The sequence below is a fragment of the Aquila chrysaetos genome, chromosome 20 (assembly GCF_900496995.4).
Source record: "Aquila chrysaetos chrysaetos chromosome 20, bAquChr1.4, whole genome shotgun sequence".
Lineage (NCBI taxonomy): Eukaryota > Metazoa > Chordata > Aves > Accipitriformes > Accipitridae > Aquila > Aquila chrysaetos.
The window spans coordinates 11,305,967-11,376,083 of NC_044023.1; the positions used below are offsets into that span (position 1 = coordinate 11,305,967).

General features: G+C 52.0%; 1 protein-coding gene and 1 long non-coding RNA gene across 12 annotated transcripts; one reads left to right on the forward strand and one right to left on the reverse strand.

Annotated features, from left to right (window-relative positions):
- Window positions 1–26,697: 26,697 nt before the first annotated feature.
- LOC115333427 lies at window positions 26,698–39,168 on the reverse strand. 6 transcript variants are annotated; one of them, XR_005930966.1, is made up of 7 exons: window positions 39,076–39,161; window positions 32,802–32,845; window positions 32,376–32,427; window positions 31,889–32,031; window positions 30,153–30,256; window positions 28,985–29,420; window positions 26,698–28,582 (listed from the first exon to the last, which is right to left on the reverse strand). It is a non-coding gene; the product is annotated as an uncharacterized LOC115333427 (long non-coding RNA). The 6 variants fall into 6 exon arrangements; XR_005930965.1 differs by lacking the exon at window positions 32,802–32,845 and having other exon boundaries at window positions 39,076–39,168; XR_005930964.1 differs by lacking the exon at window positions 31,889–32,031.
- On the forward strand, window positions 30,931–49,381 carry GATA2 (GATA binding protein 2). Of its 6 annotated transcripts, none has more exons than XM_029995958.2 (6): window positions 30,931–31,128; window positions 38,690–39,183; window positions 39,953–40,552; window positions 43,265–43,443; window positions 46,492–46,617; window positions 47,453–49,381. In XM_029995958.2, the coding sequence occupies exons 2-6, from the start codon at window positions 38,955–38,957 to the stop codon at window positions 47,750–47,752; spliced, it is 1,434 nt and encodes a 477-aa protein (XP_029851818.1). In that variant the 5' UTR covers window positions 30,931–31,128; window positions 38,690–38,954; the 3' UTR covers window positions 47,753–49,381. The 6 variants fall into 6 exon arrangements, with proteins under 6 accessions (XP_029851818.1, XP_029851817.1, XP_029851819.1 ...); XM_029995957.2 differs by lacking the exon at window positions 30,931–31,128 and adding an exon at window positions 38,052–38,173; XM_029995959.2 differs by lacking the exon at window positions 30,931–31,128 and adding an exon at window positions 38,189–38,402.
- Window positions 49,382–70,117: the final 20,736 nt, after the last annotated feature.

Consider the following 70,117-nt stretch of genomic DNA (forward strand, 5'->3'; position numbering starts at 1 on the left):
TGGGAGCACCCTGCTCCTGAGGGCTCCTGGGGAGCAAGAGAAGCCTCACACTCCTGGGCTACATCTCTCCCAGCCGAGGCAAAGTCCATACTTCAGGGTTAGAAGCAGTGTGGTTTGGCACACACTGTAAGGAAAGGGCTGGGTAGCCTGGGTTCATCACCTTCTGGTGATGGGTGCCCACCACAGCCCCATGCTGAAACCCACCAAAGCACGGTAGGGGCAAAACGTTGCTGAATGCCCATCTGAATTCAACCTTGTTGGTTGCCGCAGGACCCCAGCCCCACCCAGGGACTGCCTCCAGTCCTGGGTGTAAATGTGCCCTGGACAAGACACAGAAAGCCAAGGGAAATGCATGACTGTGGGTTCAAACACAGTCACACCTGACTAGTAGGAAAAGTAGCTGGAAACCCACAGTGGTTCCTGATTTGGGACTTAGCAAACTCTTGGAAAGACTTGATGTATGTGCTGGGGTCTGCTGTATATTTTTCAAGAAGGTGGAGATGGGGGGAGCCTTTTCTAAGAGCCTCTCCAAGTGTTCGCCCAAGCCCTGGCTCCAGCCCCTGCTCACACAGACCACCTATTTCTCCCACAGTGGTAGACAACAGGCTGCCCAAGACATATCCCAGCAAACACCAAATTACTGCTTAGGCTTGAGCATTGTAGAGACAGAGGAGAGGCAACCGCCTGACCTCCCCCTGTCCCCTTCACAGGGTCCACAGCACTGTCCACAGCCCATGCCTGGAGCGGCTGCCTTCCCCTGCGCAGTCAAGCCCAGGCACATCTCCTGTCACCGTGCCGCTTGCCTTTATTTGAAGCGCCTTGCTGCTATCTGCCAGCAACATGCCTCTGTCAGTGGCGTTATCCCCCCTGTCAGCGCCCCGGCCGCCCTGCAGGTGTGAAGACAGGACGGCCCTTTGTGTGCGAGCCTTCCCCAGCCACCCTCACCCCCGGCACTGGGCTCGCTCCAGCCCTGGCACGTCTCCCCCTGGCTTTTCATCGCCTCTCCTCTCACCCGTCACAAAGGGCAGCGCTGTCCTGCGTGGGAATGGGAGCCGCAGCGGGACGGCATGCGCTGCACATTGCCCGGAGGTTGGTCTCCCCACAGAGCGGGGGAAGCGGGGAGCCAGATGCATCTCCTGGGCAAGCCAGGATGGACGACAGGACACAACCCTGGAGAGTAGGCTCACGGGGACTCTTGCATGCCTCCCAGCAAGGGAACACCTCCACACCTCCTGCCTGCGGCCGTGCAGCCAGGAGAGGAGTGATTCTGGATGTGCACTGCTCTACCAACCTGAGCAGGGAGCAACTGTGCCCCTCAGATACAGCCCTCCACAGCATTTCTCAGGGCTGGGAGAAACCTGCTGCTCGCAGAGGGGTTTGCTTTTCACTGAGCTTTGCAATGGCAAATGATCTTACCACCATGAAGGAGTAAGTCTGACCTCCTCCAGTTCCTTCTCTTTGCAGTTTCTAACTCATTTCATTGAGGAATTTCCCCAGGGAGGACAGTGAGGCAGTTGCCATTATGCCCCACGGGGTGTTTGCCTGCAGGAGACTGGGAATGGCTTGCAAAACAGAGAGAGAAAGCAAATTACATATTTGTAGCTCTTCCTGTAACAGCAAAAAATCTGCTCGCAGTCCCTGACCTGGCACACGTCACAGCCCGTGTGTTTGTTCAGTGGCCTTGAGATTTACACCTGGCCAGCGGGGATGGGCAGGGAGACCTTCAGTCCCAGCAGAAGAGCAGCCAGTGACTGTGCTGCCCTGGCCGCCTGCCCTGCTCCAGGCCAGGGATTTCTGTGGGTTCGGGATATCCTGCTCCTTCTGTCCCAGGACAGCAGGTGCTGCCCAATCTCAGCAAATCCCTCGCTCCTGCCTGCACGCACAGCTCCAGCACAAGCAGCCGTGCACGTCCTCCAGCCTGGACAACAGGCAATGGAAAGGGTCAACTCCTCTGTGCTGCGGGCTGGTGACCCTGGGTGCTTTGCAAAGCAGTTTTTCCAGTCCTCTACTCCAAGTCTGCGGTGCTTGGAGGGACCATTAAATCACAGTGATTTAAAAGTTTGTTTTGCAGCTCATCGGCCCCAAGTTGAGCAGGACTGACAGCCTAAATCCCACAGGCTGCAGGGGCAGCTTGCAGGCGAGTTTCCCACACATGGGATGGAGGATGGCTGGTACTGCCTCTGTGTACCAGGAGTCCCCAGGACAGACTTGCGGTGCTGCCAATACTGCTCAACAAAGCCCGAGAGCACCCCCTCCAGCAGCTTCACCCCAGCTGGGTCTGCCACTGCAAAAGCGAGATGTGAAGAAAAGATACCGCTACATCCTACACTCGCACAGAGCATTGGGGACATATTCAACCCTTCCAATTTTTGCTGAAGACCATTGCCCTGGCCTGTTTCCTCACCCCATGCTGTGCTGCGCTGACTGCACAACCCTATACAGGCTGTCCAGGATCAGAGGCCCAGCAGTGCTCAGGCAAGGGGGGGCAAAGCTGGCACACACACTGGCCAGGAGGCAGCAGGACGAGAGGCACAGGGTTAGGCTGGGGAAGGCTTTCTCCATCATGCCTCCCGACTCTCTGAAAACAAACTAGGCAGCTCACTGCACTCAGTTCCCTGCCGCACTCTGCACTTTCCAAAGCCCTTGCCAGACATCCCTCTGTGCCTCCCCTCTTCTGCAGGGCCCATGCTGCAAGCGCTGGCCCTTCCTGTCCTCTGTCCCACAGATCATTAACTAGCTCTGCTCTCTCTCTTTTTATTTTTTTCTTCTTCCCTTTTGAACATATCAGCCTCATGGAATCAAAGAGGCATTTCAGTGACTCAGGCGTTTCCCATTGCCCTATTCCAGCATCCTCTACTCTTAACGCTGAGAGCTTTTCACGTCCTATTTGGAACTGATAGGAAGCCCTTTCATTGTTTCACTACATGGATATTAACACTGATGAAGGAAATGCTCCATCTGATAACAGAACCGTTGAAAAGAGCACCATTTCCAAACAAGCGGACTCGGAGACAGTGCATTCCTGCAGCTCACACCAGCTCAGCACACTCTGCCTCAGGCAGCCCCGGCAAGGTCAGGACCAGCTCCCCACTATTCACATCCCTGCAGGCTGGGATGTCACATCAAGACCTCCAGAAAATGGGTTCTTCCCTGTCACAGGCACATGACATTGCCCAGGTTTATTCTTGAGATCAGCTTGGCATCTTCCAGGCTGTAAGGAAAAGCTGCAATTGCTCTGAGATGCTCTGACTCGAGTAGCCCTATGGCCAACAGCAAGGTCAACCCCTGGCTGGAGGGAACATGTCTTGCTCAAGAAATCAAGGAAGACAAGCGTCCCACCTAGGAGGACGTCAACTGGCATTTAAGATGTTCTCTGAGCTGGTGTCAGTTCTACTTAACAGCTTTTAATGAACTAATCCTGAGAGCCCCTCCTGGGGACAAAGCCTCTAACTGGAGCTCAGAAGAGATAGAAAGTTCCTTGGGGGATGGCTACAGAGGAGAGCCAAAAGCTCCATCTCATGCCCCAGCGCAGAGTACAGCCATGAGCATTTCCATGGGGCTTGCCAGACCAACGACAGCTCTGTCTGACTGAGGGACCCCCACAAACAGCACAGGCAGGTATGCAACTTCTCTTCAGGCTGTACCCAAAGTCAGGCGCCATCCCAGTGAAATGCTTCTTTCCAAACTGTTTTGATTGTTTCAGGACTTTCTGCTCTCCAAGAGACCTCTCCAAAGCTGGCTGGGCACTGAGGTTTTCTGTCACTCCTGAAAGTCATTTCCTCCTGCTGTGGCTGCCCTAATCAATTAGTGACCTATAAATAGCCTCCCTGATTGCATGGTGACATCCGGAGTGCATTGTCACTGCCAGCTTCCTCCTCTACCTGGGGAGCAGGCTTTTTCCAGAGCATGGAGGGCGGGTGGGGAGCACCCCTCTGCCCAGCCCTCTTTAATGCTTCCCACTGCTGGGTGACTTTCCGCTCACTGCCTGTCTCCTCCCGCTCCTGCACAATGGGACTGACTCAGTTTTCAGCAGTTCCGTGTTCTGGTAGTACACGGACCAGCACAGAAATGTCCCTCTCAGGAGCGCTGCTCTGAACCCCTACCTAAGCTCCATTCGGAGTGGTGGTCAGTCCTACACAATCCCTCCAAAAAGCCCATCCCATCCACTCCTGAGACCATCAGGGTTGGTGCAACCATCCCTGATGATGCTCCAGCTTCCAGAAACAATGCTCAACACAGTCCTTGTTTGACAGCAAGCCTCCCAATTCACTAGATAGGCCAAAAAGAGAGCCAGGAAGCTTTGGAGGGTCACCCAGCACAGGGACCATGGGGGATTCTGCAGCGGAGATCCAGCCTGGCAGCACCTACCTGGGACAAGCCTCTTTCCACACTGGTAGCACTCCCCATGTCTCAGGCAGGAGGGCAATGTATGGCCACCGCTGCATGCTTATTGCTGCAGGACAGCCATCATTAGCTCTTTCTTCCTCTGTCTGAGCAAAAATAATTAAATCCTATGTTAACAACCAAAACATTCATCAAAAGAAACATGGGACCAGAGGGAATGGGGTGATTATGGCTAGCTGGCAGGTGCCTCCACTTTTGCTGTCATTTCCCCCTCCCAACTGATGTGCAAACCTCAAACCTGATGGGCCTGTTGGGCTTTTGCTCTGCACTTGTTCAGTAGACGAGCTATTGAGGGCTTTTGCTTTTGAGTTACTGCACCAGCCAAGCTTGCTCCCAAGCCTGTAAATGCAGGAATTCACATTTTTTTAAATGTGTGTGTGTGTAGAAGTGGAAATCCAAGGTCATCTATCAGAATATATATATGTGTGTGTGTATATATATATATATATAAAAATTATTTTTTAAAAAAACTCTATCACTCAGCTCTTGCCTGGGCTGTGCAGCAGGGCTGTCCCACAGAAGCAGCTATCTGAAGAGCCAAGACACTCAGTAGTTAAAAGATTTCTCCTTTTCTCGTATCTCGCCTCCGAAGGGCTGCCTCTGGCACCACCGGAGGAAGTCACCCAGTGTTTTGTTCTCGTAAACTGCCCCTTTGATCAGCTGTGATTTTAGTGGATCAAACAGCTCTGAGGACATAACCGCAAATCCCGGGACACGCTATGACGGGCAGGGAAGTGGTGCCTCCAGCATGAGTTGGCAAAGCCTCGGCTATCACAGCCGGGAAACAACCCCCACCCTGACCCAGCCCCAAACCTGCAGCAGGCATCTCCAAATTGCCGCAACAGCCGGAGCCGACGGTTTGGCTGGAGCAAAATTCCTGCAACACGGCTCAATAGCGAGGGTCCTGCCCTGCCAGCGCACCAGACCACAGCACCGGCGCTGTGCTGCCGAACCCCAGGCACGCGGGGGTTTCCTGCACCATCCTAGCTGGTGCCGACTGCTCCACAGCTGCTTCCTTTTGCCCAGCTCATTCCCCTTGTTTGGGACGTCACGGGCCCCCCCATACCTGCTGTCTGGGGGAATCCCCATCCCTGAGCAGTGGAGCAGCCTGCTCAGAGGTATCTGACCCCACCCTGGGCAGGAACAGCGGATGAAAGCCAGCCACCAGCCTCAGCAAACCATCCATGCTCATCCTCCTGGGCACACAGAGAAGGGCTTGGGTGGAAAATGAGATCCTCTAGAGATCAGCCTGTACCATAACATTGCATGTTTGACATATTTTTTCCACATATAAAAAGCAAGGGACAGGAGCTGAGCACACGATTCCTCAGGAGGGACATGAGTGGTCCCTATATCTCATCTCCCAGTAAAATACTTGAATGTACACCAACCCACCATGATCCTTATGTGTTAAAAGCACATTGGTCTGGGAGCAGCTGCCCTACAAAGCCAGCTTTCCAACTGTTTTGTGCGACAAAAGCACAGCCCCTTGTAGAGTCTCTGCTGACTAATAAGAGGTTGAACACATGTTGTGCTCTTTCCCTCCATGGTCGCACTGACAGGCCCTTTTCTCTACCAGGTCAGCTCTTTGCACACACATTTTCAGAGGCCTCGGAAAGCCCAGAAAATCTGTGGGACTGGCACAACCTGAGCTTGCATGACTGATGTGCACAGAAAAGTGTGCATGAGACAGTCAGGTCTCTTGTGCCCCTCAAAAAGGGAGCAGGGGGGCTGCTGGTGGACTGGATGAGACCAGCCAGTGTGGGGGACAGGGTACAGTCCCCCTCCATTCAGCCACCATCCCTTCCACCAAGGGGACACCAGCCTCCATGATCTGCTCAGCCCACACGTCCCTTCTCAGCTACCTTTTGCCAGCTCTCAGGCTGACCAATGCCCATGGCTGCCAGCTCATGGCTAGTGAGCTAATCTGGCTGGGTTTGGTATTTTTCTTAAATCCCAGCTGCTGGAGTCAGGGGACCTTTGGTTTGGTTGAGATTTATTTTTTTCCTAAAAATAAGGGTATTTTATCTCTTGGGATTACAGAAAAAACCCTCTCTGGCTGCAAAAAGCAGCAGACAGATGAAAACAACACCCAAAATGTTCGTTTTTGTCAAATTTCTTGATTTCTGGTTGTTCACACCAACCACACGGAGCAGGGACAGGTTGAACCTCCACTGGCAGATGCTTGGATTGGGGCAGGGAAACAGGACAAAGCCCTTGGATAAAACCCTACACAAGATAAAGGCACACAATGCGTAAGCCAGGGGTGGTGCCGGACTAAGCCGGGTGGGAGCCGTAGGCCAAGACCACTCCATCAGAGGGCTTGCCATGGAGAGGGGTGGCTGCAGATGCTGGGCAGGGAGGCTGCGTGCCCTGGGGCTGCCTGCTGCCACCGGCCAGGGCTGAGCCCTAGCAGGCCCTTTGCCTCACGGCATGGACCAGCCTTAAGCATATTTCCACACAGCTGGAGGGAAACCCCAGCTGCAGTCCTGAAAAATAACAAATAATAAAAGTGGCTGTGAGCAGCAGCAGGGCTGGCAGGAAACATTCCCAGTAGCAGCTGCTTCCTGAGTGCGACATTTATTTGATCCCCTGGCACCATCTGGGCCATGCCCCACTCTTTGTTTTCATTAAGAGTTTAGAAAAACAATTCAGCTTTGACTAATTGCTCTTTAAGGTCCCAGGCTCACCCTTTCTCCTCCCCCCACATTTCCTCTCCGAACCCCTCACCCTCCATCCGTGCCCTCCATCCCCTCCAGCCAGCCCTGGGCTCTCCCCTTCCACCCGTGCCGCCTAACTCCCGTTGTCCCTGTGTTTCCAGAGGTACCTGGTATCCCCCAGTGCCAGGCGAGAGACATCTTCAAGTGCTGCCCCCCATAAGCATCCTCCTTTGCCCGCACAGGCAGCACTGGCACAAACACAGCAACACTTGCCACGATGCGCCAGGCGAGCCCCGAAACGTCCCGCTGCAGTGATGTGCTGGGTTAAAGCCACGCACCCCTTGGTAAGGAAGATGAGGCAGATTGCTGACAGGTCCGCAGCACCATCCAGGATTGCCATGCTGTGCACGGACACCTCCCAAATCCTGTGGGCTGGGAGCTGCTGGTGCCCTGCCCAGACCCCTCGCAGTCCTCTTTCCACCTCCAACACAAGTATGTTGACCTGGGGGAAGCAGCCCTGTGACCTAGCCCAGAGAGGGAGCCTGTTTTGTTCAACAAGTATTTTCCACCCTGGAATAATCAGAGAGAAAAATGTCAAGCCTTGATGTGAAATCCTTGCCACTCCGGGAGGGGAGTTGTTATTGCACAGGACTTACGTGTTCCCCCCTCGCCCCCTCACCCCATGTCCTCACCTGATGGCTTTAGCAGGATTCGCAGCGAGGACTAGGAACCAGAGGAATTCCGGCCCCCTAATTACGCTTGCTGGGAGGAATTTGCTTTTGCAATATCCCTGCTGAGTTAACCTAACAAGCATGGAGACGAGCCTTTCTTATTTAATTAGCAGCTCCACCGTGAAGTCCCCTCCACGGCACGCACACGCCGGCTCCCCCTTCCTCGAGTGCCACGCCGGTATTTGTTCCTTCTCCCCTCACCCTTTGCCCTTTGCGATCCTCTGCGAAAGCTCAAAGCACTTTTATGCCTTCCTACTCCCACTTTCCGGTCCTAAAAAGTGTGCTTGGGTCGAGGCAGCGGCTCCATTTCCTCGCTCCTTCCTAACAAGTGCTTCCTGCTCCTTGCTGCCCACGATTATGTGGAGCTCATGAAGCGCTGGGATTTCCTTCCCTGGGAACACCGCCGGCTCCGCTGTGCTCTCCTCTCCTCGGAGGGCTGGGTAACTCATTACTCCAGCCCTGCAATCTCAGCTGGGAAAGCAGCCGCGCGGGAAACCGCAGCCGCCAGCCACGCTCCCGCTTCCTACGGCGGCAGGTTGGCAGAGGGCTGACCCCTCCGCAGGCGGGGATCGGCCGGAGGAAAGCTGGCAGTGGGGTTTTGGGTTGGTTTTTTTTAGCAAGTGGGGCTTGCTGCTGGACTGAGGTGGCAGGGAGACAGGGACCGCGCTAACACGGGCTTGCTGCAAGCCGCTTCGGAGCCATCAAAGCCCGTGGGCTGGGTTGCGCTCGAGGGGCTTGGTGAAGCTCACAGGTAGAGCTTGGCTTTCAAACAGGGATCAGTCTGTTTCCAGGTGTGCTGTGAAAGGTAGCCAAGGCAGCAGAGAGATTGCTGGTGGGCTAGGCTTAAGCTGGCAGGCTTACGCTCCCAGCGCAAGGACTGCCAAGGAAAAAGCACTGGGGGTTTGCAGGCTGAACCAGACTCACCCTCTCCATGGCAGAGCTGCGTTGGAAAAATCCTGCAGCAAAGAAGCTTACCCTATTCACCAGGGTAGTTAGACTTGTACTAGAATGAGTGATAACAGAAAAATATGTTTTCTGGGCCTAGAGAATACATGGCACTGGCCTCGCGATGTTGGTTGGGAAGCTTCGATTGCTCCGGTTTGCTCCCCTAAGCTATGTTGGCATGTGTCAGCTTCAAACAGGAACACCAGGACCCGCTTTCTATCCAAAAAGTTGCCCAGTGGGACATTTCTCACCACCTGTACACATCCACCTTTCCCCTTTGCCAGCTATGCCAGCCCAGCTCTGAAGCGGGGGACTCCTGCAGCCATCCCACTGCTCGCACTGCCGCTGACAGTGCTCAGCACCATCCAGAATGGCTGTCAACACTGTCTAGCACCCTGAGAGGGAAATCTCACCCTCACGCTGAAAGAAAGGACAGGGCAACAGAGCAGCAATGTTGCAACCAAGGGCAGCAGCGGTTTTGCATGACTGTAAGATGTCAGACAAAATGCAGCCAGGACACGACCACTGGATGGACTTTCTGGTGCAAGAGTAAACTTGGACATTAGCATCTTGCAGAGGGTTGAACTCACCTGGTGGGCTGTCAGAGGAGAACAAAGCTGACAACCCTCTTTGAGACATGCTGTTGTGCCAGCGCAGAACCCAGGCTTGTTTAATCATCACATTGATTAATGGAACCATCTATGGGCATAAGCAAGGGGGAATCACAGAGAACTAGGAGGAAAGCAAAGGCAATCGCAACAATTATTCATCAGTTGAGGTCTTTCCGGCTAAAGCTCAAGCACCTTGACAAAGGAAATAACCCAAAGCATAGGTGTGGAAGAGATTTTGGGAGAAAACCCCAAAGACTCGTCCCCCTGCCTGGATTGCAGGCAGCAGGATAGGCAGGAGGAAATGGGGAGACCCCAGCTGGAGGGGACATGGTAACAAGCCCCCCTCTTGGCCATGGCCCTGCTGTGGGCCACATGAAGGTGGAGGAGAGAAAATAATGCCATCCCTTAGGGATGGGTCTGTTGCCAACCGTCCTAACACACTGCAGCTTGGGTTTCCCCGGGGCCAAACCCCAGGAGGTGCAGAGCGGAGGTGCACACGGAGACAGGACCCCTGTGGGCAGCGTGGGTGCATGGCACGGAGGAGACACACTGGGACGAGCCTGTGGTGGGAGAGGAGCAATGGGGCACTGCCGTGGGGGCACTGGTCTCCATCTCCGGACTCACTGCCACACGGCACTGCTCGTTTCCACATTGAGGTCACCTAAAACATGCGAGTGCTGTCTACTGTTGCAGTTAGCTGTTGTCTCACCTCGGCATAACTGTCTCCTTGTTGGGGTGCAATCATCACTAGAGGTACTGCAGCTCGGACCTGTGCCTGGAGCATCCTCAGAACAGCCGCTGGGCCGCATCCCGCACGGAGGACTGAAGCCACCGAGCACCGCTTTGCTCCCATCCCCGAGAGCAGTGGCCTTGCAGCCCCAGGGCCGCATCCAGCCTGGTGGCAGGCGCTGCTCGGGGCGGAGGCGCTCCCGGCACGCCGCAGGAAGCGTGACTCGGGTTTCCAGCACGCAGGAATGCCGGGCGGCGCAGTGGCCAGCTTCCTGCTGCCTGCTGCATGCTTCCTGCCCCCATCCCTGCCCCCCGCCACGGCCCCAGCCTTACTGGAAACCCGGAGTGCTGCCCAAAGCTCCCAGCCTGGCCACCAACACTGTCCAGGTGGCAAAGGGCTGGTGCGAGCCACGGCCTCGCTCTCCCCCTTCCCCTCTGGTTTGCGCTGCTGCTGGAACAAAGGGCTTGTTTTCTTTCCATAGGGATATGAAAGGGAACGGGACAGCGAAGGCAGAGGGGAGGAATGCCACAAGCCCTAGCAGTGGGAAATGACGTTGGCATTCAAGGCCACAGGGAGTGCAAGCCAACCCATCCCACTTGGTGGCTGGGCTTTTGGGGCAGGCGCTCTCCATGGACATCATCTAGCATGGTCCCACCTGATTTGCAGCAGCATCAGCCAAGCAGAGGGTTCATTCCTGCAGGGTTTGGGCTCGCAGAGCTGTGCTGACTGCCTGGTGGGAGGACGGCTCTTCATTCCCCTTGCCTTCCAGCCCACCCTCCCTCTCATTGCCCAGGCCCTGCACCCAGGCTCACCCCCAGGGGACTTGCTCAGTCTCCTCCCTGCCCATCGTACATCCATCCCAGCCTGGACCAGCAGTTTGTTGCTCTTCAACACCCACCTCTTGTGCAGATTCCTCTCCCAGCCCCTATCACCATCCCTGGGGGATGCTATAACCTTCTCAGGACACACCTTAGCCCCAAAGCTGCTTAGAAACACCACAGACCAAATCTCACCACTTCTAGCCCAGTTACCCCTACACAGCCTGGTCTCACCTTGACCCTGTCTCTGCAGCTGAGACATCTCCCTGTCAGGTCCCTGCAGGGTCCCCTTTCCACAGCTCAAGCCTCATCCCCAATATCAGTCCTCTCTCCCCAGGGCAGCCCCAAGCCTCCTTGCCTTTTTCTCCTTTCACCCCATTCTGAGCATGGGTAAGTTCATCCCACCTGCCTTCTGGGCATCCCCAGTCCTTCCCTGACACTACAAGCAGGAGTCAACCACACGCTTACACCCCGCCGTGGCCATCACCCAACAGCTAATGGTCTTTCCTGGGCCAGACAGTGGCCACGCAGCTCTGCCATGAAACACCAGGGATGCCGGTCCCCAGCCAGACACCAAATCAGTGTCACTTAAAATGCACCTCAGCTGGCTGGGCAGGAGCGTCTCATGCTGTACTAGGCAACCACCTAATCTCCCCAGAGACAGTCCTTCAAGGCTGTTCCTGTTCAGGCACTGATAAAAATCTGACCAAGATGTTTTCAACAGTAAGCCGGGAGTGATTACAAAGCAACCGTCCCCTACCCTCCAGCTGGGAAAGCTCAGCCTGGAGTTTTCTTTAGAAACATGTGGATTTTTTAAAATTTTTTTAATCTTAATCTTTGGTTCCAGCATGACCTGTTGGTGGGGGAGTCCCAAACCCAGGTCCCTGGGACTGGGAGGAGGGAGAGGGATGGATGAGAAGAGAGGCAGAGTTTTGCTCTCCTCCTCCCAGCTGAGCACCTTGGTGGCACTCGGGCAGTGGTGGGATGGGAGCAGGGACTGGACCTGGGCTCCTCTCCAGCAAAGCCAGGCAACTTCTTTGCCTTTGGGAAGGTAACACAGGTCTGCCCATGCTAACCCCCAGGGAGCAGGGTGGGGAAAGAGGGCATGGCAAACCAAAATGAAGCAGTAGCTCCTGAGATGGGTTTTCACCTCCAGCTCTCTTTGGGTGTGTGCACAGCACAGGTCTGGTTGCACTCACATCTCAGGGGATAAGTAAACCCAATGCGGAGACACATATAGGGCAACCCAGCAGTGCCTGCAGGAGCTGTGCCATGTAGCAGCCAGTGACTACATCTGTCACGGCCCATCTTTCTCCACCAGGCCCTCGCATCGATGGTGTCTGCCACGGCCCCATACCTGAGTGCTGTGCCTGAAGGAGCTGTGCTCATCTCCACCTGCTCCTTATTGCCGTCAGCAGGGTGAGAGCACAGCAGTGGGCTGGCTCCCCGGAGGGGTGAGGAGTCCCATCCTTGGATGTTTGCAGGACTTGACTGAGCAAAACCAGAGCTGAGCTGATCTAGCGCCAGCAACAGTTCTGCTCTATTAGTCTGGAGCCCTCCAGGAGCTGCTTCCAGCCAACATCTCCAAGACTGACCTTCCTTTCCTGTGGCCGTGCCAGCTGAAGCGATGCCTGCCCTGGAGCTGCAGGCAGAGCTGCTTATGTGATGGATCCCAGATTCACACTGGTGAAACTCTCCAGGCTTGACAAGGACCTGCACTGCAATAAAATTCATTAAGCCACCCCAGGTAACCTTGACCCCCTTGGCTGAGGAGGTATAACACAAACCCGTCAGCACAGAGATGGGCACAGGGGCAGGCAGTACCCAAGCAGCGCAGCTGGCAGCAGCTGCATGTCCATGCTGGACGCTGCACACTCGCCAGGGCTGCCACGCACCCACACAGCCCTTGCCGTGGCATCAGCCCGTGACAGCTCCATGGTACCAACACCCAGCACTGCTTCTGCAGCTCATGGGATTTATGTATGCACTTACCCATTAATTAAAAAACCACCACCAACAACAAAAAATCCTATCACAGATAAAGTATTTGGCATGGAGGTGGAGGAGACGGCATTTTTGGCTGGAGGACTTAAATACCTTCCCTTTATAGTGCTGCCAACCCACAGCACAAACATGTCAGTGCATGAAAATCATTCTGTGAAATTCAGCAGGCTCATTAGCCAAAGGTATTAAGGGTGAGAATTGACCAAAACACCCTGGAAAGTAAATCACATCCCCAAAAGAAAAAAGTCCTGGATAAACGTGAGTGAGACAGCAAGATCCCAAGGAGAAGAGAACTAGTCCAACACTGGGACACGAAGTCCTCCCCAAGCAGCTCTGTCACTGCCACTGTGAGTTTGACTCAGCCTCAGGGTTGGACTCAGTGCATGCCATGACTGTGGCCTGGCTAAATAAAGGATTTAATTAGCACTTCAACTAGCAAAGAAAGTATCACTAGCTGATCTTGGGGAGCAACAGGTACTTTAAAAAAAACAAAAAAACCCCACAAAAACAGCCTTTTTTAATCCTTGGAGCCACAGGGAAATTACAAACCAGTCACTTGACGATCAGAGGAAAATTAAAAGTCCAACTGCAGTGACAACAAAAATAACCCAAAGTCACGATGTGCAATAAACAGCATGGGGACCAGAAGGCTCTTTAAACAGGTTTTTTAATCTCCTCTCCCCTCTGCTCATAATATTGCCTTTATTATTTTCTGATGCGGAGCCTGATTCTCACAAGTGCAGCGGATGCTGACAGCAGGGTAATGGAGCAGTGGCAATTTCTCCTGGGCAGACCTCGGGGATTTAATATGCCTGCAGAGAGAGAGAGATGGGTGAGAGGCGGCTCGGGAGGAGAGGGTGAGCTGGGCCAGGAGGTGCTGTGCAATAACGTGCAATAAAGCCGCGGTGATAAAGAGCCTGCCATGCTGAGCATGGTTCATCAGTGCTCACACCAGTGTCCCTTCCCAGTGCTCTGTGGTGTCTGCCACTGCTGTTGGGGTGGATGGGGAAGGTGCCCTGAGGACAGGGGTGGGTAGGAGTGGCGAGACCCATGTCCTGCGGCCCTTTGCCCAAGTCTGCCATGGTTGAAGGTTGCCAATCCAGCCTCGCAGCCCTTGATGTTCTTGCCAATCCAGGAGACCCGGGTTGTTGCGCAAGTGCCCCCTCGCAGCCAAGGCCCCACTTATTTCAGATGGCGACTAGCAAGAGCCCCAGAGAACAGAGGTGCAGGATGAGAGGGGGATGCCCCATCGCCAGCCCAGCCGTTGTCTCCAGGAGCCTCTCTGCACATGGGCAGGTAGAGTCCTGCTCCCCATTAGGTTTTGCTCATCCAGAGGGTTCCCTTTTAGTTGAAAAAAGCCGGCCAGCTGCATAGGAACAGTGTAGATGCCCTTGTTCCTGCAAACACCTGCAATCCCCTTCCCTCCTCTGACTTTGAGTCCCTACAGCATCCTCTGACCTGCACAAGGTCCTTCTCCCGCAAGGGAGATACCTGGGGTCTCCAGCTGGCACAGCTCCTTCTCACGCACGCTTGCTGGGGTCAGATGTGGTGGCACAGGCTGTCCCACGCTAGGACAGTCTGATTGAACACACTGCACTGACTGTCACAGGGGACAGCCTGGGCCACGGAGCCCACAGGAAGGTCTCTGCTGGATTAAGAAAAAGGAAACACGTTGAGATCTGAACAGCGGCTTTCATGCTCCCATCCCATGCCTGGCCTCTCAGAGATACTATAACCATCATCTCTGCCATGTGTCCCCACTGAGCTTTGCATGGCCATTCACAATCACCCAGATTTTGACCACTGGCGTGAAACCAGCAGCACTGACAGACACTGAAGAGGAATATTTAATGGTAGGACATAAATGGCAATGCAACAGATCTGGTCTGAACAGCAAAGGGTGTCGGAAGAGAGGTGATATCCCAACTGCCCCCGCACAAGAGCACCCAGTGCAAGGGAAAGCTCTCCTGGTGCCTACAGCCCCTGTGCTGCCTGCCTGTGCCCTTCTGCCTGACAGCAGGACACGTGACTGCGGCTGGAGTGATGGATGGGACCGGAGTCTCTCTTTAATAGTATCTCACAGTGGTTTCCGTAAGTTGATGGAGATTGCATAACACTACCAACTGCCATGCCGGATATATTTTGCAACCAGGGCTTCTATGCCACATCTGTAGGATGATATGCCAGAGCCTTCTGAGGAGGTCTGGGGAAGTTTGAGCACAGGAAGAAAAAAAGAAAGAAAAAGAAAAGGAAAAGAAAAAAGTCAACAAACCTCTTTCCATAGCAGCTATTTTGGTGAGGCACCCTGGGGTGAGGGGAGACGGCACCAGCCAGCTTTGGAGGCACACCAGCCCAGCGGGCTTGCTCATACCTCTGCCCACCCCCAGCAGCTGGGAGAAGGTCCCTCTCCCATGGGTGGGTGGCAGCACACCATGAAATACCTGGACGGGAGCCGCAGACACAGCCTGCACTCACCGAGGAGTAGCTGCAAGACAGGGCTTGAGGTGACACCAACCTCCCTGGGGAAGAAGCGCTGCTGAAGCACGACACAGATGTTGGCCAGCAGCCAAGGGTGGCTGTGGGCTGTCCCAGCTGATAGCCCTGGGAAACACCATCTCTGTCACCTAGGTTCAGTGGCTCATGCCGGAGGTTCCCGTGGCCTGAGCTCACGCCATCTCCCATGTCCTTGGCATTTCTAGAAGAGGGAAAGGGACTTCAGGACACATGGACTGAGCTGGAAGATGTTGGTGAAGATGTTCAAAGAGGCACCAGCCCAGCTGGTACCTCACGCGTTCTGGACACCAGCTCCAGCAGCTCCGTGGCAGAAGTCCACAGCAGTGACCCAAAGAAACATTGACTCTCAACATCAGCTCACGCATTGGCGTCACATCTCGCAACCCTCAACAATCTTAAAATACAAAGCACAATCCCAAATGCAAACTAGCACACCCCACAGCAGTATCCCCACAAAATTACCTTCTTCAGAAAAATTCTGGGCCCAGCAAAAGAGCCAGTGTGTTGACTCCATCAAATTAAGGAGGCCAAGGAAAGAGGACTCCAGGATCACTGTGTTCCTGGACTCAGACATGCAACCATCAGCTCCTGATTTAGGAGGACAGACATAATATCCAACACAGGGAACCTAAAGGACTCTACAGACCAAAACAGGCCATGGGAAAAAAGCACCTTGCAGGGGCAGGACACCAAAGACACAGGCTGGCTTCCCTATGCAACAGCCGCTCATCAGTGAGGAGAGGTGGGTGCAGAGGGAAGCATGGAGCCAAGGCTTCAAAGATGCTCAAGGCTTAAGTGGCTGAAAATTAAAGTGCTGGGACACTTTTTCAGCCTGCACTTGACAGTAGGGATGAGATAACGTCAGAAATGCTCAGTGGAGAGCATCTCTTGCAGAAGATTGATTATGCCAGCAAGGAATGAAGCCAAAAACATCACATCAGACTCCATCCCCTTGGAGCTGAGCTCTGCCACATGTGGGAACCCCTACATGCTGACCAATATGGGTCCAGTCACAGGTTCCCCATCACCGATGAGCCAGACCCAGTGCTGTTCACATCAACCCCCTGCCCTGTGCTGGATCTCCCTGCTCCCACCCCAGGACTGTCCCAGCCAGGAAACAAGCAGCTCTTTTGTCCTCAAATCTAATGGGTTGAAGACCTTTCATGTACCAGCTAGGTCTCTGTTGTTCTTCACAAGTGTTAAGGAAACCTTATAAAAACCCAGTAAGACAGCTCAGTGGTAGATCTGCTAAGGACTCCTCATGTCTTTTGCAACTCATCCATTTTCCCCAGCTCTGCCAACACACCTCAGTCCTACCTGCGCTCAGACCTCTGAATGACCATGACCTGAATGTAATCAAAGAGCAGACAGTTTATTAAGCAGAGGTGTCTCACTGCCACAGGATGGGGAAGGTCTCATTGAATTACCTCTTGCCCCAGGGTAAAGGCACCTGAGGAGCCACATTCCCATTGGCATGAGGGAGAGGACAGGCTACGCTGCTTTTTTCAGTCTCTTGCTCTGGAAGTACTCTTTGGCAGCAGTTGGCACTTCAGCTGCAGGGCAGATGTTAGCAGCCCAGGACAAACCTTGGGGTCTCCCAAGGGTGCCCATTGCAGGTGAGTCCGCCAGCTAGCCTGGCTGCAGGACTGCCTGCCCTCCCACCAGCTAGCCTGGCAATCGCCTGACCAGCCCCTCTCCTCACAGGCTCTCCTTTCCTTAAAGGCAGCTGGAAGCAATTTTCTTCCCTTTTTCAGATGGGTTCTGGACTCCCAGATGCTCACTCCAAGCAGTGGCTTCACCCACCACCTTATTCCTGTCTCTTCCAGTGTCTCCCATTATTTTGCAAGGATCATCCTTGTTGTAGGACTGCCTGCACTCACCTATGCTGCTCAGACCCAGCATGACCCCATGCTGGGTGCCTTTGCCTGTCGATTTGCTCACCAGCTTAAACTGGATGCACTGCAGCCCTTGCACACTCCTGTAAGCCTCAGCCACCCCAGCCGTGCTTTGGTGGCCTGGCTAATCCTGACCACACCACCTGTGCCTGCATCCTCTCATTTTAGGTGTCTTGGTGCCACCTTTGGACAAGCAGATATGCAGCTCATGGCTGAAGCGAGGCTCCCCTATCCCCTGAATTGCATGGGTGAAACAAAAATGGGGTCATCCTCGTGCTAGCAACTTTCCCTTCCTTTTGAGGAACCACCTAGGAACGTGCAGGCAGCAGAGCTGGCTGCTCTCCCAAGAGCAAGCACCAGTTTTCCTTTGATGCCTCAGTCCAGCCTGATTTCACCCCATTTAGAGGTGCAGATAACCCAAACCTCGGCTGCCGGCCGCTCAGGATGCGTTGCCCAGCCCCTTCACCCAAGACCAGCCCTTCTCAGCACGGCCACGCTAACATTCCCCTCCACACTCTCCTTACGATGCCATCAGCAATACCCACCAGGTTAGTTATTATTTGTTACTGCTGCTGCCCGGTGCCCTCTGAGCAGGTTAAACAGCCAAAATGCTCGCTGGAGGGCCTGGGCTGAAAGCAGCAGGACTGCGCGTGTCCGGAGCACAAGCATCCAGTTCCACTTGGGAATGGGGACCGCAGGCAGGACCCATGACACAGGGAGTGAGGATGTTGGAGCAATAACGTGGAAAACACTGCCTTCAAATTTCCATACACACCCTCACTCTCAGGGGGGAAAAAAAAAAAAAAAAAAAAAAGAAAGGAAAAAAAAAAAGGAAGGGAAGGGAAAAAAGTATCCTTTTCAAAGCAAGGATGTGGTAAGGCCCAAACAGCCTCCCCTGACACATGAGCCAGGATGCAGAGATGCTGTTTTTTCCAGGAGGAAAGGAGGGATTTTGCCATCTCCTCTATTTCATGAGGAATTCATCTTACCTCTCTGCAGGCAAGGGCAGCTCAGCATTGCCAGCACCACAGCTCCATGTCCCTGATGTCTGCCCTGTGCCTCAGTTTCCCCACCAGTAAATCAGGTTGATGCTCATCTATGGTAAAGCCATGCAGCGAGGCTTAATCTGTAGCTGTAAAGCCCTCGGAGGCCTTCACACCTTCCACCATCCATCATCATCTAGAACGAGGACACAGGGTTTTTGCAGTGCAAAGAGCAGGTCCCAGGCAGGCAGAGGCTCTGCCGTTTGGGGCTCGGACCCTCTCCCCGCTCATCTCCCCTCCTCCAGCAACAGGCTCCTTTCCCTCATCTCCTTCCTGCACAGGCCAGAAACAGAGCCAAGCTAATAATTCAGATAACAGAATTAAACTGATCCTGATTAGAAAAAGCCTTTACCCTGAAGAGAGCAAAATCCAGCTCTGTGCTGCCTGTAATCCAATAGTCTCCCACGGCCGCACAGCAAACCCGAAACCTGCCTCAAGGCAAAGACACTTTGTCTTGAAACAAGGGAAGTTAAATGTGTCTTAATGGGAATTTTGACACGTTTTGCTTTGATTTCTCTAATGTTACAAAAGTAGCTGTTAGAAAATATTTCAGCCCCCCCCCCCATGAGGGGCCAGGTCGTCGTGTGTATGGGCCCGCTGCCCAGCTAGGCCCTTCGGAAAGGGGTCGTGGCTGCGGGGAGAAGAGGTCTTGGCACCAAATCTCTTCACACTTCCCTAAGTACAACTATTTCATTATGGTCCATCAGGGGGGCAGGAACCATCCAGGCCCCCCAACCCTGGTTTGCAATGACACCTGTGGGGCAGCCAGCATCACAGATGGGACCTGCTCTTATGTGCCCATACGGCCAAAACCTGGGGGGCTAATCCAGTTTGAGGGTCCCAGGGCTGCCAGGATGGTGGGGTCTGGCACCGCACTTGGTGGGCACTGAGGGTACAGAGCTGCGTGGTGGGCATCCCACAGGGCCCACAGAAACACCATCATGCGATGCAGAAAAAAAGGATGCATGGGAATTGCTACAAGGGGAGATGCTAAGCCAGCACCCACCTGCGAGACCTTTCAAGAGGCAGAGGCAGGTTGTCCCCAACATGCCCCGGGGCAAATGAGGATCCTTCTCTGCCTGTTTCCATCTCACTTGCACTGTTTGGGCACAATAGGGTGGTCACTCCTTGCAGGAGTGACACTGGCTCCGCGTGGACATGGCATCGACCAAGGAGCAGATGCTGAGCCCCATTGCTCCTATGTCCACAGGCACTGCAGGAGAAACCCCACTGGGGGCACGGGGACATGCCACTGCCATGCCCTTGAGGGGCAGGAGTAGAGATCCCTCTTACCCCCATGGAGCCTCCTGGCAACGCCATCTGGGGTTTTCCCCCTCACTGTTTCCAGCCCTGAGCCGGTGTCTCTCATCCGCCCTGGGCAGAGCAGGGTTGGATTGAGCACAGGCAGGATGGTGACACCAGCACATTAGTAACTTCCTGAGGTTTCAGCTATTTCTTTCCATTTGGCACTGAAACAGCAGCTGGTGCTTCCCTGGTCCTCAGCGACTCGGGGCTGGGGAGACCTCCTACATGTTAAATGAACCCCACTGATGTTTCAGGTGCATTTAACCCTAAAGCACCTGGGGAAATGCACCGGGAGGGGGGAAGATGCCTCCCACAGCAAGGCACTAAGGTGTCAGTAAAACCCTGGGGCAGCAGGAGCAGGACATGCTCTCCCCGGCGTGTGGGAACTCCTCCACATTCACAGGCAGGAGCATCCCTGATGGATGCAGTTTGGACCTTAACTGCAATCTCAATGAAACATGCAACATAGCTCCTAATCCCAGGCACTTAGTGGGCAAGAAGCAGGATTTTCTTGGCTTTCCAGGCCCAGTTCAGCCTGGTGCTCACTCTATGGGCTTGCAGCACATCCCTGGCTGAGCTTTGGGGTGGAGCACTTGGGTACCTGCAGCAAGGCTGCTGCAGGGGCTGAACTAGAAAGAGGGGGAAAAAAAACCTGATGCAGTCAGGACAGCACTAATTTTAGCAAGGCTGAATGCAACTACCCCGCAGGAGGAATCTCTGTGCGCCTCCTCGGAGATGGTGTTTACTTGCAGCAGCTTTTCCCGTCCCTGCTCCGGTGGCCCCATCTCCACCCGGCCTGCCGCAGCCCACATTTGTAAGCTATTTTTTGTTGTTTTAACGCAACGCTGCAATTCTAACCGAGAGCCTCAGATTGTCAAACAGTTTTTCTTTTCTTTTCTTTCCTGCAGAAAAAAAATACAGCTGAACTAATTTGATGAAAGGGGAAAATAAAATGTAAGCCAGACTAAACACATGCAGTTCCTACCTACAGCCAGGGCCCAGCTTCTCCCAGGCCAAAGTCAACACATGTCAATTTTTAACATGACAGGGCTTTAAAAGGGAGGTTTGAGCCCTGGATGAGAGGCGGCTGGAAAACATTAATAACAAGGTCTGTCAATTAAAGACAGGCATGACAAACCACCAAGACAAGGGCTGGGGGGTTTCCCTTCCTCCCCTTCTCTTCCTTCTTAATTTGGTGAAAAAAAAAAAAAAAAAGTGATTTATGAAGAAATCCATCCATTCATCAAAAAAAAAAAAAAATTCACCCATGTTACCAAATGAAGGATGGGCTTTGTTTAGGAGCCCTGAGAATAGCCCAGCAGGCAAGGGTTGAGATCAATGGGTTAAGGAAAGTGCTGCCTTGAGGGATGCTCCCAGTGGCCCCACTGGCCCCAGTGCAATTACTCCCAGTTCACCTGTGCATGTTGGGGAAGAGCAGCAGCCCTGCTGCCTCCTCCGGAGCATCACCATCCAGCAGGATTTACAGTTACTGTGCTGAGCTGACTCCGTGGGATGTGCCCATTGCGCTGGAAATTACTATTTTGGGTTCTGGCAAAAAACCCTCCCTGCTTTTATCAGCCCCATAGGAAGCATTTCGATAGCTTCTGTGGGCTGGGCAGGTTTCTGTCCCAAGCCACCCACTGGGCTCCAAAACAGCTAGGGAAAACAAGAGAAAGGGGCAGAGCAGCAGCAGCCTAACCAGCCTTTAGAAACGAAGGCAAAAGCGAGTGGGAAGATGGGTAAGGGGGAGTGAGTGTTTCATTAGGGGGTGGAGGGGGAAAGGGCTTTTCTCCTGAAGTCCAGGAAGCATCCACCCACCATGCCAGGAGGAGGTTCCCGTGCTCCAGAGAAGCAGTGTTGGCTTTCAGCCGGGGGAGCAGGTAAAGATTCAGCCCAGAGGGAAACGACAGAGATTCATTTCACCTTCAACACCTAAATAAATACTGCATCCACAGTCACACACTCTGCACAGTATATACCGTGCCGGTGTGCATTACACATCCACACAGCACAGGAACCGGCTGGTGGACTAGCTCCAATATCCCCCGCTGCAATATCCTGTCCCCAGCAGCGGCTCGACCAGATGCTCCAGTGGGTCTTAAGAGCCCACAGTAGACAAACACAACCTGCTCTGCCTCCCAGCATCGGCTTTCTTAGTCTCTGAAGGGAAGAGGACCTTCCTGGAGACCCTTCATGTACAGGCATCGCATCCACCCACTGACCTGGTGGCTGCCTGTGTGGGGCTGGAGCAACACTCTTCGAGGGGCTGCTCAGATGTGCGGGGGGGCTTTGAGGACCAGGGGTGCAGGTTGCAGCTCTGCTGCTTTGTGTGCCACCTGCCAGAGCATGGTGGGTGAGTTGGGCTCCGGCCCTGCTCTGAGGTTGCGTTTCACTTTCTCTGGACCAGCAAACAAAACCTCCTTCCAACATGCATGCGGTTCACTTTGTAAGGATGGGCAAAGCCAGTCCAGGCTGATTTTTTTTTTTTTTTTTTTTTTTTTTTTCTTCAAACAAGTGCCAAGCCTGGCCCCTGAGGAGGTGAAAACCTCCTGGGCTCTACCAGATACCATCTCCCTCTCTATTGGGTACAAAAAAAAAGTTATCTGGTGCTCTTTTTCTCAGGGGCTTGTCACCATTAAGGACTTCCTTAGCACAGACCAAGAGCAACATGCCAAGAGAAAGCAACGGGGAAGGTGAAGCCGGTGCCTTCAGCCCAGTACAGACTACATGCTCTGAGGATGCGGAAACCCCACAGGAGAGCCTCTCCCTGCGCTCCCACACTGGGCACAGCCACACCAATCTTCCCCATTTGGGACACGCCAGCCTCGCTGCCCAGCTTTGGCCACTGCTGTGGCATTGCAGGCCACTAGCCCAGGCACAGCCCACCCATACTCGGCACCCCAGAGCCAGGGCAGGCGAGAGGAGATGATGTTCAGCAAGCCAAACCAGGCACTCACATCCCAAGGAAATGGCCACTTTCATCACCAAAAACCATTTGAAGGCAGAGCTCAGAAAGCCTTCGGCTGCCCCTGCTCTGTGCCCACGGCTTCTGGAAAGTGCTTCATCACCCACCACGCATGCCACCGCCACAGCCCCGGTGAGGTGGCTGTTGGCAGCACCGGCAACATCTCTGTGGGCAGCAGCTGGAAATCACCAGCCTGAACAACAGGAGCACCTTGGCTGCAGTCAATAGCAGCTGCCTGTGCTTCTCGTGCTAATCATTTAAATCATTAGCTCCAGTGGCTGCTACCAAACCCCCTCCGCCACCCGTGCTGGGTGAATGCCAGCTGTCAGCTTGCTCCCGGCCCTGCGCTTCCCAGGACAAAGCTACAGCATCACGCACCACATGCCGGGGCACAGGTAGACGGCACCCGGGATGATTTATGCTTTTGCAGCAGATACACCGTTTGGGTTTTCCAAGATACAGCCACAGCTCAGCGGACAACAGCTTGGACGAGCCTGAACCAGGGGAACCGATCGCTCTGCGGCCAGCAGGGACTATGCGTACATCTCAATCCCAACGGCTGCCCGCTGTCACCGTGCCCGCACTGTCCTCAAGCACACAGGTCCACCGCAAGGCACATTTCACACGCGCTGCTCTCATCATTCTCCAAATATCCAGCACAGCCTACCATGCTGTCCTCCTCCTCCACTTCCCTTGCAGGCAGGCAAAGCAGCCCCTGCTCCCCATGGTATCACGTAGCAGGACTGAACAGCCCAGGGGAAAAAAAATTGAAGGAAAGCCCTTTTAAATCAAGTTCACGCCCTGCATCGACAAAGGTTAGTCTTCCCACTCCCCAGATAAAGGATACAGATGTTAAACTGATGCCACATTTGATCTCGGCCAAAAAGCCAAGAGGGTTTAAAACATTCATTCATCTCAAGCTGTAAGCAAAGCTTAGTCTTGCTAATCTCAATAATTGCTCCACTTCTCCCCCATCACGAGAAGCAGCCAGGCAATGGCAAGGTTTCCTTCCTTCACAGCACCCTGCTTAGAGCAGGGATCAGAAATTTGCAAGAAATTCCCTCTTTAAAGAGGTGCTGCTGGGAATGCTGGGCTGAATTCAACAGGATTGCTCCGGACTCGGAGCAGGATCTGGCCCCAAACGCTTCCCACTCGAGATGAGCATCTTTGATCTGAGAGCATTGGGGTTGTTGGTGTCACTATAAGGCCAGGAACGTACGAAGTCATGAGGGATCAATAGGACTTAAATCCTTCTCAAACTCCACAAGATCTTTTCAGACACAGCAATTGGGGCGAGGATAAATTAAGCATCTCCAGCGTGGCATCAAGTGAACAATTAGCAGAGAAAAGCTGCCCATGAGGGCCTGATGGAGCAGAGCAAGGAGATTTTCTTCCCAGAGATGTCTGCTAGAAACAGCCTGAAACATTTCCATTTCTGTTGCCTTTTAATAGCAAGGTCAGCTCCTTTCTTCCTACCCTGACATCCTCCATCAGGGCCTCTTTCTGGGAACTCACAGCAACACACCAGATGTCACTGAGAGACAGAAAAACAACCGGGGGCCAAACTGGGGCATTTCACCACTGCCCTGAATCCCAAACCACACGGCGCCAGGCTCACCGGGGAGGGAGAGCAGAGAGCATCCCCTCGGTGGCACCGTTGGCCCCCCGAGCCCCCAGGGTTGGAAGGAGCCCCTTCCTCCCAGGCACGAGCAGCCACCCTGCTCCTGCAAAAAGCCACATGACAGCAGCCCCACATGCCTCCAGGCTTCCCCCAGCAATAACCAGCCCCTGGAAATAATCTAAATATTTGCAGCCCAAAGGGGACTCGGGGGTTTTTCCCATTTTTGCCCTGTGCTGGGTTTGAATGGCACTCACCGCAGCACCTAGCATGGCTCTGCAGAGTTCCCGGCAGCCCTGATGGGCACTGGCACACAAACATTCCCACTTGCTGGAGGACAGGGACCCTCACAGTGAGCTCTGTCACAGCCCCCACATAGCAACCACGCTGCCAGCACTGGAGCAGCTCAGCCTCTACCTACCCTCAGCAGCGGATTTCACAAGAAAGCCAGAGCTATGAGAGGAGAAAACCAACACCACCACTCCAAGAAGAGAGTGCTAGCACTGTAGGCAGGGGAACACCCCTTTTTAGCTGAAGAACACAGTTACTCTCAAGATTTCTCGAGGCTTTCTCAGGGCCGCAGACCCCAGATGTGCAAATACCACACCAGCTGCTGCCCAGGGTGGCAAGGATGAAGTAGGGAAGAAAATAAACCACAGGACTTGAAACAGAAAACCACCTACATTTGCTGATACTATGTACTCCTCTTCAAACTTTCAGCTCAGGACATGTTTTCAGGCTTCTTCCCTTTAGTATAAGCCCTGAGACTAGAAATTCTGCCACCTTATTTAAAAAAAACAAAACCAAAAAACATGAGACCTTCAGTCCCAGGATCTAAGACTTAAAAATAGATAGCTTTGCATTAGCCCTAAAAATACAGCCATCTGCCCTCCACCAAAAGGAGCACAAGGAAGCAGAGCCCAAAAGGATGGGAAGGGTACAGGTGTGGACTTTTATGGGTGTGCAGATGGCCCAGGTGAGCGGGTCCCAGGTGGGGAAGCCGCCCCGGCATCCCCCTCCCAGGTGTGCTGCCGAGAGAGAGCAGGGGCTACTGCCTGCTTTCGGGAGGTGGGCATGGCTCTGGCCGCTGCTGTGCAACACCTACCTGCAATCATCTTATTAAAAACACATTCAGGTACACGCCGACCTCTGGCAACACCGTGCGGGTGTGCGCCCTGTGCCGCCCACCTCACCCAGGCTGGGGGAAGCTGAGGCAGCGGGGGATGGAGTGTTGGGGCTGGGATTTGGCTTTGCCCACACTGGCTCCTATCTCCCACTCCCACTCCACCTCTCCGCAGCAGGTGCAGGTCATCTGCAGGGATAGCCTGGCATACACCAACCCTGCCAACCCCCTGCCTGGCCCACCCCAGGCTGCTCCAACAGCATGGCCAGAGCCACTGGCACATCCCTGTGGGGCCCCCAGGGGATGGAGAAAAGAAGGAAAAAAAACCCCATTTCAATCCTTCTGCCACCCATGAGCTTCTCCCCTTTTGCACGTATTTCCAGAGCCTCTACTTTTCCATATTAAAAGGGGCCGGAATAAATGTCACATTGCAGCAGGTAACTGTGAACAAAGCCACAAGTGTGGATGGCCACATGCACAAATTCTCTCCCCTGATTTTTCAGGTTTTCAGGAGTGACCTTGGAAAAAGTGTGAGCCGTAGTTCTTCATGTCATAGGCGATAACACGTTTGTCACCATTCAAACTGTCTGAAGGCTGCCCAGGTTTTATTTTATTGCGTTTCTAGGTGTCACCAAGACCCAGCTGAATTACGTTGCCAACTCCTTCATAACAAAAGAAAAGTGACTTTGCTTTCCCCCTCCATAGCACGCCGGAGATCGGGGCTCGCGGGAGCAGCTCAGACGTGTTCTACGCATTTTTCATTTTTTTTTTGCAAGCGTGCAATAGCTGAAACTTACAGGTGAAAGCCTTTGAGCACCTCATCACGCCACACCAACAAATAAAAATGTTTAATCATGGCAGGTATAAGCAGACACGGACTCTATAAACGTTTGCAAGCTGGTAGCGAGATTATATTAATTATTACGGAGCGGCGCAGAGTTGCGCGGTGCCGTCCCGTAGCTGCGCGGCCCCGGGGTACCCGCGGTGGGGAACCGCCCGGAGCCACCCGGGCACATCCCGCCCCGGGGCCGCCGGTTTGCGGGCTGGGGGATGCTAAAGAAGGGCGGGGGGGGGCGGCTCCAGCACCACCCCCCCGGGCCTGACCCTGCACCGCCGCTGTCTCACCCGCCTTAGCCAGAAGGTGACGCCGTCCGCCTGCAAATTGCTCCCAGCCCAATTAGGCGGCCGGTATCGGGCTGCAATCACGGCTGCTGATAGAGATAAATGGGGAAGGCACTATCTGCTCAACAATAGTGGTGGGTTTTTTTTAAAGGGGGGAAGAAAAAAAAAAAAACACCTGGGGAAAAAAAAAAAAACAATTGAACTTTTCATCAGCTGCTAATCATGATTTTTTTATTGCTTTGCTTAGCATTTTCTGGGGAATAAAACCTCAGAGGAGCCCAGTCTTTTGTGGAAAATGAAAGGGCATATAAAAAAATGAATGTACATGGATTCTAAATATTTCAGGTTGTATGACTTTGTGTTTGACCTTAGCAGAAGATGAACTAATCCTGCAATATAATAGACTTTCATAGAGATATGGAAAATGGCTGCTTTTTTATCTCAGTTGCCATGGGAACCATCAGAGAGAAGGCCTAGCTGAGATGCAATAGAAGGTTATTAAATGTGTGCTTGTGTATATTGGAAAAATACAGCTTTTTGTCATCTTGTGTCACTCATAGGTCTTTAATACGTAATGTTTAGGTTATTAATAAACTAACACAGGTCCATTTTTTACAGGGAACAACTGCGAATACAGCCATAAAAAAATTAGTACAAGTTGAACATTTGCAAAACTCTTGAGCATGGGCAGGGGCTGGCTGGGGTTGCTGCTTGCCCACAACTTCCCACAAAAGTTTCTCTCCCTTTCCAGGCAGGGGAGGGATGAGCATTGCTGGACAGGCAGAGGGGACTGGGACACTGTGGATGTCCCATCCCCGACCCAGAATCTTGCTGGCCCCCTGGGCTGGGGGGTCCAGGGCAGAGCTGGGGACACAGGGGTGTGCTGTGGTGGCGCAGAATAAAATGCCACCTTGTTTGGTACCTGGGCACAAGCTTAGGTGCTGCTAGGGAAGGAAGGGGTGGGTGAGAGTTGAGGGGACATCTGTCCCCAGCTCGGGGCTGAGGGATCTGCTCTGGAGCTGGGGGCTGCATAGCCAGACTGGAAGGCATTTACTGTTATGCAGATGGGGGGTTTTTTTTGGGCGGGGGGGGGGGGAAGTAAGAAACAAGAAAACCGGGGGGGGGGGGGGGGGGGGGGGGGGAGAAGGGGGGTGTTGTGAGAAGAAAGAAAAGAAAGAAGAGTGAAGAGAAGAAAGAAAGAAAGGAAAACCTGATACCACCCTGAGCTGGAAGGGACAGAGTTCACACTAACTCCAGGAGCATAGAAGGACTCCCTTTCTGTGGAGTTTATTTGTTTGTTTTTCTCCCCCAGGATCACCAGTTGCTCCCCAAATTTGGGCTGCCCTGGGTGCCCTGTTTTGCCTGGGGCTGGGATGTGGGGGGAGCACCCAGCACCATCAGGGAGGGCTGGAAGCTGGCCCCAGCCCCTGGGGGACTCCACGGCTGGCCTGCCAGGATTTTAGGGGGGACAAGCTGGGGGGGGGGGGCACCGGGAGGTTTTACCAGGCTGGTCCAGCTGGGCCCCGAGACTGCCGAGGGCTGGGGCAGGACTAGGGCACAGCTGAGCCTAAAAGTGGCTTTCTGGAGCACAGGGGTGCTGCCACGCAGCTGGGGCTCAGCAGCCGCTCGTGGGCATGGGTGAATGCAACTGTGGGTGCAGGAGCGAGCGTGAGTGTGAGCAGGTGCCTGGGGTGCCCAGCATGATGCTCACAGCTCTTCCCCTCTCCCTGCAAATCCACTAGCTCCCCAGAGGAGCAACCCCAAATTTCCAAGCGTGCCGCACAGCAGCACCTTGCAAGGTGGGTTGCTGTCCCACCCTGCTCCCCCGGGTCCGGGACAGGCAGGGGACACTCTTGTCACTCCACGGAGTCCACAGCAAAGACCTGCGTGTGCTAAGAGCTTCGGGGGTGTCCCAGGCCCAGCCGGGGGGCACCCTGCATGCACAGCAGCCCCGCGTCCATGCATACTAAGTAAAGCAAGGAATACATAGATTTTGCCTATCTGCCGATCAAACGCGGAGATCTGCTCTGGTAAATGATGCATTAGATGCGGTGGCTGTATTTGTTGTGTGAGTTTTGAAAGGGTTCCGATAATCTGGAAGAGAGAGATAAGGAACACCATTTATTCAGCAGCACTTTGGAACCAATTTTCAACCCTGTTCAACCCCATTCTCCAGCAGCCTCCAGGAGCCCAGGAGATAAGGATTGGGCTATTCATTATCTTCACAAGGAACAAAGATTAGCTAGCAGAGATGAAAAATTACCCCTGGATAGTAATAATAAGGAAGCGAACCTGGAGAGTTGCTGAGCCTATATTCTCCCTGCTGCTGGTGCTGCTTCTTCTCTTTTTAAATTCTCTCCCTCTCTTTTTTGTTGAATCAATATTGAAAAGGTTGGTTCTTTTTTTTTTTTTTTTTTTTTTTAAAGGGGGGGGGGGGGGAAGTGCGCCTTCCCCACTGTCTATCATATTTTTCAATATGCAGAATATGGTTGTTACCGTGGAAGAGAGCAGATCACAATTCCCCCCTTCCTCCCAGACTTTCAGATGACATCTTTAGCACGAAAGCTAAACAGCAGAGGAAAACATCCTTCTCTTCCAGCGGACATGAGGGGAAAATCGCAACCCCCCGCCCCTCCGGCCCCAAATGCCTCTGGTGGCACTTGGGGGGTCGGCCCTGGTCCCGGGACAGCCCGGCCGGCGAGCAGGCAGCAGCGCGGTGAGCCTCGGGTGGGCAGCCCTGTGCCTCCGCCGGGCTCAGCCCCCCCAGCCCCCGGCTCGGACACCCCCGTCTGTCCCAGCTAGGGGAAAAATCTGCAGGCTTCAAACCCCGCTTTTGCCGTAGTTTGTCCGCCTGAGCGACGGTCCCTCGTTTTAGAGTCGTTCCGTGCAGGGGCGATCCCAGGGTGCGGCTGGCGACAGCGTCTCCCTCTTCCTGGGCACAAGGGGAAAAAGGGGGATATATATATGTATATATTTTAATACCGCATTCTTTTGTATTTTTCCCCCCCTGCATAAATCTGGCGATGTATCTCCTCTCAGAGGATGAAGGGTAATACAGGAGGAGTAATTAAAACACTTACTTTGGAAATGGGCTGCGTGGGGCTGATAAGAATTATCAGCCGCATATCAAGGACCCTTTTTCCCCCGAACCATATCACAAAGACAGACAGAAAATGCCAGCAGAATAGGACACCCCACCCCCCCCTTTCCCCTGCTCACATTTTTACCTCCATTATGATGATAATTCCTCTCCCGCGAAACTTTTCTCCTTCCCTTCCTGAACCGTATTTCGTTCCCCCGCTCCCGCAGGGCCCCCGCCGGACGGTCCGGCCTTTGTCTTTCCGTTAATATGGTTTTCCCGCAGCCTCGGGCGGGGGTCTCGCCTGCCCCACCCGGGGAACCGCACCGCGCCCCGCGGCGCCTCGGCGCGGCCCCTACGGCCCCCCGCCGCGCGGCCCCCCGCGGCCGGCACTGGCGCCCGCCACCCCATCCAGCCACCGGGCGCTTGGCTAGGGGATCCCCCCCAGCCCGGCACACACACACGCACCGGGAGGAAAATACCCAGCAGGTGAGAATTGCCAAGCCGGGGCTGGGGCGCGCAAACACTTCCAAAAACATTCGTTCTGGCTGAATTTCCTAGTGGTCTACGAGATATGTATTTTACCGTTTCTTTCCTAGCTATAACAACGACTCGTCGCGTAATATCTGCTTGTGCCTCTTCCAGCTTCTCCGCTGCCTCCCTTACGTGCAGGTGCATTGCCCGAAAGACTGAGTTTGGGAAGGGAGAGGGGGGAGAAGAAACACGAGGTTATACAAAAGCCAGGTTGGCCAATGCAAAAAAAAAAAGAAAAAGAAATCCACCTCCCCAACAAACGTTTCCTTCATTGGGGAATGGAAACAAAATTAATACGAATAGGAATAATTTATACGAATAATTGATCCTACAAAGCGGCTCCCCGCACCCCACCTTCCTTGGGATCCGGTGGAAGAAGCGAGCGGCTGGGGAGAGGCTGGGGCTGCGGCGCCCAGCGCGCCGGAGCCCGGTTTCCCAGCGCCTGGGATGCGAGTGTGTGTTGTTGGTATAATATCAATTCATTTAAAATATGAAAGTCAAGTCGCGTAGACTGTGACAGCAACCGTAACAAAAGGTGCAAGCAACAGACAATGTGATGTGCTTGTACAGATATTGTAATGATGCAAATGAAGTGGAGGGGACGAGCTGCCTTATTATGTACATAAATACACAGTGGCTCGCTGTGCCATCCTTGAATACAGGAGAGTGAGAGAGAGAAGGGGAGGGAAAGAAGGGAGAGAGGAAAAGAGAGCGAGAGAGGGAGGGAGGGAGGGAGGAAGGGAAGGGGGGAAGGAGGGAAGGGAGAGGGAAAAAAAAAAAAAGGGCTCAGCTCGAAATCCGCTGCCAGTTTTAAGCAGCGCGCACCTCGGGCAGCCCCTCCGCCGGGCTGCGCGCACCCACCGCCCGCGGCAGAGCCGCCGCTCCCGGCGCGGGCAGGCGGGGGAGGCTCCCTGCGGCCGGCGCCCCCTCCCCAGCCCGCGGACCGGCCCCGCGGAGGAGGAGAGCCGGCGCTTTCCAGGCACCGGGCGGAAAACTGAAAGAAAAACGAGGACGGGCGAAAGGCAAGGTAAGGGGATGCGGCTGCGCGGCTCTGCGCGGCCCGGGGGCTGCCGTACCGGCACGGCGGCTCCGCCGCCGCAGCGCACCGGGATGCGGGTCCCGCTGCTGGAGCGCATCGCTCGAGGCGGTTTCCCCTGGGGACAAACCTGGCAGGGTTTTGCAAAGAACGAAAAAATGTCCCCAGCGCGCCCGGACACCCCCCTCCCGCCTCGGGCCGCCTCCTCCCGCCCGACCAGGACCGGGGCTGCCGGGCCGGGCTGAGCCCGGTGCAGCGCCCGGCGGCTCGGAGGCACGGCGGGGGCTCTGCCCGGCGGCGGGGGCGCACCCGGTGCGCTCCCCGCACTGGCACCCTGTGGGGAGCGGGACCACCGGGCCGTGTTTCAGTTTCAGTTGGTTTGTTGGTTTTTGATGGTTTGGTTTTTTTTTTCTTTCTCCCCCCCCCCCGCCTTGTCACCGGGGTAATTATTTAAATCTCCATCTTGGAAAGTTGCATTTCACCCAGGGCGGCCAGGCAGACACTTCCCGGAGACAGGGTGTGCAGAGCCCCGCGCCCCCCTCCCCGCAGCCACATCCTATCTCCTCGCTCCTATTGTTGGCAGATTTGGGCATTAAAAAAAAAAAAAAAAAAAAAAAGATGCGAGGGTTTGTTCTGCCCCGGAAAGCCGGCAGGGCCCGGCCCCGCTCCCCCTGCACCTGCCTGCCGGGGAGTCCTCCCCGTCCCAGTCCCGTGCGGCAGCTTTACGGGGCTTTGCATGATTTAAAATTACCCAGCCACATCGGGGACCGGGCCGCTCCTCTCCGCCGGCTCTTTCACCCCCCTCTCTCCTTTTTTTTTTTTTTTTTTTTTTTTTTTGTTGTTGTATGTGCAAAGTTCCCCTCTTTATCCTCCTTTTGCTTTGGGGTGCTGAGGCTGGAAGGCAAGGCAAAAAAAAAAAAATTAATAAATAGAAGAAACCAGGAGCGGAGCCTGCCTGGATTTGAGGCGATTTCAATAAGAAAAGCGATTTCACTAAGGGGGGTGCGGATTTCAGTTGCGGGGATTGTTCTCCCCCAGAGCACGGAGCATCTTTATTAAACGCAATTTTTTTTTTTTTTTCTCGGAAGTCTAAACCCCGGCCTGGCCCAAGCCCCGCGGCTGGCAGGGGAGAGGCAGCCGCGGGCGGTGCCGGTGCCGGGCGAGAGACGAGCCCCGCTCCCCGTTCCGGGCTCGGTCCCTCCCCAGCGAAGTTTTGCCTGCGGAGAAACAAATCGAACCTGCGAGATCGGCCTCTTTCCTCCCTCCTGCAACAGCTGCGCCCGAAATAACCTTGCAAGAAAAAAAAATATATACATATAAAATTAAAGCGAGCTCCTGCGAACGAAATCTTTCCTGGCAGAGCCTGAAAAAATATGTTTATACCTTTTTCTGGACAAAGCTGTGCGTGTGCACCCCCCACCCCCCGCCGCATGCGTTTTTCTTCGGGAACTTGCACAAAAGGCGTTTTTGTGGGCAGTTTGGGGTCGACTCGAGGCTTTTCCTCCCCTTTATTTGCAGCCGAGCGAGCCGTGGGGCTGCGGGGGTGTGCGGGGGACGGCGGGCACCGGGGAAATTGCGGACAAAGTGCAGGTGAAGGAGTGTGCGGGAGCGGGCCGGGAGGGAGGCTGAGACCGAGGGTTCCCACGGTGGGGGACATAACATACCCCGCAGAAATCGTCTGCGGGATGGGGGGATAGCGAGGAGGCTCCTCCAGTATTTACAAAAAAAAAAAAAAAGAAAAAAGATTAAGTATTCCGTGATTTATTCCCCGAGCCGTCTCTTCGTTGTTTTTTTTTTTTTTTTAATGCAGCTTAAATAGGGTCTTGTGGTTAAGAGGTAACTGTGTCATTTTATAACCCTATTAGCAGCCATTAATGCGTGCCAGTAACGCAGGACGGGGGGGCCGGGGGAGAAGAAAAGCAAAGCGGAGACAAGACCAGAGGGAGGAAAACAGCGAAAAAAAGGCAGAAAGCAAGAACTTCTCCTCCCCAAAAAATCACACCCAAGGAAATAAACCCAAGGCGGGGAGGGGGGGGCTGCTCGCCGCGGCCGGTGCTGGCCGCCCCGGGGGGGGGCGAAGGACGGACAGACGGACGCGGGGCTCCTACCTGCGGGCGGGCGGCAGCCGCTCGCACCGGCCGGCTGGTCCTCTACCTGCCGCGGCCCCCGGCGGAGCGGGAGGGGGGGGTCGGGGCGGTACGCCCACAGCCCGCAGCCGGCCCTCCTAGCCCCCTCCCCGCCGGAGGGCAGCCGCCTTCCCCGGCCCGCCCCGGGGCTCGCACATCGCCCGGCGGCCGGGAGTACCGCGGCCCGGCGCGGGGCTGAGCGCTCCTCTCCCTCTTTTTCTTCCTTTTCGAGGAGTTTTTCCTGCCCTCCCTGCTTGCGGCCGCCGCCGGTTGCACTTCGGGGCGGAGCGCGGAGCGCGGGGGGAAGGATGCTGCATGGCCGCCCCGGGAGGTCTTGACCCCCGGGTCTCCGTTCACCGGGAGGGAGCGTGGCCCCTGGACGGGGCGGGGGGGGGGCGCGTCGGGGGCACCCCGGGAAGGGGGGTGTCTGGAGGAAAGTGCCCCGGGGGCTGCGGGTCCCACCCAGCCCAGCCCCCTTTGCTCAGGTACACTTTTTCTCAGGTCCAAGCACCCAGGATCGGGGTGGGGGGGGTGAGGAAGAGGAAGAAACGCCAGTCCGGGCGTGTAAATAAATAGTCTGCGTGCACGGCCGGGGGTATTTGTTTTCTGCCTTCGCCTCTGCCTGGGCATAGGTGTCAACTCCATCACATGGCGCTGCTAACTGTTGCTAAAACATGTTGTCGTCTCCCCCCTCCCTTAACGATATGACATCACTTGTCAATCAAATCAAAATAACCAGTCGTGCTTCCAGATCTGGGAAAGCTCCCTTATTGAAAAAGAAAAAAAATTGCAACGGCAGTAACAAAATAAAGTTCATAAAGCGGAGCCCGTTGTGTCGGGGAAAAAAAAGAAAAAAAGGAAAAAAAAGGGAGAAAAGGTGGCAATTGGGGGTTTGCAAGGAGCGGGGTGAGGGAGCAGGGCGCGTCCTGGGCCCGGCAGGACCCTCTCCCTGGAGGCTTGGCAGAAAATTGAGGGGAGAGCTGCTTAACCAGCCGTGTGAAGCGGGCTGCGGAGCGGAGCTAAGCTGCTCGCCTCCAGCAGCCAGCGCGGCTTGCCGATGTTCCCGATGGGTGAATTAATTCAATTAAAAACCCCAGCCGTGCCGCCGGGGCATTTAGCGGCCGAGACCGGAGCCGGCAGCCTGTTCGCCAAACGCAGGCAGCAGGAACGGGACGCGGCGGGGAAAGAAATAAAATAAAATAAAGTAAAATCCTGAGAGCCGGCTGGCTAGGAAATCTCCCAGCTCAGCCACGGGAATTAAACCGCTCCCTCAGCAGAAATCGTTCATCCCTGCTGGAGGGGGTCATTTTATTTTACAAAGGGTTTTAATGGAAGGGGGGGGGGGGGGGGGGGCTGCAAAACGCGAGAGTTGGGTGCGAGGAGAGGCGCCGGCCGCAGTGCCAGCACCCCGGCGGCGGGGAGGGGGCCGCCGGACCCCCCGGCCCGAGGGGGAGGGTGGGGGGGGTGGGGGCGGGCGCCGGGGCGGGGGGCCCGACCCGAGGCAGCGCGGCCGGAGCCGCTGCCCGCTCGCCCCTTTTGTTTTGCTTCGCCTGCCGGCCCCCGGGTAACCCGAGCCGGGGGCTTCAGGGAGCCCTGGCCGGGCAGCGCCGGGGTCTGCCTCGCCATAAATCAAGCCGCCTGATTAATCTTTACAATTTGTCTTTTAAAACAAACACGAACGAATTATCAGCTCGTTAACTGCGATTTTATCACCTGCCTAAAACAAACAGCCCACCCCACCCCCCCCCCCCAAAAAAAAAAATCGCGGCCCCGTGCTGATGGCAGGCGGGTAATAATTAAAACATCCATATTAATTAATAAGGGCATAGCGAGGCGCTAGGCTTCGCCGGGAGCCGGAGCCGGAGGGGCCGGGGTGATCCCGGCTGCCCGCCGCCCTGCTGCAGCGGGAGAGAGCCCCCCGGGCACGGTGTTCCCCGGCTCCGGCAGCCTCCGGGCTGTGGGTGGAACGAGGCGCCAAGGGGACCTACCTGCAAACGCTAGAGTTTATTTATACTCGCCCGTCTTTCACAAAAAAAAAAAAAAAAAATCCGTTTTGGGGGGATATTAGGGTGGTTTTATTGGGGGATTTTTGGTGCACGTAGGAAGAAAATCGCTTCGGAGGGAGCAGCCGGATTTTTAGAAAGCTCTCTTGGTTTTCTCTCTGCTTTTTAACTTTCCTTTTTCTTTTTTTTTTTTTTTTCTTTTTTGCTTTGTTTCCCTTTCCTCCCTGGCACCTCCGGCCTAAGGCACCCGAGCACGCTCCGCCGCGGGCAGCGGCTCCGCAGCGCGGGGGGCACTTGCCCTGCCGAGCCCCGGCCCCTCTCCCACCGAGCCCGGCCCAGCGCCTGTCCCCGGCCTGCCCGGGCCAACCAGCCCGTCCCGGGAGAAGCCGGCTCCGCCGCCCCCTCCGCTCCCGGCAGCCGACGGAGGAGCTGCCGCTCGACCCGCCGCTTGCGACCCCCCCGGCGGCAGGAGGGGGCGAGGATCGCCGCGGTCCCGGCGCCGCCGCGCAGCCCCGAGGGCAGGGGGCCGGGGGTGTGGGTGGGGGGAGCGGGGCAACCCCGGCTTTGGGTGCAGAAAGCCGGCGGAGGAAAGGATGCGGGGGGGGGGGGGGGGGGATGGTGGGAGCAATGCCGGCTCCCCCTGCCCAAGCCTCCGGCGCCCCCAGCCCGGCCCCCGCTTCCCCGCCCCGCCGGGCTGCGCTGTGGGTCCCCCCGGGGTCTGCGCTGGGGATCCCCTGGGGGGAGGCTTGGGGGGGGGGCACAACGGGTGCTGGTAGTGGGGAAATAGTTAGGGAGGGAGCCCCTTGTCTCTCCGGCCAGACGGGCTCCGCAGCGAGGAAAGGGAGTTTTATTATTATTACCGTCATCATTATTATTATTATTGTTATTATTTAAAAAAAAAAAAAGTTCATTTCCTGGCGAATTTGGCAGTGACGGGTGACGTCAGAGCCCCGGCGTCGTAGTGACTGGGGCGGCCGGGCCGGGGGAGGCCGGCTCCGGCTCCCAGCCCCCAGCGCTGCCCGCCGGGCCGGGGGGGGTGAGGGGGGGCTGCCCTCGGGGCAGCAGCAAGCAGCATCCCCAGGGCCGCCCCGCTCCCCCCCCCCCAGCCCCCGCGGCGGGGCCCGGCACAGCCCGCACGGCACCGACCGGCTCCCGCGCCCCCTGCCCCGGCCGCGCCGTCGGGCTGGAGCCGCGGCCGCTGCTCGGCGGGTGGAGGGGCCGCTCCCCCCCCCCCAGCCCCCTGCCCCGCTCCCCGGGCGGGGGGGGGGGGGGGGGGGCGGTTTTCTCGCCCTGGGACCGGCTCGAAGGTTTAAGGGGTTGCGACGAGCGTTTCCCTCCCCGCCCGAAAGCAGCGGCTGAGGAATGGGAGGGGAGCGCCTGGGAAACGGGACCTGCAGCAGCGCCCGGCCGCGCTCTCGGGGGGGGGTGTCTGTGTGTGTGTGTTGGTTGTTACTTTCCCATTACTTTTTTTTTTCCGCCCCAAAAGCGGACGGATTTATCGGCATCTTCGGGGGTGGCAGAGACCGACCCGCGCCCCCGGCTACAGCCGAGACGCGCCGCAAGCTCCGCAGCAAACGCCTGTTGATTCGGGCTGCGCCTCTCCTCCCCGGCCCAAAGCGCACAAGTAATTGCAAATATTAAAACCGTTGGGGTTGTTTTTGGTTTTTTTGGGGGGGTTGGTTTTGCCTTTTTAAAAAAAGGGGAGACGAAAAAAACCCAGGGGTGCGATGCCGCAGCCCCAGCGGGGAGGCTGCAGCCCATGCCCGGGCACCCTTCTCCTGCCCCGGCCCGGCTCGGCTCCCCGGGCCTGGCCGTTTGCTGCCGCAGCCGCCAGCAAACCCCAGCCCGGGTCCGGCCCGAGCGCTGCAGGCCGGGGAGCCGAGCAGGATCCCTCTCTGCCCCGCTGCCTGCTCGGGGCGGCATGGACGGTAGCGCCGGCCGGAGCGGCTCCGCTGCCCGGGCCCTTCTCGCCCTGTCGGTCCCCGGGGCCGGCGCGGAGCCTCGAATTTATTTGTTTTTTTGTTTTGTTTTGTTTTTTTTTTTTTAATCCCCGATTCAGACAGTTATTTCAAACTAGCGTGATGGGACGACCATGCTGGGGTTTGTCCCGCTCCCGGCCGCGCGCTGCTGTGCCTGATTTAGGGGATTTTAACATATTTATCTTCCCGGTGCCGACTTCCATCCCCCCAGCCCCGGGCATCCCGGCGGCGGCGCTGGGAGCCGCGGCTCCGCGGCCGGGCAGCACCCGACGAAGCCGGCCCCACCGCCGAGCCCTTCCCGCACTCCGTCCTCGCCCGCCCGCCCCGACACCCCCCCCCCCCCCGCACACCCCGGCGGGACCCCCCTATTTTGCCGTCCCCGCCCCGCAGGGGCGTGCAGCGAGCCCGGGCGGGGAAAGCCCCCACGGCGCTGCCGGGCGAGGATGCTGCGGGCGGGGAAAGGGGGGGCGGAGGAGGGGGTCTGCGCCGCGCTTCCCCCCCCCCCCGGGCCGGCTCCGTTTGGGGCCGGGGGTGCGGTTGGGGGCGGTGTGGGGCGGCGGGATTGGCTGGCCCGGCCGCCGGCCCTGCGCGCCCCGGCCCGTCTGCGGCGCCGCGGCCAGCTGGCGCCAGCGCTCATATAGGATGCGCGGGGATGGGACCGAGCCGGCCAGAGCCGCGGCTTTGCCATCTGAGTAACACCCTCCATCCAGCCTGCTCTCCTCCTCCCGCGCTCCCGCTGCCTTTCCCCCCCTCTCCCTCCTCGCCTTTTTTTTTTTTTTTCTTGTTGGTTTTGGTTGTTGGTTTTTTTTGTTTTTTGTTTTTTGGGTTTTTTTCCCCCTCCTTTCTCCCCCTCTTTGCGGCACTCGCATCCTCCAAGCAGGCATCCATCACCACCCACCCCGCGGAGGCACCCTGCCTCCCGCGCCGGGTAAGTGTGGGGCGCGGGGGGGGGGCCGCCGCGCCGCTGCCAGGACGCACTCGCTGCTTTCGCTAGACACCCTTCTCCCCCCTCTTTTCCTTCTCTTCCCACCCCCCTTTCTCCCCCTCCTTTTTCTTTTGTGTCAGTCGGAGTTCTTGCTAAAACTACGCTATATTAGATCTGCCGTTCTTCCTTTTTTACTCCAGTTTTGAAGCCAGCTGGAAAAACTCCTGTTGACGTTTGTAGCGAGAGCCGGGGGGGGCGGAGGAAGCTTTTTGCCTTTTTTTTTTTTTTTTTTCTTGTAAAGAGTTTGAAATGGGATCTCTGTTTATTTTGTGGGGCAATGAGCAGGGAGGGCGCAAGGCGAGGACTTTGGGGGAGAGGATATTTTTGGAGGGGGGGAGGGGCTCTGCTTCCCCCTCCCCATCTATCTACCGCTGGGAAAACAAGCCGGTCGGGAGCCGGCCCGGCGGGCAGCGCACCCCGGGGCTGCCGAGCCGCTAACCCGCCCGTCTCTCCTTACAGGTGCTGCCCCGGCGCTTCCCCGGACCTGCCTCCGCCACCCGCCTGTTGACAGAGGGACACGCTGACTTCGGGGGTCCTCCCCCACCCTTCCGAGGGCGCACTCCAATCACCCGGCGGTTTTCTTTCTAAGAAAAGCCACCCCATCTCCTAAAACCCACCAGCAGCGCCAAAAGCCACCCCCCGAGCAGCAGCAGCAGCCCCCCCCCCCCCACCGAGCGCCGCTCGCTCCTGGCCCGGGGGTGGGTGGGAGGGGAGGCCCGAGGCCATGGAGGTGGCCACGGACCAGCCTCGCTGGATGGCCCACCACGCCGTGCTCAACGGGCAGCACCCCGAGAGCCACCATCCCGGACTGGCTCACAACTACATGGAACCAGCGCAGCTCCTACCTCCGGATGAAGTCGACGTCTTCTTCAACCACCTGGACTCCCAGGGCAACCCCTACTACGCCAATTCCGCCCATGCCCGGGCCAGGGTCTCCTACAGCCAGGCACACGGTAAATCGGCACCCGCTCCTCTCCTTTGCACCCCCGGCCCCTTCCCCGCCCGCCTCCGCCTGCGCTCCCCCGGCCCCTCCGTGCGGGCCGGCGGGTGTCCTACGTGGAGGCGAGGAGCTTCGCTCGGGGGCCGCCTCGGTGTGTCGGAGCCGGGGGGAAAGGAGATCTAAGAAAACAGGATAGAAAGGGAAGCAGGGGTGGATTTTAACCCTAGAGATAACCAAGGACCGGCGGAGGGGAGGGAAAGAAAAGGGGGGGAGGTGAGAGAGGAAGGGGAAATAGTGTGCGCACAGGCTAAAACTTCGCAGACACGGCTACTTCCCGGATGCGAAATACAAACCGATTCAAATCGGCGATGGATTTTATTTGGGGGTGTTTTTAGGAGCCGGAGAGAGCGCGCTGCAGCAGCTCGGGAGACAGAGCGGAAAGGGGTTTGCTGCCTACTCGCAGGGGTGGGGCGGGAGGAAAGGGGGTGCCTCTACTCCTGCCCCGGCTGCCTGGGGTCCCCCTCCTGCTGCCCATCGCTCTTTCTCGCTGGGCTGGCTGTTGCCTCCCTCGGAAGGGACAGGGCGAAGGGGCCGCCGCGCCAGTCTGGCTGCTCTTCTCCGGGTTGTGAAACCTCTCCCCATGCCCGGCTCCCCTCCGGCAGCCCGCGGGCTGGGGAGCTGCCCGCCCCGGGAGCTGGGGGACTTCCCAGAGCCGCTCCGGGCTGAGCTGCTCCGGGCTGAGCTGCCCCGCGCTGATCCCAAACGCTCTTGTGTTCCTACAGCCCGCCTGACCGGGAGTCAAATGTGCCGGCCTCATCTTATCCACAGCCCCGGGATCCCTTGGCTGGACAGCAGCAAGGCGGCACTGTCTGCCCATCACCACAACCCCTGGACCGTCAACCCCTTCACCAAGACACCCCTGCACCCCTCGGCGGCCGGAGCGCCCGGGGCCATCTCGGTGTACCCAGGCAGCAGCACGTCCAGCACCGCCTCGGTGTCTTCGCTCACCCCGGCCTCGCACTCCGGCTCCCACCTCTTCGGCTTCCCCCCGACCCCTCCCAAGGAAGTGTCCCCGGACCCCAACTCCACCAGCGCCGCCTCCCCTTCGTCCTCCGCCGGGGCCCGGCAGGAGGACAAAGACAGCATCAAGTACCAAGTGTCGCTGTCGGAGGGGATGAAGATGGAGAGCGCCAGCCCGCTCAGGAGCAGCCTCACCAGCATGGGGGCCCAGCCCTCCACCCACCACCCCATCCCCACCTACCCTTCCTACGTGCCGGCCGCCCACGACTACAGCAGCAGCCTCTTCCACCCTGGCAGCTTCCTGGGGGGCCCCGCGTCCAGCTTCACCCCCAAGCCGCGAAGCAAGGCCAGATCCTGTTCGGGTAAGTGTTGCAGCCCGTGGCCTGCCCCGTCACGCACCAGCTGTACCCCCCGCGGTGGAAGGGCCGAGGTGACAGCCGTGCTGCCGGGGGGGGGGGGGGGGGGGGCATGTGTGTGTCGTGGGTGGGTGGCTTTGCTGGCTGTTGGGTGAGGTTGCAGGCTGCTGCGAGGCTGGGTGCTTGTGTCAGCTCTCTTGGGGACAGAGGGGCAGGTGGCTGCCTGGTCCAGCTTTTCTGGGTTTTTAATCTAGGAGATGGAGCTTGTACCAGGCTTCTGTGGGTGGCAACACATCCGTAGCGGCTGCTGAGCCACCGGCCCCGGGGCGCTCAGATGGCGCCGAGGGACACGGGGACCGGTGCAGTGTGAGCTGGCAGATCCAGTTGTACAAAGAGGGATTTATAGGAGAAAAAAACGTTTCCCTTGGAGAAGAGCTGGCCTCGGCCACCCAAGGGGCTCAGGCCCGACCCTGCTCCCCCAAGCCAGCCAAACCCCCACGGATTACACGTGGGACTTCCTAGCGATAGGTATTTCTCCCTCAATAATTTCCACGTCTTTTCATTAATACGAACCAAGGCCCCAGCGCAGGATGAAAGCGAAACTTACCCGGCCAGTCTGCTTCAAATCGCAGAGGGCCTTATTTCCTTCGCGTTTTACAGGAGCAAAAGTTCAAATATAGTTTACATACCAGTGCGAAAGACTAAGGTGTCCAGTCATCGCTAACTTACTCCGGCCTAACTTTAACTAGAAAATACTCCCTCCCCCCCCCCGCCCCGAACCAGACATATCTCTGCTTCCAAACGACAGACTGCAGACCTTTCCCGTGTTCACAACCCCTCCTTGCATTTCTTCCCGAAAGAGCAGTCCTAAATCAGCAAATTAGGTGATGGGTGAAGTTTTGATCCCACTTTGAAATTACATTAGTTGTACAACTAGACAGACAAATTAAGACAATTTGTGTAATTCTACTAACCTTCCTGGCTTAACATCCTCAGCAATGGAAGGAGATGAATTACAGTATATTGGGACTGAATTTAGATTGCCCTTTAAAAATAAATGGCTATATATGCATGCGCGTGTGTATTCGTATATATCATTGCACATATATGCTTATGAATACACTACATGTATTTATTTTTAAAGCAGACAATAATTTAGAAATGTGATCTCTTAAGAGTTTTGCAACAAAAATATCAGCTACTTTTCAAGCTCATCGGCTCTTTTTCAAACGGCTCCTCTGAAGGGGAAAATACACTCCCTCTCCCGTTATTTAAATTTAGTTGCTACTATGTATATGTATTTTTTAGTAGTGCAAAGAGTAGAAAGTAAAGGCAATTAGCAGCTCGAGCCCCCCGAGTTTGGGGAAACAGATTCAAGACCCAGGTATCTGAAGATAAAGGGATCTTGAGCAGCTTTTTATTTTTGTCCTGTAGTTGCCGATGATTTTATTAGATGGGGGAAGTAAGGAGCTTTTTTGTTTTGTTTTACGGTTGGGTGTTGGTTTTTTTTTTTTTTTCTGTAAGGGAGCCCCCTGTGCAAGGAACTGGGGAAAGTTCGTGACCACTCAGTGTTTTTGTAGGAAAACTAAGACTCACGACACGACGACTCCTGCAGCTTCCTGCCCTAGGAGGGACAAAAGCTACAAATGCAGCGCCGCAGAGCTCCCCTCATTTTTCACTCTAGACTGTGTTGTTTAAAAGCCACCCACTCCCTAGATTAAAGGAGACACAAGCCCCGCTGAACTCAACATGGCCTGCTTCAGTTATTAGCAAAAAGAATTTCCTCTCCAGTTAAATACTGTAGGATTTGCATAAACTATATTAAGAGAGATTTCTATATTAAGCAGACCTGCCCTCGAACCATCAGAGGCAAATGAACTTTTAGCAGAGAGCTTTCTGAGGCAGAAACAGATATCTAGGAGTTACATGCTGGGTTTTAATAGAGACATTCTACAATGCCGTGTTTCCCACGTTGTGCTACTAAACTAATAATGAAGCAGTAATAAGGTAAACTGCTCCCTACTAAATCCAAACTGTATTGTCGAAAAATCACAGAAACAGAAAAGAACTCAAAGCCTGTTTTTAACAGTAATTTCCAGAGTGCTTGCTGAAACTGAACTTTCTCTAAGATCAGCATTAGCAGCGTTTTTCTGCCTTTAGAACAAAAATCATAACTGAGCCTTTGGCATTCTGTATCCATTCCCAGTCTGCTCAGCTTTACTTTCTCATCCCGTGGCATTTGCAACAAAAAGGAAAGCAGAGAACGGGAGGTCTTTTTGCTTAGATTTAATGCTAGAAAACCTCTTCCTTTGACTCTTTCTTTTACATGTTGTGTGTTTGCAGGTATGTGTGTTTCTGTACACGTGTATGTGTGTATTTGTGTCAGGAGAACACAGGATCTAACCATCTGAGTGCAATAGATACGAGAGGGGAGCCGTGCCCAGCACAGATTAAGGGAGTTCTCGTTACTGAAACGATAACTTCCATCTGACACAATAAGAGTGTCACTCTTTCTCACCTTGCAGAAAGAGCTGCCTATTTCTGATCATGACATAAAATACTCGCTGGAGTCTGGGCGTTCTGGAAACACTGAGCTCCTTGCTGCATGTGCTGTAGATGTCACTGCTGTCTGATTGTGCTTGAATTAACACACTGTTTTGACTTCTGGAAAATGCCTAAAGGACAATGCAAAAAGCTTTTGTGAATTTGTTTTTAAAGAAAGAAATCCGGTTTCTTCGTGTTTCCATTTAGAAGGCAGAGAGTGTGTGAACTGTGGAGCAACTGCTACCCCTCTCTGGAGAAGAGACGGCACCGGGCATTACCTGTGTAACGCCTGCGGGCTCTACCACAAAATGAATGGTCAAAACCGACCTCTCATTAAACCTAAGCGAAGGCTGGTAGGTGTCTGTTTCTCCTGGGTTTGGGGATAAATTAGGCGAAGGGACCACACGCAGGCACCAGTCAAACGTGTCTCATCTCTGCTCAGCCCCTGCGCAGAGCCGAGCTGGACTGTACATGGGGGTCAGTCACGTCGAGGTCACTGCCGTGCCTCGGGGCAGATCTCCCCCCTCCACCCCCAGCCCCGGCATCCCCAGCACAGACCACTGCGCCGCCGCGGCCCTCCGCGCGCGCCTCTGTCCCGAGCCCCCCTGCCGCTCACAATACATGCGGGATATCGTGTATCCGTCTCCCCGGTCATCCTCGGATGACAGCTTTTAATTTAATTCCTCCTTTATTTGGCCTCTTGGGACGTTTTGGGCGCGTACTGGGATTGAAAGGGTTATGAGCGTGAATGTCCTCCACCGTGTACTAAAAAAAAGTTTCAGCTCCAAAAAGCAAAACAAATCAGATGAGTCAAAGCTACTGCTCCCTACTTAATAATTATTTGTATAAAAGCCATGAAGTAATTTTCACTCTTATATTCTCTGGCAATATTAATATTGGTTCCCTCCCCAGACAATCCCCTACTGTTTAAAAAAAAAAAAAAAATCCTATTATTTTTCCATGGAGTCACCTATACTTTGTATTTTCATTTGAGTGATTTAAAAAAAATGTCCTTTCTAAGCTCCTGGTAGTAGTTTCCTATCCGGATATCTGTACGTTAAAGATAAGGAAACTTTGTGTATCTGTTTCCTGACTCTAAAAGCTTTAGAGAGTTTCTATAGGCAAGCCTTGCCAGTCATGCTTGCTGTTTTGAAATTTCTAATACACTCTACTCCACAAATAATGCGTAAAATGCTAAGAATAATAAATATATTTTTTGAAGCTTTGTGATTTATGGTGCCTAAGTCTCTTAGCTATTCGTGGGCATGTTTCAATGAGGTTTGGAGAGCAGAAAATTGGCATTACTGCTCTAACACTGGGATGGGATACAGAAGATTTCTGTCGTGAGTCAGAATTTCAACTATGCAAGCTTCTTAATGACTTGCCTTCTAAAGTGACTGACATATAGAAAAATGTTAAGACAACAGTGTAACATTATCGTCTCTCAGGCTCAAGTGCTTTCCAGTCTGAATGGGACAGGCCATAGAGTTAAGCAGCATAGTTGAGTATCAGTAAGCCATCTCAGATATGCAAACATAGATCTCCACCTTCCAGTGTGTTGGGAGACTGTTATACTTAGCTCACTGCGAGGGGTTTTGGGGGGCACTAGAGAGGTTTTCTTTTAGTGTAGTTGTTTTAATGTTTTGTTTTGTTTTAATTGATTTACAGCTTTGTTTATTGCCCCTTTTTCCACTGTAGTTTGCTTGTTTGCTGGGGAGAGGAGATGGCCATCTTTGGGAATTTGTTCATCTGACATGCAATAGCAAAGTGATCATATTAATAATGTCAGTGTTTGGACGTCTGGCATTAATTGTGTTTGGGTTGCATGAGTGTACTTGCAGTAGGGGGTACCCCCTCTTTCTGCCTTTGGCCTGTTCTCACAGGCGAGTAAGGGACTTAAATATATGAGTCTCCGAGGGCCTGATTCTTGCCTTAAGCTGCTGAGCCGTCCATCATCTTTGGGAAAGTTACAGAGGGCCATGGTGTAAAACAGGAGCAAGTGAGAACAGAACCCGGTGCTCCTCTTGCGAGGCGGGTCGGTCTGTGCTTCGAGCGGCGCCAGCTCCCCAGCAGAGCCGGCAGGCAGGGAAGCGCACAAAGTTCTTGTCTGGGAAACCCACTGCTCCGGGACTCTGCTCTCTGCTCACGGAGATGCCCTGCACATTAACGTGAGCTTCGCTGCTGCTTCACCCTATGGCTCTCAGTGGCCAATAGCAAAAATATCCAGGGACCAAGGCCCCGGGGAAATTACCACGACTGACATGCATTAGAAAGTAAACTCTGCTAATTTAAGAAAAGAAAATATTGAGTCCTCAGCATTAATCCAATTGCACAAAACGGACTGTATTTTGACCACTTCCAGAGGCAGGGCTGAAGCTTTCTAATACAAAATTATTTCCCAAAATATGGGGTGCAATTAGGCCGTCCATAACACTTTATACGATACCATGCTTGCACAAAGAACGTATTATTGTGGGGTCTGCTAGACAAGGGCCCATCCAGAAATTACTGGCTGCCTGCTGTTCTACTTTTCCTGTTCTTGTTTTGGGAGGTGGGTGAATGTTTGGGCATTTTTCTTTCCCCCCACCTTGGTTTCAGCAGAACAATAGTTTTAGGAAAGGGTGGTGGATTTTTTGTTGGGTGGTTTTTTTTTGTTTTTTTTTTTTTTCCTCTTTTAAGACAGTTGTTTGAGGGCTTGTCAGCCAAGGAACTGAGTAGGGACAGAGGCAGCAGACACAGACGGGTCAGCGGAATCATTGCTGCAAGGCATGAAATTTGGTTTGCTAAATATTTAAAGAAAGTTGGAGCCGGTTTTGTTTTCTCCCTTTCACTTGTAAATGGAAACTGATTTTTCAGTGATGGCTCTGATAAATACTGCACCCAGTTAAGTAATGCGGTTGGTTTTCTTTTGTGTCCATCTTTAAAGGGCCAGAGTAGGGGTAAAAATCACATTCTTGAAGATTATTCCCTCTTTTCAAACCCAGTCCCAACATTGGCACAAACTAAATCAGTCATTTAAAAAAAAAAAAAAAGGCAAATGCATTTTCATGATGCATTCTAGAATCCTGCAGAGGAAAAACCTGAACAAATTGGATGATGTTTCCCCCTCTAAAATTTTTGTTTGTGGAGTTAGAGATGCATTGTTTCTCTCCTTACTTCCCCTGCACACGCGGTGCCATGGGGCTTGAAGCTGCAGTCCACATAGGAGAATACTTGAATTTAAACAAAAACCTAACGGCCACAAAATGTAAAACTGCCAGGAGCTTCCCTTCAGCCCCGATGCTCTGTAAAAATTGTAGTAATTCATTCTACCCAACCTAAATACTGAGTCCAACTTGACCTTTCTCATGATCTCCCTCCTCCTGCCGATACGTTTTTAATTTTCTTTTTCTTTTGGTTAGTCAGCGGCTAGGAGAGCAGGGACTTGTTGTGCCAACTGTCAGACAACCACCACGACCTTATGGCGACGTAATGCAAACGGGGACCCCGTTTGTAATGCCTGCGGACTCTACTACAAATTGCACAATGTGAGTATTTACTCATCTCATGTGTCGCTGCTTGCCTAGCTGGGATTGATGTCTTAACTGCATGGTGTACACTAGGCTTTTATTGGTTTCAGGGTTTTGGTTGTTGTTTTATTCCTTCCCCCGTCTCTAAGGTTCCCCTGGGAAGTGACAGCCGTTCTTTGTCAGCATAGTGATGCTAAGTTCAGTGACATTACAATGTATTAGCTTGGCTTCTAACGCTTGGGCAAATCAGGCAAAATAGAGCTACCACACTTGGTTTTATCTAAGTGTGTTTTGTGTGCTGTTTCCCTCCAGAAACACAGAGGCCATTTGGAACGGTCTCTGTGCAAAAATTAATCCTGATCGGGCATCTTCATTTTGATTTTTTTAAAAAATAATTATATCTAAGGCTTTGTTTTATTATATTTTTTTTTTTAAAGAAATTAATCCTAAGCAGAAATCACTTGACATGTTGGAACGTTATTTAAACTGTAAGTAACAGAGGTTACTGGTACAAGATTGCTCATGTCTTAGGACTGAATTTGGGTCAATGTGTGCCTCCTAGTTTGATCTCTTCTATTAGGAAATGAATGAGGACTGAGGGTAAGCCTACGGGAAAGAGAGTCATCAGCTGCCAAATTCAGTTCAATTTGTTTTTCATGTCTATGGGTTTTTTGTGTGTGTGGTTTTATTAAACAAATCAATATAAACAAGTTCTGCAGAGAGAAACACCGTTTTTTTTGGCCAGAAAAAGGTCTCCATCCAGGAAAAACACATGGGGGCTGTCCAAATATTTTCATTTTTGCACAATAAGGTCATTTTGTCTGCATGAGCCTGATTTTCTCATTTCTTGCAGGTGAACAGGCCTCTGACCATGAAAAAGGAAGGAATTCAGACCAGGAATAGGAAAATGTCCAACAAATCAAAGAAAAGCAAGAAAGGCTCTGAGTGTTTTGAGGAACTGTCCAAGTGCATGCAGGAGAAATCGTCTCCCTTCAGCGCTGCTGCCCTTGCTAGCCATATGGCGCCCATGGGGCATTTGCCACCTTTCAGCCACTCTGGACACATCCTACCAACACCTACCCCCATCCACCCATCTTCCAGCATCTCATTTGGACATCCACACCCATCCAGCATGGTTACAGCCATGGGATAAAACCTGATGACCAAGAGACCCACCCAGAGATTAAGAACATGGGGCTTTGCCTAAGATGACACAAAGTAAGAAAACGTTCTGCCAAGAGGAGAATGTAGGGATGGCAAAAGGGGATCTTTGCTCCCATGTGGTTTAACTCTTAATGCTGGACTAAAACCTTGCAAATGATGGGTCTTCTGCAGAAACGTGTAGTGGTGCCTGTAATGCACTTTGCCCCCTCAGGTATAAGGAAAAAGAACTCACCTGTTCGATACTTAATGGTCCAGCAGGAAGCAAAAGGTGGCAGAAGCTGAAGGAAAAGGCTTGGAACTGGCTTTCCTTTCTCTCTTTGTTATTACTGTGAATATTGTAAAGAGATATGAGCAGCCTCCCAGGATGGAATCGGCTCACTGGAAGCCAGACATGCTGGATTTCTATCGCAGACTTTGTTTGGGATGGGGAAAAAAGGAGAAGAAGAAAAAAAAAAGGACACATTTATAAAAATGTAATTTTTAAAATGAAAACAGACACAAAGTCATATTTATTTTGCTCTTGTTTTCCACAAAAAGCCTCAACCCTTCTGACTGCATGTTTTTGTGCTGTTGTTTGCAATGGCTACCCTGTAAGAAAACCTGCCTTCCAAACAAGGGGGAGAGGGGGGAACATATTCAGCAACCCCCTTGGATTAGCTCCATCTATCTTTCATACCAAAATATCTACTGGGAAGGGGGAAAAGATTAGGGTGGGAACAAAGCAAAAATGTAGCCGCAATACGGGGTTTTAATGTGCCCAAGACGGTGATTATTTTGACACAATTTCTTCATTCTTTTCCCTAACATGAAAGATTTATTTAAAAAACAGCCCCCCTCCCAACTACCCTATTATTCCTCAAAACGGACAGCTAGATCAGACAAACTGTTGGGAAAAAACTCTCGGGAAGGCAATCCTGCACTAGCAAGGGGTGAGATACAGGCATTTACCAAACTGTGTCGCAGCTAACTTCTAGCACAGCAAAAACCATCACAGGGCATAAAAACATCCAACTCGCAGACTTTAGAGGTTGAAGCATTTTGTTCTGTTGTGTTGGCAGCTGTCGCTTAAAAATGCAGATTAGCTGCTTGGGTAAACTTACGGCAGTGTGGCCACCATGTCCACACGCAGCCAGCCAGCGCGTGTGCTGTCTCAGGCATCCAGGCCCCGGTGGACTTCACAGGGAGGAAGGGCAGAAATGAGGTTGAGATCACTGGAGAGGGGAAAGAGAGAGACAATCAGTTTGAGCTTCACACATCCGTCAAACCCCAGACACAGCGACAGCTGATGAGACGAGGGAAAGCATCGTTCTAAGGGGAACGTCCGTTTTCCGTAGCGTATTTTATATGAAAAAAAAAAAAACAAAAAAAAAAAGAAAAAATTTAAATTTAAATCTCCCATTATTAAACCGTATTGTACGTAAACGACCGAAAACAAAGCTATTGCCAATGTGAAGTGTATTCTATTGATTGTTATGATCTGATGCCTCTCGTGAACACAAGCTCCAGTATAACATAAAATGTACATATTTAGCTATACTTCTGATGAAAATGCCCCAATGAACGGAGGGGTTTGATAATGTAAACCACGTAAGCTTAACTCTGTGACAAGCTTTTTTTTTTTTTTTTTTTTTTTTTAAATTTTTAACTTTTTTGTTGTTGGGGTTTTACTTTTTTTTTTTTTTTTGGATCAAGCCAATTGTATCTTTACTGCAAAAGTCCTGCTTTAAAGAAAAAAACACGAAACAGATAAAAATGGATGTATGTTAATTTTTTTCCTAAACATGTAATTCAAATATTTGATAATGATTTAAGAACCAAGCAGCCATGAAAATCCTGCTTTCCTCCTTTTTCTGGTCTGCATAGGCATATAGGTGCACTTTGTAAAGAAGTGGAAATAAACGGGAAACTAAATTGGTTGGCAGAAATCACAAGAATTTTTAATCTACTGAGGTAAAAAATTGGGTCCTTTTTACTTTTTACCTTTTACAATGGTACAGTTCTACATTATTTGTACCCAACTCAAATTTCTGTAGGATTTGGGCAGGGGGGCGGGAAAGGGATGTGGGTGGAAGACAGGGATTACTGATACAGTTGACAAAGTGCAATATATTGTCAGTCACTGCAGCATAGACAACGGCAGTCGAGATTTAAATTATTTTGTACTTGTATCAGCATAAAAAAATCCTTCAGTATTTTCTGGTTTTATTTTAATTTTTATTTTGCTTATTTTTGGATTAGTGAACTAAGTTATTGTTAATTATGTACAACATGTTTATATATTGTCTGTAAAAAGTGTATGCTTTCCTCATATTCCTTCAAGGTGAATATTGCTAAGAATAATAAAATACCTTTTTTGTGAAAGTACCTGTACCCAGCTTCATGTCATAAAGGCTGCTTTTAATAGGGAGAGAGGAAAAATTATCGTCGCCATTGTTGCCAGTAGAATTATTAGCTTAAACTTTATGCAGAGCCGTCTATTGATATTTCAAAAACCTACCAGGGTAGGACAAAAAAAGTGGTTGGTGAATGATTTAGTATAAAAAGCACAAGTACAAAAGCTCATTCTCCGGTGTTGTTTTGGGGTGACGAGGTCATGCAGTTAAGTGCGCTAAAGTTTCTAAACCAGTTTAAAATCTAAGGCAACAGCCACATTGCAGATGATGAACTGCGGTTTCTCTGGGGGTTTTTTTTGTTGTTTTTTGGGTTGTTTTTCCAAAAGTGTTTGGAGAAATACTTTTCAATTAAAAACAAGTTTAAAAAGCACTGGAGACAGAAAAGCAGCCAGGTGCCTAATGGGTTTCAAGGCAGGGCCTGTAGTAGACTGGGCAAAGCTCTCCATAGGGTCTTGCACTGCTGTAACAGGCAACACCATCAACCTGGAAACCTGTTCCTTACCGTTTGGCATCATCAGTGGCACGAAGGGAGCAAGGAGGGATGGCCAGCCCATAGCTGCTCAGTGCTGTCCTGGGAACTGCTGACAAGGGGTGCAGCTGTGGGTGCAGGGGGGTGCACACGTGGGGTGGCACGTGAGGCTGGAGAAGAGCGCTTACCAGGCAGCTCACCCATGGCCAAAACTTTGCGGCTGTGTTCATCACATGGTCGAGTCTGACCCACACAAGGAACTCCTTGGGGCCTTACAAAGTGAAGCGAAGTCTTGCAAAGTCCCCCTGCCATGTGTGGGGATGAGTACTGCTGCTACTAAAACAGTATTTTCAAGAAAACTGCTAATGAACTTTGGGTTTCCTCCTTTGACCCCTTGGGAGCTGCATCTCACTTCTGTGGAAACCAACTTGGGGATAACTCCTTACTCATTAAGAAAAAAAATAACCTGAGTTCCTTTTTCAGCGCCTGTGTGCAAATTCCAGCCCTTTCTATCACTGCTTCTCTTTAACCGTGCAGTCTCCACCCCAGCCTTGTTTGCAAGCCCTGCTCACGAATGAGGAGTCGCAGCAGCTCTAAATGTGCTGAAGAAAGCACACGCAACCGGGATGAGGCCTTCCTGCATCATTTCAGACAAGTTAATCATCTCTCTAACTTGTTTAGCGAGGCTTAGTGCAAACACCCATTAAAAAGAAAAAAAAGCAGTTTATAGCATACCGTGCAAGCTTCATTTAAAAAGAAACGTTTGATTTCAGACAGGTTTAAAACGGGGTTATAACTAAACTCAGCCACTCTCCCTCCATATCTGAATAGCTGAGACGAGGAGGAAACAGGAGAAATAACAATATCTCTTTAAAATAATTTAGAATAATGAAGATATTTGCTTTGATTGCACATCATTACACACCTGTTCAGGCTGTGATGATGGCCTACCTTAGTGTTGCCTCTCTGCAGGCATTTTGCCGGGTCGGTCTGATCCGCTTGCAGAATTGGGGCCATAATCCATCAGCTTGTCAGGAGGGGCGCTGAAGCCCCCCAGCACCTGGAGAGGCATGCCTCTTCTGAGCGGGGTCTTCAGCGGTTCTTGCAACACAGATAACAAATAATCCTGTGCTTGTCAGGTGGCACTAATCTGTGAAAGATCAAACCATCTCTCTGCAACGTGTGTATCGTGTTTGTCTCCAGACATTTTGCATAGCGGAAGAAAAACAAACAGCAGGGAATGGAAATGGAGCAAGTGTGTAAAGTTCAACATAAAGTGTAAGCACAGAGCAGATATCGAGGCAACAAATTGGGATTTACGGTCCTTCCACTACCACCAAACACTGGGGGGACAGGCTATTTGTGAGGGGGGAACCCTGACATTACTTGCCTTTGGTTCCCGTTGTTGGGATTATTGTTTTAAGCCATGCTTAATTGTCATGTCTCCACGGCCACATCAAAAGCCAAGAAGATTAGGTTACAGGGAGTGTTTGATGTCAAAATACAAAATAAATAAAAGGAAAGCTGAAAAGGTACTGTATTTTCCATGATGCCTAGTGAGGTTTTTGCCTCAAACGTCTTTTTTTTTTTTTTTTTATTTTGCAAAGGTTGCACTCTTAGTGATAAGATTTCATTTACTTACTTCCAAATGACTCCACTGCTTTCCTGCAACAGCTCGAAAGGGTTAATATCCCCTCTTTGATGGCAAACATGGTATAATTAACGCAAACTTCTTAAGTATCCTGGTGACCTGTAGATGGCCACATGAGAATTTTGTTATTTACTGACTTGCCAAACGTTTATTGCTTATAGCAGGACAAGTGGGAAGCAGGCATTAATTTTGATGCTGTTATCTGTGATTGTGTGTAAAGTTCATAGCAGAGAGTGCCTATATGTCAACTGCAATTAAACATTTCCCTATTTTTTTAATGAATTTCACGTTGGTGGAGGGGGTTGGACTGACAGATTTGCAAAGTGAAATCCTGCCCATCCACAGAGCAGGCATGGCACAGCCAGACACAGGACAACTTCCCCTTACCTGCAGGCTGCAAAAGAAAACAGGCTGGCGCCATGGAGCATTTGATCCTTGGCTTCTCCACAGACGCAGTCAAATCAGTACCAACTGTGTCAGGGCACAGAAGGAGATTTTGTGGTGTGACATCTCCCCTTGGAAACCAGCCTGAAAAACACCAAAAATTAAGCCAAAAGTGGCTATCAGGTGAATGTGTTCATTTATCACCAACCTGGACTGGATTAGAATGTGTGACCTAGAAGTAAAATGCTTTGTTTAGCCCAACTCCCTGGGCCATCTGGTCCTTGCAAGTAAACATTTCTAGGTGAGATTAAGTGACTGTTCTTTAAGCATGGTGATATGAGTGCAAACCAGGCTGCTCTGGATCTAACAGATCAAACCTCAGCATCAGGGCAGCCGGCTGGTGCCGATTCAGAGACACCATTTGCTTGAACAGCTTTGGGTGCAATTCTCCATGGTGTTGGCTTTGCAGTCAATCCTGATTCAGTTTGATGTGTCCCTGTCAGATCCAGAGCTCATCCTAAATCCAGGGCTCAGATTGCCCCAAGGTGCTGCTGGGAAGTCGATGGCACCATCAGAGGAAACTTACGGGGAGAGACTGCAGTAAGAACTACCCTGCATTTGCAGTAAGAACTAAGTTGCATTTCTGAGCACCAAAAGCTCGGCTGAGCAAAATGCAATCGCAGGGTAGGAGATAGAGCAGAAAAAACATCCAGCAGGTAGTAACACAATAGAGAACTAACCCCTCCTTCAGGGAAAGGCTTCGACATACCACTGAGGGAAGGAACTGCTACTGTTTGGTCTATAAAAACTGAATCAGGGAAGTATAATGTTAACACAGCCTATGCAGCAATACCAGGGAGAAAACAGCTACCTGCCTGTATCCTGCTCCCGTGCCTCTCTCTATGGTTGTGCACTCTAGGCTGCAGGGAGTTATCTATCTGGAGGAAAGTTGGCTCTGCCTCAGGAGGGTCAAGAGCATGTGTAAATCATTTGGAGCTGGGCCTATCCATGCCAGAGCGTAAACGTGGACCCTTGTTTCTTCTAAACACTTCAGTGCTTCACCAAAATTTTCCCCAGTGCTTTTATTTTCCTCTGGAGCTTGATTCTGCTCCTGCCTGCTCTCCATCAAGCAGAGACGACAAGGCAGATTTCTTTACCTGGAACACAAGAGCATTATGTTGGCTGTTTTGGTTGTGATTTTTTCTCTCTGGTTCTTTCATTCACTCCCACCTGCCCACACCGGCATTCTGGTAGCAGGTTATAGTGCTAGAGTGATTTAAGGGTGTCCCTGTAAATCCCTATTGGATTTTGCTGTAAAATTCAGATTAATTTACCATCTCCTGCTGCATTTCAGCCCGCCCGCTAGTTTTTTTTCTTTTCTTTTTTGTAGACCCTTGTAAAACCTTGAGTAAAAGCACCCTATTTTGAGAGTTAATCTGTTAGAAGAGAACTAGATGAACAAAAAGGTACAGACCAAAACCATTCAGGTATCCTTTGTGCCCACAGGCGCTCTGGGCTATGCGCTACTTTTCTCTATCCAAGCATAACTCCCACCAACACAGGGAAGATGTTCTTCACGATGAAGCACATCTCAGGAGACATATCACTGCCTGACTGGTGCCAGGACTCACCCCAATCCCTCACACACTCACTTTCTGATAACAAGCAAAGTTATAGCGATCCATGCCTCAGTTTCCCCTTGCAAAACAGGCATAAAGAAGACATGACCCGCCCTATCAGCTACGTACAGGTGTTGACTTGCTCCAGTCTAGCAGACTTCTGGGCAAGTTCTAACAAATATCAGTGTGTGGTGTGTACTAATAGGCACTGGGAAAGGGCACTGCAGTCTCCTCTCTAGGTTAGAGGCTCCTCCCTACCTTCACCGTGGAGCTGTTACACTGCCGTTAGCCCCTCCGTACAGCTGTCTGTGGCAAAAATGACACATTGGAGAAATTAGTCATTGGAGTGTATCACACGGCTGTTTCCAACTGCTGTACGCACACACACACACAGAGCCCCATGCACATGCACACACACACGCACGCACAGCCTCCAGCCCCAGCCCATTGTGAAGCAGCCCTTTCTCCATCTCCCATGCTGTTAGCCCCTGACCTTCCTTTCACATGCTCTAATGGTCACTAGAAAACTGCGAGAGAACACAGTCGCGGTATTAAATAGCCCTAATTTGTCTCCAGGCCTTTCCCCTCCTCCCCCTCACCTCGGTCTCCCGCGACTTAACGTTTAAACCAGCTGAAGTTTACAACAAATCAAAGCCTCCCTATAGGCCCAGATTGTCTAAATACGGAAAACAGGAAGTGAGTAACCTTCAACGGGAAATTGTTCATCCGATGGAGGCCAAGACCCAAGGCCCGGCGCTTTTCAGTCCTGCCCCAGCACAGGCAGACACAGCATGTACTGAACAGGCACTCTGCGTTTCACGGGAGGGAGTGGTTTAGGGAAACATTTGCTTCTCTTGCAGTCACGTTGTAGCTGCTTCAAGAAAAGAGATGGTGTTTATGCCTGCACAGAGCAGTAGAAGGGTGGTTTAGGAGGGTTATTTTTAAGATTGGGGATGGGATGGAGAAGCAGACAAGGGTCAGAGGAAAAGACAGAGAAGATGCATGAACCCAGACTAAAACGTCCTCTTGCTTCCTATGAAGGTGAAGATGGCAAGAGAGTACCGCAGACGGAATTGGGCTGCTTCCAGCACGCAAGGGCGGGAAGACATTTTGTGTGACAGCCCACTTGGTGATGAAAAGGAGAACACTTCATTTCCTAGGCAGAGAGAATAATAATTTATTTTTGTAGAGTAACTTGCCTGCTTCCCCCTGCCAGGAAAGATCCCAAATTATTTTACCGGGTGTTTATCTAAGGCTTATATTATTCACTACTGAATTGCAACCATTACTGGGGTGGAACACTGCAGCTGTTTAACAACTCAAAACAATGGCTCTTTTTTATGGAAGGTCATATTAAGATCCTCTCTAACTGGAGGTGAACTTCTTGTTACGTGCCGCATCCACTGGAATAAAGCTTTGCTCACAATTACACTTCTGCCAGAATCACAAAACCACCAAAGAAACTAGGATGCACAAACACACCCAAGCATGCCTGAGTCCTTCCACTCCAACTCTGGACAGAACTAATGAACCATGTACCACAAAGTGGTCCCTGGGTCATAGATAACTTTCTTCTGATCCCCTTGGAGCCTGCACCTATGCTCATATGCCAGTTTTGCTCTGGGCAGCTCATGGTATAAGCACCAGCAACCAAGCCTAGGGTCTCTGATTTGAGAAATGGACAGAGAAAAAGAAGGCACAGTCTGATTTGGAGTTTGGCACCACTGTCGAGGAGATGTGGGTTGGTTGGTCCTGTCCTCGTTCCTTGCCCCAGGGCTGGGACTGCTACAGATGAAGGCACTCCTGGGCAGATGTGCACACATGGGACAGTCAGTGTCCAGAGGACATTCATGCAGAAGGCACAGCTGGAACTAAACCTGCCTGACTGGGATGCTGCACCTCTGCAATGGCTGGCACTGGAGAGAAAGGTACAGCAATGGGTAACCGTTGGGTCTTTTGAGGAGGACAAGTTAAAGATGAAGCTTCTAGTTAGATCTCTTTGCTGCAGCATTTCAAATATTGCTCTGAGTTTACCTTTTAAAAGTATTTTTAAAATACTGGTTTTAGGCAAAAATATTTTCCCTATTGCTCCTACAGTCTTTTTCTGCAAAGATTTCCCCAGATTTCTCATGGTTTGTGTAGGTGAGTAAAACTGGACTTGTGGCATTTGCTTCACAGAGATTTTCTATCTTGCATAAAGATGAAGTTTAGTTAGTTGTTTTGCTAACAAACCAGCTGGCTGGGAGAAAGATGCTCTTAATCAAATGGCCTCCCTGCCTCTCTGGGGAGAACTCTGTCTTTTTTCCCATCACAACAGGTTTCCTCTTTGTTCTCTGGTGGGCAGGTGTTGTCCCACTGGGATGTGGAAAAGGGCAGGCTCTGATCCCATTAAAGATAGCCCCATTGGTAATAGATCAGAGGGGCATCCCTAGGTTGTGGGAGAGTATGCCTGTCTTGCTTCACTGGCTGGTGAATAATAGAGCTGGCTCTCATTGACACTTGCAGGGTTTTTTACAGGAGTCCTGTTCTCCTCAGGGACAACGAAAGGGAAAGGAACCCAGAGGGTGACAGTGGTGTCTGGCATTGCCAGAAACCACAGCTGGTCCTGCAAGTGGTGGGAATGGAGATGATGCTTCTATCCAGGAAAGATGCAAAGAAATGCTCCTCCGCTGCATTATCTGCTTGCTTTACTCTTTTTCTCCATCACTTCCACAGCAGGCTGACTTTGAGGCATGTGAAATTGAATTTTGCTCCAGTGGAAGGTGAGACACGGATAATCCTGGAATGGAAATGCTACTGTAACCCCTGGTCTCAGCTACCCTTGGTCCTTCCATCTTGAGGGTTACAGCAGCTCTGTTCTGACTTCCTAGGAAGAAAGACTGGCTGTATGGGCTAAAGGAGGTCAGGGAGCTCCAGCCACATCTCTGGCCTGGATGAGATGACCAGGGAGCAAAGGTTGTGGCTTGCCCAGTGGAGCCTGTCTACCTGCAGCCCAGACATAGCAAGGAGTAGCTTTTCTTCTGCTGACCTTGTGCTCAGAAGAGCTGAGATAGTAGCAGGGATTTCCAGTGCATTTCCTTCTTCTGTACTTTCTAAAGTGATCCAGGAGGTGAGTCCACTGTGCCCAGGAGCTACAGACACCTGAGATCTAGAATAGGCTCTACACCTGCTTAACTCAGAGGGTTAGTGTCTCTGCCCACTCTGTTAAGGCAGGATTTATCTCCCTCACATAGGGTTGTGGCAATCTGCTAGTCTGTATTAGTGCAGGCCTTGGACCTGGTCACGTCCCAAGAATGGAAACTTGAAGCTGGATACATACAACAACCAAAATATGCAGCTCTGACTGCAAACCATACCATAGGCACGTTCACAAAGTATGCACTAGCACTGTGGGCCAGAGGCTTGTCCAAATGAAGCAACAGCTCTTACAGACACTGTGTCCATGCGCAGGCTCCTTGAATTTCCTTTCTTTGGTGAGATCCCTTTGGCCAGTGTCATTCCAGCTCCAGCAAAGCTGTCTGTGAGGGACCCACACCTGCTCAGCAAAGGCCCTGCATCCTCGAAAGAGTTAACCCTGAGCTCCTGACTCAATGCATAGGAATGCAGCCACCTCAGGTAGAGTCTCACTGTGGCCAGCCTTGAACACTGCCTTCATGGGAGCCTGCACAACTCTGAACTCAACAGTGGCTGCACTCAGTTGTGTCAGGACTGACATGAACTGAGATGGTACCAGCATGTTAGAAAACTGGCTGTATTTTAACATGCTCTTTTTACTTTCTTTTCCTACGTTCTTTCTTAGTGCCACCTGGAAATTACACTCCTTTTGGCCTACGTACCCTGCACCAGTTGGACATCATTTCATCTGCACCTTCTTTCTTGGTGCTCTCTTTCCAATGTTTCACTCTCCCATTTACATCCTGGCTGAATTTACCTCTGTGGCTCACAAACCAGCCAGAGTCCTTTACTTCTGCTGCACCAGGGCCTGGGAAGACTGGTCATTCTCCTTGTGAAGCCACCACTGCAGGCCACTCCTCCATGTGATCCAGCCCTGCCACTGCTAGCCCTGCCTGAAATCACCGCCCCTGCTCAGAATTCCTGCAGGCTGCTTTCACTTTTAGCCCTGATGCTGAACAAACCCAGCTCTCTCTTCATGTACACGTATGTATGTATTTATACACATAGCCCCACCACAGAAAGAGACCTATTTTGCAAGGTTTAATATGCTCCGAGTTCTGCTGTGGACTCTTCCTCTTTTGTTGCAGCTGTGGTTTTAGAGCAGTCTTTGTGGGTTTGAGAGAGTCCTTGGATGCCTTGGGAAACGTTCTGCAAAAGCGGACTTTCTCTCCATGCATTCTGCACTCCAGCCACCAGGTCCTGAAATCTCCGTGCACAGGATTTCCCCTATTTAGATGAACACAAAAATCTACTTGCCTTTTCAGGCATAGTTTCTGATTGATACTACTCATTTATGCCTGCAGCATCTGGCAAAAGAACAGGAGAGCCAGCTGGACTCCCTCCTACATCAGCAGCGGTTCTAACTGAGCCACAACACTGCACCAGGATGCTCCGAACAGGCTAAGAAACACCACCTCACAGCCATGGGAGCCCTGGTGTGGCTGGCATAAACTGCTTTGCCACAGCTCTGGAGAGGATAAGATCTTACCCACTACCCTTAATGTCTCTGTCCATGACACAGAAGCAATACTACTTCCCTTGTAGAAAATAAGGGAGAGCCTGCAAGCACCAAATAACTGTGAAACAGAAACACTCTCTGGCTCTCCTGTGGTTGTCCTAGTTACTCATGAGGGAAAGTAACTCTGGCTTAGGAGAGTTGAGGATTAGCCTAACACACCTGGGTACCACCTGCTGCTTTAATGGCTCCAGCTCACAGTTTTGTGACAAGCTGGGTGCTTGACAGCAATATCCCTTTGAAATGCCAGGTATACTGCTCAGGGTTTGGAAAAGCCTTGCTCCACCACAGGGTAATTGTTAATATGCATGAAGACAAGCTTCCTGGGGTGGGCTGGGGGCAAGAAGGGTGGAAAAAATTCTTCAACCACAGCACAAGGCATGCCTGTGCTCCTAACCAGCTAAACAGCAGCTTGGCCCTATAGAGTTAGAGCAGCCTTGAGGTGGCTCTGACAGGCGAAGCACACAAATACTGTGAAAAAAAACAACCTGCAAAGCAACAGAAATGTCTCACAAGGTTTAAAAGCACAGTTTTTCAGCCTTGCCTATTTGTCTGGAAAGCAGGAGCCGCAGCTCCTGAACATGGAGCTGGCAGGCAGCATAGGAAAGGAGAGGGAGGCGAGATATGTGGCTGAGGAATTTGCAGCCTTCAAGTTCCCTCTCTCCCACCTCCTCTTCTCGCAGGAAATGAAAGAAAACTCTTTTGTGGAAGGAGGATGGTAGGTGTGCATGCGTGAGTGTGTGCTGGGGAGCAGCCCGGCCTCGCAGGCTCCTTCCCGGCGTGCAAGCCTGCGGCGCAGGGCCGGCCGTGCAAATACACGTATGCGTGTGCACGGTTATGCTGAAGCGCTCAGGGCCGGCCCAGGGCCGTTTCTCAGAAGTCTCCTCATGCGTGTCTGAAAAGGTGGATCAGGCAACGGAAGCGGCGAAACCACCAGCATGCCCAGGCCCCAAATGACTGCCTTTTCACTTTTTCTTCTTTTTTCTGTAAAGCAGCCCCCCCACTTCTTCCTCCTTCCCTCCCCCGCTCTGCCCCGCTGAACCGCAGTGCTGGAGTGGCAGAGCCTGAAACTGGAGGAGAGCAAAGGGCAAAAAAATGTCCATGGCTGCTGCAGAGAGCGATGCTGGGGGCCAAGGCCAGCAAAACAGGCTGTGGGCATGGCCATTTGCGGAGCGGAGCGGGCAGCCAGCTGCCAGCTCTGGCGGGACCTGCCCTGGTGTGAGGGAGGGCGACCCTGAGGAGGGAAGGCAGCCCACGTGCCGCCCCTCATAAACCTCCCTCCTCCCTGCCGCCACCCCGCTGTCCAAGCAGCGCAGCGCAGCCCTTGCCTCCATGGAGGCCGAGGCCTGGGGGAACGTGGTGGGAAGGGCAAAGGGAGCTGGCAGTGGGGTAAGAACAGTCAATTTAGCTGTCTTTCTCCCCTCTTCAAACCACGGTGAGCTGGTTGCCCTCTCCCAGGGTGAGTAGCACGGGCTGCAGGGCTCAGGCGGCCTTGTCCTCTCACGGAGAAGATGGCCATCTGGGCCAGGACCTCACCACCCACCCTGGCAGCCTCCTGGGTGCTGACACCACACAGGACAAGTTCGCCTGTGACTCTCCCTCAAGGGGATCTCTTTTAGCCTCTGTTTCCACAATAATGGGGACAAAAGAATGGGCTGTTTATCCCCATCCCCACCCGCTGAATTACGCAGTGTACCTGCACAGCCGGTGGCCTCTCCTTGGGGTGCCCGGGCAGGGTTTGCGGGAGGAAGAGGAAAAGCATGGCTGGAGATCCCACTTCTGCTTACACCTCTTTGTTAGCAGTAAAAGTTTCCTCTCTCCATGCTTGCTCCTGAGGCGGGTGTTAGCAGTGGGCCAAGGAGCAAGTGAGTGGCCCAAGCTGCCTCCTTCTGCAGCCTAAAATGGCGGTCAGGACAAGCTGCCTCGGCACTGAGATGGTGAACAGGTCTCCGCCATCCCCTGTGGGCTTTTACCACCTGGTCCACAACCACACAACGTCAGCCTGACCCCTGGCACCTTCCCCTCAGGTAAACACAATGGATCCCCATCATGTGCCACAAGTTTGTTCCTCTGAGTGTGGGGGAACACCCCATTTCCCAGCTGAGCCCCAGTAGCAGGAGCACAGCCTCCTTGGAGATATCACTGTCGGCGTGAGAGGTAAAATGTTTCAGAAGAAAATAAAACCTGCTCAAAGCCATCATGGTAAAGGCAAACCCAGCTGAGAAGAAGGGTGGAAAAGCTGGGAACTGAGAGGAGTAAAGGAAAGGGCTGTCTGGAGAGTCCTGTTGGGAAGAGACGGCAGGATGTTATAAAGACCCAAACTCTGAAGACAAAGCACTGAGAGCCAAGAGCCACTTTCCTGAATAGCACGGAGCCCATGTTCAGCCCTTTTAGTTTTCTGGATCAAAAATAAACCCTGCAAAAATAACAATTTTTTAAAAAAAGACATAATTTTTACTTCACATGTTTTCTGTAGAACAAAAGGTATTAGGTGAAAGAAAGGAACTGCCTGAGAAGGTGGGAATCTCCCAAGTGGGAAGGACAAATTCAACATTGCCAAAAAAATTGCATAGTGCCAAAGGTAAAAGGCAAATGCATTGAAGGGAATTAAGAAATTGAGCAAGTAAGGTGCCATGTGAGGAGGTCCTGAAATCTACCTGTGTGTAAGGCAGATAGGGGTCCTTACACACACAATAAGAGTGGGAGAGAAAAAGAAGAGTAAATAAAGAAGAATGCAAGAAACATGAGTGTGCAAAAGCCTGCTCAGAGATCTAAGGATTAAAAAGAAAACCTTTAGTAGAAATGGAAAACAGGGAGGCAACCAAACAAGAATATTCAGTCAGTTAAGGCTTGCAGGGAAAAGATAAGGGCAGCAAAAATGCAGAATGAGTTAATTATAGCCAAAGGGATTAAGGAGAATAAGAGGCCTTTTACAAATATATCAGGGGAAACAGAAACACTAGGTAGAAGGTGGGTCTGTTAATAATAGGTCAGAGTAGGGAAGGAAAATAATGAAACAAGGGGACAAATCATGCCAACAGCAGTGTGGGCATCTTCCTGTTACCAGCTGGTCCAAGACCTCCAAGCCAGCACAACAGGGCCATTGACTGAAACTGGTTTCAACCTACAGACTCAGCATCCACAAGGACAGATCTGAGCTCCCATCACAGTAGAGCTGGGTATGGAAATGTGCCATGGGTCTCCCCATGCAGTGCCTGACACCCTCCCTGAAGAAATCAATATATTTTCAGTGATTTAATTGAAAGCCCAGCTTTTTGTGGCATAGGAGGCTGCAGAATGCACATACACCAAGATTAGGCCACATATGTGGTGCAATGGCCTTGGAAGAAGACCTGGCTAAAACACAGCAGCGGGTGATAGACTAACTGACCAACTATGGGCTTGTCATCAACTCTTGTGCCTTGGCTTGGCTATTTTCTCTCCATCTGCCTTGCTCAACCCCTGAAAGCAACAAGAATAAAACCCAGTAAATCCCTTGGGGCTGGAAGCAGGGATTGGCAAGTATTAGGACTTTGCAAAACTTGCATCTCACTGATTTGTGAGCCAGATTCTAGCCTCCTAAGAAATTTTGCGTAAGAATTTTAAATATTTAAGATATGCACACATTCCTGCCGTCAGGATTTTGGCTTTCTCCCTCTCCAGAAATAAAGTTTGGCTCCAAATCCCAGGTTTCCCTCTCAGTTCCTATAAAAACAAGAGGCTCAGTTAGGAAAACTACAGCCTATTTATGTTTTCTCAAAGTCAAAAAAGAACTATCAAGAAGTAGAAACTGTTTCACCCAGCTCTTTCACAGGAGGAAGCCCATCGCCCTCCTGTCTGCCTGTGGGCGAGTTTTGCATACTGGAGGCTTTCCTTGAACAAGACCCCTCAGGCACCCTCCAGCCCCCATCTGCCCGGGAGTCACACAGTGAAACAAAGGGTCAGCTCCTTTGTCTGAGGAGACAAGGTGCCAACCTGCCTGTCTTTGTTTACCAAAGGGAGGGATGTTAGCAGGGTGAGAATGGGGGGCTGGGACCATTGCTGAGGCAGGGGCCATTTGTCCTCTATTCCCGGCTCTCAGGCGCTTTCCCCTCCCTGCTGTCTCCCTCTGATTTTATGTCTTGCCAGCTTGGCTTTTTGAAATGCTTTAGATAGTTATTTAGGAGGCTGCTGATTAAAAATAAATAAATAAATAGATAAATAGGCTCTATTTCTGCAAGGAAAACCAGGGAATGGCTTCATAGCCCAAACTCCTGTGAGCTAATTCCCTACAGCTCCGTCCACCAAAGATATGTGCTTTGACCCCCAGATAACCCCATGGTAAGGTGGATGCACACAAACAACCCATACCTTGTCCTTTAGTCCATGCTTGCCTTTTCCCGCATCCCTACCTGGTCTCCTACAGAGAGCAGACAGTGAGGAGATGCTTGGGGCCAAGTCCTAGGACACGCTTGGCAGTTATATCAGTAACTGAGCCATGCCAATGGTTTGGGGATGACAGCTGATGGCTCATGGACAGTTTTCACTAGCGTGATGTTCTACCAATGTGTATCCCTACATGGGGCTGAACCAGAATAGTTTTGATCAGACAGAAAGGTGGATGAAAGCCCAGCACTCACAGAGGCTTTCACCTAAGGTGCATCCCTGTGTATACCTGCTGCACATCCATGACAGCAGCATGTTCCCCCCACCACATATTTGCACATGTAACTGCATCAGAAATGGATAAACACAGCCAGCAAAACGCATGGGACACCGACACTGGAGACTTTCCTTCCATGCTCATTCTACTTACCTTGGAGACCACACAAATGACAAAAACCACTGTCAACCTTCCTCCCTTTTTACCTGTGTTGCACTTTACAGGGTGAAGTCAGTGCTCTCCATCTCCCTGGTGCCTCTTTGCACTTTCAACCCAAGTATGTAAAACTGCACAAGGAAGGAGAGGTTAAAATAACAGCACTCCATAATAAAAGACAGCTAATATACTGTCCTTTATAGGTCTTCTACTTACACCACTGGTTCTTTTACCAGCATGATCTCTGTTGGTGTTATGTTGGGTGTTATGTTAGAGGGAGTCTCCCAGAAGATGCTGAGCAGGAGATTAGAGGAGCTATAATAAATAAAAATACATGCCATTGTTTTGTATTGCACCCTCAAGCTGAGGAATAACACACAGGTGATGCTTCTATAGGCAGATATACATATAGTTCCCCTATCTCTTGCTATATCTGCCCAGCAGTATCTCAACAGGAGTGCTCATGCTTCCTCTGTCCACTCTGGCACTGAGGGGCTCAAACAGGAGCAGCAGGATTGCAAGAGCATTGCTGCTTCCCTGGGTCAGCCGCTCCTGGAGGAGGGACAGAGTTCACTGGCTCTCCCGACTCACCCAGCCTGTTCCTCCCCTGCAGGGAGGCTTGCTGCAGTAGACCTAATCTGCCCTTTATTTTTCTTCTCCTTCTGAGCATCCCTCCTTTGTCTCCCAGCTGCCCAGGAGATGGTTTGTAAATTCCAGCCAGAAGGAGAGGTGGTGTTGCGGGGAGGGAAAAGGAGGTAGAGCCTATGCCAAGAAGCATCAGCATCGAAAGCAGCAGCCACAGCGGAAGGCAGCACTTTGAATGATCTCATGAATCAGCCACGACATTATCTACAGTGAAATGCCTGGGAAGGGGTTTCCCATGTCCTACCCTGACCTGCAAGGTTGAGTCCACAGGGGCCTGAAGGGCATTTTGATTGCCAAAGACAAAGGCTAAATCAGAAGGAAATGATATTTTATTTAACCTCTGCATCAGGGTGGGGGCCTGAGGGGAGGGTAGAGGCAGGGGGGTGGTGACAAAGGCGTGGGGATAATAAGGGATTCAGAACAGATAACTCAGTAACATATGGGCTTTCACTAAAGCAGCATGTCCCACCGAAAAGCCAATTTCCCTCGACATGCTGTCAGTCGCTGCCAGGGGAGGGCAGAGCCCCGCACGCAGCCCAGCCTGCTCTGTCAGGGCTGTGCTCTGCCATACATTCGTGCTGTTCAATGCCAATATGGAATTTCCTTTCGGGAAAGGGCTGCGATAATTGTCTCTCCTATTCACACAGCGCTTTCCAGACAGCGTGCCAGAGGCTGGAGCCCTTATACAGGCAAAGCTCCCAGGGACACCCTGACTTGGCTTGAAAGTCAGCTAGGGCTCTGAGTACTCAGCATTATGTAGGATCAGGCTACAGGAGTGCAAACCTCTTGGTGCAGGGACCAGCTCTCCTGTAGGTGCCCCATTCCCAAAGTGTAGCTTGTGGCCATAAAAGAAATCAACATCAAAAGGGCTTTGGAGTGGTGGTGTAGGGTGGGTTTACCTCCTTGTTTACATGGCATTACAGTTACAAAGGCTTTAAATGCTTTCCTGACATGACATTCCTGTAGGAAGTTGCTGGAGATGTCCTGAGGACCTAGGTGATCTGGTGGGCCCGTGGGGAAGGGCTATCTATCAGGGAGGGACTGGGAGGGAAGGCAGGAGAATGCAAGAGTGCCTCTAAGGGAAGGTGGGGCCCATACCACCCTGGGTGGTGGGCTTTATGCAATAACGCCCTGGAGGAGGGGTGGGGGCCGTAGCTGTGGGGTACAACCTGTGGTGCCAGCAAGGTGAGGCCTGGGTGGTGGAGTCCACTCTGGTCGTCTTCTGATGAGTCTGAGAGCCCTGCTCTCAATGCAGGGAAGATAACACACATATCTGAACATCTCCAATTCGGCGAAGCTCAGCCTTTCCAGGACTGTTCTTTCTCAGTTTTTAGCCAACCCAGAGACAAAAATAGGGTGGATCAGAGAACCAGAGGTGTGAGAAATGGCAGAGACCTTCACTCCAGATTGTTTCCTCTGGTATTTCATCAGACCAAGTAGGCATACAATGGCACTTTACCGTTTCCTTTGGGAGGCAGTTTCCATACCTCTTACGCACCCAGGAACAGGTTGTATTTTGCCAAATTTCTGTTTAACTGTAAGTAGAAAATAGTCATGGATGCCAATATGAATTTTTACAAGTGCAAAGGACTTAAAAGTGACACCCCCCCCGTCTTCCCACAGTACCAAAATATCACACGTCAAAGATCCTCCTGCTGAGAGCTGAATTCCCCCTTCACGCAAAGTTCAAGGACTGAGGCTTGTTCCAAGCATTTCTATTTCAGACTCTTGGTCTTTGACCAAATCATTGCATTTCAGGCTGTGCTGAAGACCTGAGGACCATATTTGTTTGTACTCCCTTTGCACTTAGGGGCCCAGCCACAGCCCCCTGTACTAGGAGGTGTACAAAGGCAACAGAAAACCTCAGCCTGTCCTAAGCATCTTCCTCCAGATACATGTTTCCTTAGAGGTCCTGGGTACTTTGGGGGCAGGTCAGGCACACATCAGTTCTCCAGCTCTGCTGTGTAGGGAACCTACAGCACAAATTGATCTGTGGGGAGCATGACCCAAAGTGTCAAAACAGGGCCTTTAACATTTTCCACTGCCACCAAACCTGTTTGACTGAATTGCAGGTTAAAAAGGCATTGTGTCTATAATTGTTGGGCTTTAGAGAGCATGTCTTTTCCTTTAATGAAATACCTTGCTCATTCCATTCGAAAAGGAACCAAAGACTTCTCAGGTTTATGATAAAGTTGTAAAAATTTTATTTACCCCATATTTCCTGCTGGGTTATTTACGAGGCATTTTGTCAGCTCTCATAAAACTGCCTAGTAAAATATATTTTCTTACAAAAAAAATAAAATCATTTGTGCGGAACATCTTGAGAGCAGCGAGGACAGAGTTAATGGGATACACACACGTTCCGACCCTGGGAGAAAACAAAACAGAACGAAAGCCAGGCATTGTTGTGCTGCATTAGTTAATAATAGCTTTAGAGCTAAAATCCTGCTCCCACTGATGTTACTGGAAGTTGGTCCTTAATATAAAATAATCAGAGAACCAGCTGCCATGAATTGCAGAGCCCCAAAATGAACCTGAAATGCATTAAAGCACCCAGAAAACACACTTCTCCCATTGGGATTTCACAAGAAACACCAGCCCAAGAATTTTTTCTCTAAAATATGGTGGCTTAGATTTATGTAACTCGGGGATGGATGCAAATCATCACTCAGAGCTGGAACCCAAGGTTGGTTGATTGTTAATACAATAACTTTTACCTAGTTAAGGGTCAAGATGCAAGAAATGAAGCTCCCTGACATAAAGCTGGAGGAAATCCCATCTTGGTAGTTGCTGTCGAATAAACAGCCTGGGCACAGGAAAAGCACAACCCACCCACTCCAGGCGCAGCTGGGGTACATTTGCCTCTCTTGGAGCACAGCTTTTCAGTTTTGTGTCACATGTTTGCATCTGCTCGGTTCTCTGTGGTCTAAACTTTTGCTTTTTTTTCCAGCAGTGCTTATGTTCCCTAATCCCAGTGGGAACCTCGAAGCATTACCCCTAACACCCTTCATTTCAACCCTTGCAGCTTCACTCCAGCCACACTTACCGCTTGCAGATAAGGAGGACACGGGTAAAAAGTCCTTTCCATGTGGCCAGCTTGGCCTGGCTCTCTCAGGAGCTCAGCAAAGGTATTCTCGCTTGGAGGCACCAGGAATATAAAGGAAGCACGAAAACAATGAATAAAAGACAAAAAAAAAAAAAAAAGAGCTAGATGCTGGGAAGTGGTCAGAGGTCTTTTGTTCTATGCCTGTACAGCACTTAGCACAACACAACCCCAAATTACAGCTGAGCTTCTTGCTCCTGCTGCTGTCCAAAAGAAGCAGCAGCCGAATATGGGAAACAGGCAAGGAGCCAGGTTTGCAAAGGTATTTAAGCGTGTAAAGACACAGGGGGATATTTATTTACGGATGCTGGTAGAGGGCCTATTTTCTACAGGAGCCAAGGGGCATTAGGCTCCCAGCTCCAGCGCTTTTATCAGTGCCACCAGGTGTTATCTGTGTGTTTAGGTACAGGTGGAGCTGGGTTTACCACTCCTCTCAGTAAGACTTGTTTTTTTAAAAGCTACTCTTATCATGGGGTTGCTCTCCTATGTGTCTGCAAAATGCCTTTTGCATTGCAAGGTCCTGCCTCAACCACACAACACATGACAGCGTTTAGCAATACGACAGGTCCGTGCTGCTTTGGGCATATGCAGATCTTGGGGTGTGATTTCCTTTTGCACAGCTATGTTTCTCAGGGGTGGCAGGGGGGTCAGGAGGTGTCTGGGTGACCCTGGGGCCTGGAGCTGGCCAGAAATCCCCTCTCAGCCTGCTGTTGGGGAGGGGAAGGGGGGGAACTGCCTGCTAAATTGAGCAGGTGTGGCTCCCAGGAAAACAGAGAGCATGTACATAAAGTGGGATGTACCAGAACTGAGCTTTAACAAGCAGTTCAGGAACTGGCTGTGATTTTAACAGGCAGTTTAACCAAACTGGACCAAAATTCCTCCAGCTCAGCCCTGCCAGAAATGTCTGATACAACGTGCTCTACAACTTCTATATTCTTCTGTAGGCTGAACTAAATCCATTATACTAAGCCAGCAAGCAAATTCAAGTTGGACTCACCTGGAACATTCGTCAGCTGTGTAGAAATAAATGCAGAGGAACTCCAATGCAGGGAGTCTGGAGGGGAGAGGAGAAATGTGCCTAAAGGCTTCCTGGATGTGACTCTTGAGTGTTGAGTAGGTGCAGATGGAGAAGGAAAGCCATTTCTACTCTAGATATCAAACAAGCTCTCAGGGAAATTCCTTCTACAGCTTAATTCATTTAAAAAGAAAACACCTTTGCCTCCCAGCTTTCAAGAGGTTTTGGCATCCTTTACAACCAGCACAGTCAGTTGTTCCAGAATCAACAGTTTTGGTCAATGACTGACAAGGAAGGGCTGCTTTGCCTCAGTGCACCAGGGAGAAACCAGCAGACATGTGGCAGACACCTTATTTGCACTGGTGGGACTAATGCTTTCGACTCAGCTTGCGAAAGGTGAGCTGGCAGGATGTTAGCATACTGCATGCTTTGACAAACCCCTGATGATGAGAGAGCTGCTGGAATCCAGAGCAATCCGGCCCAGGGGGAAATTTTCTCCCCGTTCCACCAGACCGTTGCCATTAATGGGGCAAATTCCAAAATTAAAACTACAGAAAGTGTCTCCCTGTGCTCCAAGCAGGCGTCAGAACGTATGGTGGTTAAGCTCGAAAGCTGGCATGGGTGTTGTCCTTAGGAGGGGAAGTATAAAAGGAGGCAGATAGTGATGTGCAATAGCCCACGCTGAGGTCTCTGAAAAGCTGCCATTGATGGGACTCCTTGTCAAATGACTCCAATCATATGAGCAGACATGAGGCTCATAGCTGCCCTTTTTTTTTCCTTCTTTGCAACACGCTATGTTATGTCTCTTCCCCACTGCCAACTGGCATCAGTGATCAATTTATTCGCATCAAACACAAAGATATGGGTTGTCTGAAGCCAAGCAGGACCCTCATCTAGGGAACACTCTGGAGCTATTTAATAAAGTTTAGAGACGAGAGAAGCATCCAGGCTTTCCCACCATAGTAGGAGAAGATGAAATTCTTTAATTGTTTGTGTTTGAGTGAAACTCATATAAAAAGAGGATTTGGGATTCTGGGGAAGCTTTAGAGCTGAGTCTGACCTTAAGCCATGTTTCTGCACAGCATCGCACGCTCTCACACTGTGCTCCCAGCACCCACTCTGGGAACTCAGCTCTCACTCACATCCCTCTTACTTATGCGCATGAAGGGATTCAGGGAGGCAACAGTTATTTTATCCTATAGTTAGTACAAGATCTTTTGGGGCCTGTGGTCCAGGCAACTTAAAAGAAGCAGTGCCTCTCATGGGCAGACAAACATGCAGATGCTCTGCATCCCATTACGGCTCAATTCTCCAGTTATGCAGAAGTCACAAAGTGGTTTGGATCCCAGACTACTTTTCCCGTTGGGTTCTCTTCCTAACCCCAATTTGAGTGCATCTGCAATGTTTAACCTATTATTCTCTCCTTGTGCTCCACACGGTCCTTATCACGGTGCTCAGACTTTTCAAAGAGCAGTGAAAGGAATAGACAATTCAAGTTTAGCATGTGGATTTGGCTTTGCATGACAGAAATCTTATAGGACAAGCAATTTTCATAAATTTGTCCTCATTCAGGATTGAAGTTCTGTG

Excerpts from the sequence above, each read along its gene's own strand:
- GATA2 (XM_029995958.2), top strand. The coding sequence starts at position 38,955 with ATGGAGGTGGCCACGGACCAGCCTCGCTGGATGGCCCACCACGCCGTG. Across the intron at positions 39,184-39,952 it reads CTCCTACAGCCAGGCACACG|CCCGCCTGACCGGGAGTCAA; the intron begins GTAAATCGGCAC and ends GTGTTCCTACAG. Across the intron at positions 46,618-47,452 it reads TCTACTACAAATTGCACAAT|GTGAACAGGCCTCTGACCAT; the intron begins GTGAGTATTTAC and ends CATTTCTTGCAG.